General features: G+C 39.1%; 1 long non-coding RNA gene across 1 annotated transcript; it reads right to left on the bottom strand.

Moving 5' to 3' along the window:
- Positions 1-22,899: 22,899 nt before the first annotated feature.
- Positions 22,900-50,477, bottom strand: LOC122491692. Its single transcript, XR_006299421.1, has 3 exons — positions 50,325-50,477; positions 24,185-24,268; positions 22,900-23,174 (listed from the first exon to the last, which is right to left on the bottom strand). It is a non-coding gene; the product is annotated as an uncharacterized LOC122491692 (long non-coding RNA).
- Between the last annotated feature and the right edge of the window lie 21,612 nt (positions 50,478-72,089).

Raw genomic sequence — 72,089 nt, 5'->3', positions numbered from 1 at the left:
GCTAGTAATCCAAAGATGGGTTTCTGTTGTTCAGAAAGAGGGAGATAGCACAGAAATGAAGGGGAAAAAACGAAAGCAAGGGAAGAAGGAGGGAAAGAAAACACACTGTTTTCTTGGTCTCTTCTAGTGTAGCTCCTTAGCTATTGATGTTACTTCCTTACAAGAAGATTTTGTTCAAGTGGCAACTGAAGACCGTTTGGTCAGCAATCTGCATGTCATCATTATTTTTCTAATAATTCAAAGAGGATCTCTCTATCAGATTCAACTCTTAGTAGTAACCATGGGTCCTACCTCTGTCAGGAAATATTTTCTCTAATTAGCTATTCAACCTTCTCCCTCCGACTCTGACCTTTACACCAGGGAATCTGTGCCTTCATGTCAGCAGCAGGTGTCTCCTAAGCAAAGGAAAAGACCAGCCCGTGGGCATAGACATTGCTTGGTTCTCCAGAACTGTCCCATCCCTCGAATACCTATACAGAAAAACTGGACATGGTCCTCCAAAAAGATACTCCTGAAAGGTTCAAGAAAAGCCCCACCTTCTTGTTGGGTGTTCCCTCATGTCCCATTTTTTTTGTATGGAGTGAGTGATTTGAGGGGTGATTCCTGTATACACCACTTGAAAAGAAATGTTGTAGGTTCCTGGCCTTTGGTCACAGAGATCTGGAAAGAAGAAAAGGGTGCAAAATTGAAAAGGGGGGGAAAAAAAGAGGCTTACAACTAAGAGAAAGAAAGAAGACCTCATGCCAGCTATGCTTTCCTAGCTGCATGTGTTGTCATTGATGTGTCACAGGTGATTCTCTAAGTCAGTCCTGACCTGAATCCTCTGGGGGACATTGCAACTTTGTTTCACTATTTCTCTCCTGCTCATAGTAGCTTTTCCTTCAATGAGAATAATGGGAGATGAGATCATTATCAGATCCTCATTACTCTGAGGAACAGATTTAGAAGAGAATTTGGGATTTGCAACTTAAAATTAAGCGCTATGTTAGTCTGTCTTCTTTTTCTAGTTAGCTGGGAATCAGTTTTCCAATTCATTCTCCTCCATGTCATTTGCCTGTTGATAATATGATAGGCCACGGAGTACTCATCCTTTTTATTCCTTTTAATTAACTTTTTAAAATCACGTATGATTATTTGTATGGATTTCTATTCTCTCTTCCCATCAAATTTGTTTGGCTTATTTTTTATTTATACACCACTACCCACTGCTGTGAATTAACAATAACAAAAAATCTGCACTCTTCCCTTCCACCTCTTGAACTGGAGAAACAGTTAGCTAATAAGAGGCTAAATGAGCCTTAGAGTATAGAGAAGCTGGAATCCTTAAATTATTTAAATTGAAAAATGGCTGGTTTTACAATCAGAAAAACTCAAGTGGACCATAAGCCCTACTTGATTGTCCCCTCCTTATCTGGATGATCTTGTAATGACAGCTGGAGTTATCTGCCATCAGCATCACTGTCCACAAAAGCTTCTACTCTCTCTGCTCAACTCTTCAGCAGCCCTGGGGAGCTGGAGCTGTTTCAGGGAGAGGGCCCTAGAGGATTGGAAACTTTATTAAAATGCAAAGCTGTCTCTAGTGACATAAAAGCCCTGTAAAAAGTGATGGATCGAAGACCACAGGGCCAGAAATGATCTACAGAATGAAAAACTGAGATTTCATATACTGACACCGAAAGGCTAGGGTCAGTATAAAAGAAAAAGCAATGTGAAATAAACAGCAGTGTAACATAAAGAGCAAGAGATGGAGGGAAAGGAAAATATAATGTTTCAACATGAGTAGTGCAACGAAGGCCATGTGTCAGACTAGCCCTTGCAGACTTTTGTCTCAGGAAGCAGCCCTCCACAATGTATTGTGGGAAGTCAGGAGAGTTGGCTGCTTTGAAAGGTGAATGAAGCACCCCCCGCCCCCCCAGTTATTCCTGATTTTCTCTTGGTAAGCAATTCATTCTTGAACTATAATCCATGAATTTTCTGACACTCTTTGTTACTAATGAAATTAGTAGTAATAAGATAGTAATAATAGGAATCCCTCATACTTTGGCTTGAAGTCTGAAAGTGGCCCTTCACTTCATTTGCCATATAACCATGAGGAATCTAAAACTTTGTCCATTTAACTTAAAGGACTCCACGTTTATTACTCACTAATAAGTTGAAATGTTGAAATGAAAACTGAGGCACTAAAATATGTAAGAATTAAGTAATTTGTTATAAACAAGGAAAATTAAAAACAAGGTTCAATTTCATTTTGAGTATACTGAGCTCTCAATAAATCCCTCTTCCTTTATTTTGCATTCAAAATTCCTTAGTAGAGGGGCACCTGGGTGGCTCAGTCGGTTAAGCATCCAACTCTTGATTTTAGCTCAGGTCATGATCTTGAAGTTCGTGCTATCGGTGCCAATAGCACAGAGCCTGCTTGGGATTCTTTCTCTCCTTCTCTGCCCCTCCCCGGCTCATTCTCTCTCTTTGTCTCTCTTTCTCTGTCTCTGTGTCTGTCTCTCTCTCTCTCAAAATAAATTTTAAAAACCCAAAAACAAAATTCTTTCTAGGGTCTCATGACACTGGAGTTGAAAAATACTCACTAGTGAAATTAGCAACCAACTTCAGCAATCTTTGCTCAAATCGCTAAGCACGGAAAGTCAAATAATTTTCAAAATTGTTCAGAACATATAAAAACCAAGGTGGTATGTTCCCTTGTACACTTAACTGCTTTGAAAGCATTTCCTAGAAGAGATTTATTAGCATTACCATTACCACCACCACAACTACCAACAACCATTTAATTGAGTGCTCACCATATTTCTTCCTAGCCCTTCTCCCTTCTCCAACCCTCATCATCAAGCCTCATTTTTGCTTCTGCTCAGGAACCTTGAAAAGGAAAAAAAAATCAAAGTGTTGGTCTAAATTACCCAAATGTTAATTTCTCTTTTTATGCAACTGGCAAGTTTGGTTAGCAAATGAACAAAGCTAAATGAGGTACCCCATTCCTTCATCTTCAGCAGAAGACATTAAAATTCCTAAAAAGTTAGAGAAGGAGGGAGCCAAACCATAAGAGACTCTTAAAAACTGAGAATAAAATGAGGGTTGATGGGAGGGTGGGAGGGAAGGGAAAGTGGGTGATGGGCATTAAGGAGGGCACCTGTTGGGATGAGCACTGGATGTTGTATGGAAACCAATTTGACAATAAATTTCATATTTAAAAAAAAAATCCTGATTGAATCATAGTTACTCCATGTTCAGAAGGACCCCCTCAAATATGTAATACTTTTGTCCTTATTTTCCCTAAAAATATTGTGTTTAGACTTGACATGTTTATAAACTGATTTTTGTGATGACAAAAGATTGGCAGAATTACTTAAGATGTTTTTTCCATGTTCAGCTCAGAGATGGCTTAAGATGTAACCTTGTAAACAAGCCTCTTTCTCCAATATTAAAAAAAAAAAAACAAAACAACAACAACAAAACAAGGTCCTCTCTGTCCCCAAAAAAGAGACTGGGCACCGAAACACAGAGAGGCACCTTTGTCCAGCTTTCCCCTCACCCCTATTAGTATGCACTGCTGCAAACTTGACGCCCAGTGAGGAACTTCTTTGACTTGGGAGGCTGGTTTGTGCAAAACCCCAACCTTTGTTCCACAGGGACACTCATGTCAAATGATAGTCCCTCATGGGAATCATGGCCCCACCATGTTCTCTCATTCAGGAGAGGGTATTGGAGTGCAAGTAAGTGAAAGCAGTGCTGTTAGAAGGATACCCTTGAGCTTGCTGGAATTAATTCTAAAATAGGTTATGTGGAAAACCCTAGAGCTTTATTACTATTTCACATTCCTTATAACGTATCTCAATCACAGCTGACTATGACACACCAGAGTCTAATGACACTGGAGTTGAAAAGTCCCCACTGTTGAAATTGGCAACCGAACTGGCAGAACTCATGAATGATGAGAGATCCTTAGATCCCTGGAACTAACCCAAGGTCCAAGAGGGCACCCCGAATCAACTCAGGCTCTTGGGAATCTTTGTGCAAATGGTAAGACCACATCATACTGCTTTGTCCCTTTTGGTCTGGTGCCCCTCATACCAAATAGACTCAACAGCCTCAAATTTATGGGGCAGGGCAGGACCAGAGAGTGTTTACATTAAACTAGGATTCGAATAAGCTTAAGATACCAAATACTGTTAACGACATGGAATTCATTTTAGGCACCATGAATAAATTTCTGTCTTTTTATTGATTATTTGCATGTGTTAACTTGGACTTTACATTGAAAAAAAATCATTTTTGTACAACAAATTTCAGTAGTTCAAAATGCAATGATTCTCTGAGGAGCTTTTTAAAAGGCCAATACTGGGGGTGCCTGGCTGGCTCAGTAGGTGGAGCATGTGACGCTTGATCTCAGAGTTGTGGGTTTGGGCCCCCGAGTTGGGTGTAGAGATAACTTAAAATACAATCTTTAAAAAAAAGAAAAAAAAGTCCAATACTGAGACTATATCCCGGACAAGTTAAATCGGAATCTCTGATAATGGTACCCAAGCATCAATATTTTAAAGCTCCAAAGATGATTCCAGCACGTAACCAAGGTTGGGAACCACTAGTCTAAGGAAGGGAAAAGGGTGAGAGAGGGAAATCATTATAGGGAGATATTCAGAAACTGTGGTCATACAGTTATAACTGGTATTATTTAGATTTGTCAGCCTGGTACTCTAAGCGCTATGAGGGACACTGGAGATGGGCCTCACACATCCCCAGACAGTAGTCACTCCCTGCCTCTCTCTGTGCATCTGTGCTTGAAGCCTCTATCTCCATGAGTCAAGGGCAAAAGAAGTAGTGACTTCCCTATAGCTGCAGAATTCTCTCAAAATTGATTCAGTAACACCTTTCTCTACTTCTGTCTCTTTAGAGGCAGGTAAAAGTCGAGCATCCTGGATCCACTACAAACTTCCTCAAGAATAGACAGACCCAGACCAGAGTTTAAAAAAATAATATGGAATGTCTATTGTGAGCAAAGTACTGACTTAATCCTCATTACAACCCCATCAGGCAGGTATTAGATGTGCCTCCATTTTACAGATGAAGATACTGAGAAACAGAAACATAAGAAGGCTGCCTGAGGTCATACAGCTAATGTGTGTCTCAGTCTGGACATTTACTCTAAGACAGATGGAAAACTGACCAAGGGTCACCCCAGCTATTCATGGACAGCTGTCTGTGTCAAAAGAATCTTCCATTCTTTAGGTAGAGAAGCAAATTAGTATGCTAATTGTTTTTGCAAGTATGTGTAAGCAAGCATTATACTCACAGACATAGAAAAGAATCTTAGTATGCAGACACCAGTATGGGATTTGTCCTCTTTTGAAACCTCATCACTAGTTCACATGACCAATTTAGGTCTATGGGAGTTTCTTTGATTTAAAAAAGTATTTGGAATATCTAAGAGAACCCGGCATATGCATCTAAGCTCAAGCTTACATGGAACCTTTGGATACAGAGTCTGTCTTCTTGTTAGAACGTCTCTGAAAATGGAAATCCTCTTGAATTCGTAGTAGTAGAAAAGGCAAAGAAGAGTATGTTCGGTATGTTCTCCCTATGAAGTCCTAGAGTGTGATAGTGTAATTGGAATTGACATCAACTCTACAGCTAGAACCATCTGTTCCCTATTTTGTAAACTTATTTCAACCAGAAACTGCTAGCCACCTAAAGAAACGGCGTAAGGTAGGACAAGCCCTCAACCAATTTGAAGAAAACAGTTTATCTTCTATTTACACATGAGGCGTCGCCTTGTGTCTGTTATATGCTAGGTGCCATTGCTCTAGCTGCTTCATCTTTAAGCCCTTCTCACCTTACCGGCATGCTTTCTCTCTCTCCCTCCCCCTCTCCCCCTCTTCCTCCCAGCAGCCTTATTCTGGCTGTTATCCCCTGTCCCTCTCTACCCTCTGGGCCAACACCTGCTCTCAGATCCTTCATTCATACGAAGGTAAGAGTGGTTGATAACAGCTAAAAAGAGTTATGATTTCCAGGGTGACAGGCATTTTAACAGAGATCAAATCCTTTAAGCTAAAAGGGCAATGTTCTTGTGACATAATTACAGGCAGTGGCTCTCTGGAGACTGATGAAGCCTGCTCCAATGTTGCCACTCCCATGGCAGCCTGCTGCCCTCCTGAAAAGGTCAGTGCCTTTTCATGTTTTTATCCCAAGTGCTTGGCACGGTGACCAGCATATTTGGCACTCAATAATGAAGGAAGCTCTGGCCTGAGGAAAATAAGTTGCATCAATAGAGATGCCCTGACACAGATGAATGGGAAGATGCCGGATTAGTTTTGAGCCAAAATGCCATGGGAAGAGGCCAGATAAAGCAATAAGAGGAGATAATGTAGTTCCATCCTTTGAACCTTCCTAGAAGCCCACAGCAGTTTCAAGAGACTTATATGCTATTGTGAACCAGGAATACTGTTAGGCACTATAGCATTGCTGCCCTTATGAAGCTAACATTCTACCTATAGGGCCTGATATGAAAGCATTAATTATGTAATTCAGTATTTAATCAGTCATATTGAGTGCTGCAAATGAAAATTGCGGGGTACTTACTAAAAAAGCATATAACAGAGGGACACAACCTAACACAGAAGGTCAGGCAAAACTTCTCAGGAAAGAAATACTAAAGTCACTTATGCTGATTCCTGAAGGATGAGTGGGAGTTAGGTAGGCAGAGAATTCATAAAAGGAGTGGACATTCCTGATAAACACCTTTAATCCCGAGAATTGCCTTGATTCCATTTCTTGATGTTGCCCGGGTAGAAAACATTTTGAGGTCTTTGTGACAAGCTGCCTATTCAATCAAGACTCTGAATTCAGGGGTTCCTGGGTGGCTCAGTGGGTTAAGCGTCCAACTTCAGCTCAGGTCATGATCTCACAGTTTGTGAGTTCGAGCCCCACATCAGGCTCTGTGCTGACAACTCAGAGCCTGGAGCCTGCTTCCAATTCTGTGTCTCCCTCTCTCTCTGCCCCTCCCCTGCTCGTGCTCTATCTCTGTCTCTCAAAAATAAATAAACGTTAAAAAAAAAGACTCTGAACTCAGACAAAAGAAAATATTGGCATAAAGGAAGGAATCACTTCCACAGATATCAACAACTTCATGAACATACATGTGTACCGTGATCTCAGCCATTACTGGTTTTCTGTGTTCTCAACTAGGTTGTTAGTGTGAATGCCTATTGGGTATACCCCATCAGCATCCTCTGGGCCAGCAGCTTTCAAATTCTGAAATGTCTACAGACTAGACTCTCTATATGCCTCTGTCCAAAAACTCTGGGTGAAAGAAAAGGAGTTGGGAAAAAGGAGATGAGTTAAGGAATGGAAAACCTCAGAGAGAGCCTGGTCTGTGTAAGCCTGGTCTGTCTGACCATCCCACCTTTCTTTTAATATGGAGCCAATACTTTGTATGTCTGCAAAAAACACATTCCCAAGCTCATCGTGCCATTTTATGCATCATCTTCCCTTGGCCCCCTTCTTCAGCTAATTAAATTCTTGTTCCTAAAAACTCAGTTCTGGCATCCTATCCTCTTACCCCACTGTCCCAGTCTAATTTAGATATCCCTCGTCTGAGCTCTCATAGCATGCTGTACTTTTATACCTTATCACGGCTATATTGTAATAATTGATTTACTTATCTGACTCATCTACTTGAGGGAGTAAGGGCGAGACTCATGTTTTAATCATTTTCATATCCCTAGTCCCTAGCAGAATACTTAAAAATCCACCGAATGAATTAATGTTTATGCGTGATAGTTACTTTTCCTCTCTTAGCCTCTGGAGAAATGTGGAGACCTAGATTTTGCATATCTAGTAAACAAGCCTGGATTTGTATATAGGAAACTTTTGACGTATGCCAGTCTGAAGTTCTTCTCCATTTGTGCATATGCCTGTTGTGGTTACCTTAACTAGGCTGTTCTCTATAGCCTTTCTTTGAAAATATCTTAAGAACTAATAGACCAGTATATATATGACCTGACTCACCAATATATCAGTTAAGAACACGATTGGTTCTGTTGTTCAGCCCTGAATAAGCTACAAGTCTGTGCATAAGTCTGATCTTTTAGTCAATGCATTTTAAATAATGTCCATGTTTTATGTTAGAAGTGACATCATTTCCAAGCTAGAAGCAAAGAAAGAATAAACTGTGCCTACCAGGATATTTGCCAAATATTAAGTACTTAAGTATTTCTTAAATGAGAAAAGGAAAGGAGAAATTAATAAAGGAGTAATTGGATGCATGTATGACTATAGTACAATCCACAGGAATCCTCAAGTCATGAGTTAGAATAAGGGACTTATTATTGGCAAAAATGACAAAGCCATCAAATGTAAAATATAAAAGCTATTGGAAGATCACATTTTCCAAACCTGGATGAGGCAAATGTTTGATATATGAGGAGAATATATTCTAAACTGTAGAGAAATCCCTGTACAACCCAATGTTTCTCCTCGTCCCTCCCCGCCCCACACACACACACATGGTCAGCACCCTCACATGCACATGTCATGGGTGTCTTGTTTCCTTGTTTTCCTAAAATGACTTTGATTTGAAAAAGAGGACATCAGAGATAATAGTAGGGTGAGAGAAAGTTTCCTCCAACTGAAATTCTCCTTCCTTCTCTGTGTATGATTTTTCAAGGTAGGCATAAGCACCACCTCTTCTATGAAAACATTTTCTGATCCACGAGAGCCCCCAGCTAATTGCCTCCTCTGCTCCACCACCCCAGGTTACCTCTTCCCCTCTTTTGCAACTTATTTCACTATCTTTTATCATAGTTGCCTACATCTGTCTACACCTGTCCTTCCTCTAGAATAGGAGCTTTGAAAGAGGGGTTAGACCTCATTTATGTTATATCCCACCACCCCATTGGTAACCTAGAGCCTTGCTCCATTCCTAACCTAGAGCCTGGCAAAAAGTAGGAACTCAGAAAATGTTGGATGAAGGAAGGGAAGAAGGAAAGAATAAAAAGAAGGAAGTTTATCTCTGAACGAAAAGAGCATTTGTCTTCTTTCCTCAAAATATTGTATCTTTCTAAATAGGGGCAGCCTGTTTTCTTTCCCTAGGTGTTAGGGTATGTGCCCTTGAACACCTTACCTTGGCAAAGAGCCCAAATTCCATCTCCAACCAGCTGAGTCACTTTCTGTTTCTTTGCGGTTCATTCATGCTTTTCCCCTTCATTGACACATTAACATTTCATGGTGAGTGGGTCCTGTTCAGCTGGCAGCCCCTCTCAGCCCACACACCTCTAAGCTGTCCTCACTTCACTAGTTCCCAATTGCCTGCCTCTCGGGGCTCTGTCATCGTCAGCATATAGCTAGAGGAGCTGTTGGTTTGCTATTGCCATACCTAAGTTTTGATAATTAACGTAAGGCAAACTCACAATGGGAGAGCTCTGCTAGACGTGATCTTCTCTTATGGGTTCTTTTCAAAAGCACCAGGTTGTTTGAAGAAAATGAGAGAAAAACAGATAATAAAAGAACTGGAAAGATCTAATATCTGCTTCATTTGATATCTTATCAGCCTCTCTCATTTTTAATTTTTCTCCAATACCTGTACATCTTTTAACCTCCATGCCATCTGCAACACTGACTCCCAATGAGTTTCTACTTCAGTCTTGTTTTGTAGGTCAACAGTTTGTACCTTAACCTCAAAAATAGCAATAATCCATGAGCAAATTAATAATTAAAAGTCTAGCATCTCTAAAGCATGGCATACGTGAATTCCCATTTATTGACTTTGAAAAGGAAATTGCACATGTGCATGCGCGTGCACACACACACACACACACACACAAATATTTGTCACAAGCTTAGCATTTCAAGATTTACTTTTGCTCCTTAGGCCCTTAGTAGGTGCTCAATAACTCCCTGCCGACACAGTGATTAGTTTTGGTAGCTCCCTGTTATTTCCAAAGACACAGCATTTTCCAGACTTTTCTGATCAACAAATGAAACGTAGCTTTCCTTAAAGCTGTGGAAATAGAATAATTCATATTGCGAGGTTATTTATTACCAGCCAGACCCTCATCTTGCTCTACAGGGCTCTGATAATCACCTATTTCAGAAGCCATTAGCCTTCTGTGTGCTGTAAAGCACTCTTCACCGTAACGTGTCTGTGCCTTTGTATTCTAGGGGAAGGAATGGTGTGTACTGAAGCAACAGACCTCTGTTGACCAAGTAAGAAAGTCTTTGATGCACAAATAGTACATTTAACTGCTTTGATTTGATAGTGTTGAAGTTAAACAGTGTGTAGAATCCCTGCCCAGGTATGGAAACATATAAAACCTTTGAGAATTTATACATTAATTCAGATGCTTAAAATTATAGAAACACAGACGTATAGGAAAAATACGCATCGAAAGAATGTAACCGTCAAGCCTTAGGCACTTACGGGAGGACAGCAGGAGCTGGGTTTAACTTATTGATTTTAGAACCACTGTTTTTTTTTAAAGGTGAAATATTGCCTTTCCTGTTTTCAGATAATAATGACTGTTGTTGCAAATTATAAAATTTAATTAGCTATATAAATGCCAGAGGAACAAATAGTGTGCTATTGTCTTGATATCTTTCCAGAAATTAGTCTTTTAAAATAAATTTGCCATATTAATCATCTAAAAATATTTTTGATCACTGAATTAATAGTTTGCAGCCTGTTTTCAGGTACTCATTGCCATAGGTGATTGCTTCTTAATTACTACATGGGCTCTTTCTATTCACTCATATTAATTCATGTTTTCTGGCACAGTCCCAAAAGGCAGCCTTGCCCTATATCTTCTAATTACTTCTATAATTGAATTTGCCCACTTTTTCTAACCTATTTTTTAAACTGACTGTGTTTGTTCATGGTTTATTGTGTCTTTTTGTGTCAGTTCTCTGCAAGCAGAATGTACATTGATTCTTTCCTCGTTTCTCATTAATTTTCAAGAGCTTTGCTGCATGTCTGTTTTCTCAGTCTGTCAGACCTATTGCTAGACCAAAAAAAAAAAAAGGACTCTTATTATTAAAGGTTAGGTAAAATAGACTGAAGTTAATTAATTCATTAGTAACTCTGAGCCAATTACTGGAGCCTTCTCTTATTTATATACTTGTTAACAAGACAGAAATGAGAAAGGCCAATTACAGGCACATGTCCTTCAGAAGTTCAGCAAACCCAGAGCATTTATTGACACCTTTCCAAAAAAATTTCAGTTTGTATATTAAATGTGTGACATTGCATTTAAAAATTATTGGCTAACACTCTTTTCCTTTCTATTAATAAATTTGAAGGATTTCCCCCCACCTATAGAAATCTTTAATATGCCTACTATTACTAAATTCTTCTAAAATTATCTCAAGGAGTATTGCTGAGCCCTAGCAATTACGAAAATAGAAGAATTGCTTATTTTCTAGATTTTGTTATTCTATTCTTTCCAAGCTATTAAAGTTTTAATTCTTGAAATGGGGTAATTGACTAGCAGATCTCATGTACTAGAACTCTTTAAGATACGTTTTACCTGATTATTATTGAATATGCCAAAACTTTACTGCGCGTGGAAAGAAACTTTATTCTCAGATTTTTCCTGGTTACCAATAAAACACTTTAACTGCTTCATCCCTGCAGACTACCTGCACGGCACATACTGTATCCGTTACTTCTTCCCTGCTTCAGAAATACTTTGTTAATTTCACAGGGGTTTGGAAGGAAGGGAGCCAGTGATTGACAGTTTTCTGTACATCTACATTCTCTTCATATGTTGGTGTCAGCATGGAACCAACAAACCAACAGAGTGCGTTAACACTAATGTCTCAATAAATTGGCTGTTTGACTGAATTAAAACTAGTTTGAGTGTTTTGTTTTGTTTTGGTTTGGGTTTACTTTTTGAATCTCATGTGGACGCAGATTTCCATAGATAAGTGGATGCCAAAATGATGTCAGGGTCACTGCTGCCTAACATTTTAGTTTTTTCTAAGTCCCAAGTGTATTCAAATGTAATCAATTATTTTATAGCATGATAATGATGATCACAGCATTATAAAATGAGAAAGAATCCCAGCAGATGATTAGTCCAGGTCCTTGATTCTTAGAAAACCAAAGGAAAAAAGTTTAAAAATGTGTAATGTACCATATTCAGGAAGCCTTTGTTAATACTTCTTATATATATGAAGTGAACGCCTTGTCTCTGAATTTCCGTACTATCTTATTTATAACTATTTTATGGAACATTTTACTTTCTACCCTGGATTATAATAACTTGTATCTTTCTTTCTGCTGACTTATTACCTAACTGAAGGAAGTGTATTTTATGCATTTTGTAGCCCCAACAGTCAGCTCGATACCTGGCAAATAGTAGGCCCTCAATAAGTATATGCCAAAACACTTAAGGCTGAGGAGTCCATATTCTCTTTTTTAACGTGTTCAGTGTCTAACCTCCCTCACTGTCTAGGCTAACTAAAGAATCTCATGCTTGAAATCAGTTAATGTATCTTAATTTTCTGTGGTAACTGCAATAAATTGGTAACAAATGTTCCGTTATTAATTCATTATGTAGACTTCTCTGCTCCACGATTAAAAATCTATACTAAGTTTTCCTCAGATGAACTGTTTTTCATTCCTTTAATTACTACATGACTTTTTTTTTCTTTTTTTTTTTTTTAGTGGCTTTATGGACCTCAAGTTTGTTCCTTCGGGCCAAGACCACACAGGCCCTTGTTTCTCTTCCAATTCCATGTGTGGTGCAGTCTCTGTATTTTCAGAAACACCTATGTGGAACACAGACTTCTTGAGCTCCTTTACTCCTTACAGCTCTTACCCATCAGTTCTTTATGCCCCTGCCTCAGTGAAGCCGGTTTTCTTTCCCTCAGTGAATTTTTATATATTGTCCCTGCCTTTCTTTCCTTTTCACCCTTTCTTTTCTTCCTTCCTCCCTCTTTCTTCCTTCCTTTCTTCCTTCCTTTTCTTGTCTTTATTCTTTTAAATAAAGTGCTTAATAACTATGCCTTCTAATAACAGCACTCCGTATGTTTATATGATCTCCCATTATACAAGCTTTTGTCACAGGTACTATCTCATTTATTCTTATAGGCATCTGTATTATACAGATGAAGAAACTGAAATTCAGAGATTCAGTGACTTGCCCAAGACCACCTAGCTAGGTACAGTTTCAGTTTTTGAATTCTTGACTTGGTTTACCTGTGAGAACAAAATCCAGAAAGCCCTCTTTTCTCTGTTGATTCTTACCTTTTGTGTAAAGAAATTACCCAAGGTACCCTGCCAAACAGCTGGATGTGTAGTCACCTGAATGATTTTTCCAGTAATTACATAGGTCATTATAAAAAAGAAAATGTGGCCTGGTACTTTAATGTGCCTACATCATCCTGTGAACATGCAGATTCTGATTCAGTAGGTCTGAATTTCTAATGAGCTCTTAGGGATCTGGGAAGGGGTGTGATGCTGCCAGTCCATAGACCTCAATTGGAGTAGTCAGGTCTAGGGAACAGAGTGAGTTTTGAGAATTGGAGAGACTTGGAGCTCCTGGGTGGTGCAGTTGGTTAAGCGACCGACTTTGGCTCAGGTCATGATCTCGCAGTCTGTGAGTTCAAGCCCTGGGTTGGGCTCTGTGCTGACAGCTCAGAGGCTGGAGCCTGCTTCAGATTCTGTGTCTGCCTCTCTCTCTGCCCCTCCCCTATTCATGCTCTGTCTCTCTCTCTCTCTGTCAAAAATAAATAAACGGTAAAAAAAAAATTTTTTTTTTAAGAATTGGAGAGACTTGATTCAAGTCCTGTCTCTTCTCTCTATTAACTATGACCTTGGGCAAGCTACTTAGTTCCTGTGAGCCTCAGTTTTTTAATCCTTAAAATGAAGATATTAATATGTATCTTACTCACTGAAAGTCGAGGGAATGGGCCTATTTTCTCTCCGCACTACTGCCTGGTTAGTCTTCCTAAGGTCTCCTTGAACTCAGAGACTTTGCAGGGAGCCTCACCACCTGGTGAATTATATATAAACTCTTCCCCTTGAACCTCCAACCCTCAGTGTTTAAGCCAATGTCACCTTTCTAGCTTGATCTCTCCCTACTTTCCATTCAGACCTTACATGTAACTAACATATCAGATTTTCTACTTCTTCTTCTTGATTCGCCTTTGCCCCACCCAACCTGCATCACATCTGTAGAAATTCTGTCCTTTATCTAAGTCCCTTCTCCCATCCATGCTCTTACTGGGAGCATTTTTGCTGCTGTCTATCCCCCCCTTCATGCCCAGCTCCTACTAGATCTGTCTCCCTGCCATTTGGAGCCTCATAATACTCTGTTTTTCTCTTTGGATGATTTTTGTATTCTGTCTTATGTTCTAGTCATTTCCCCAATTATCCCCATTCCTAGTAGACTCTAAGTTCCTTGAGGATGGAGAGCAGGTGTTGCTCTGATATCACAATGGTAAAAACATAGCTTTGGGGCACACTGACCCGGGTATGTGTGCATCTCAGCTTCACCGTTTGCCAGGACAAGCCGCCTCACCTGTCTGAGCTCCAGTTTTCTCATCTTAAAGTAGGTGCCAACTGGGGCACCTGGGTAACTCAGTCGGTTAAGCGTCTGGCTCTTGATTTCGGCTCGGGTCATGATCTCATGGTTCATGAGATCGAGTTCTGTATCGGGTTCTGCTCTGAGCCTGCACGGAGCCTGCTTGGGATTCACTGTCTGCTCCTCCCCTGCTTGTGCTCTCCCTCCCTCTGTCTTCCTCTCAAAATAAATAAACATTAACAAAAACAGTGGGTGCCAATGATACCTAGCTTGCAGAGTTCCTGGGAAGAAATGTCGTATATAAAATACCTCACACAGCATGCAGCACACAGCAAGGGCTCGTGTCAGTGAAACAGAACAGATTAGAACTGACTCTGTGATCCCGGCACAACTCAGACATTCATTCTAGTGTGTGAGCAACTGGACCCAAGCCCAGGCTTCCAATTTGTGTGAATGTTTTAACATTTTCTTTTCTGGCTATGCTTATGTCAGTATAAAAGTCTTATCAGAATATTCCATATCCAGCCCTATTCCAATCAAACTATATTTGTTGATCTAGCTCCAGTGAGCGTAAAGTGATAATGAATGTTGGTTATATGTATGGTTTGGTTTAAAAAACAAACCAAAGCAAACAAAAAAAGGCCTGTGGTTTATAGTTCAGCTTGGGTTGTTTGAGTACAAACTGCCACTCTCTAGCATTTCCCTAATCTCTCTGAACTATAACAATCTCAGAAGTTGGGATGTTTTTCATTTTCTTCTTTATATTTGTCTGTATTTGAGGATTTTTTCAAGTGAAGAGCACATTATTTCTTTAGCCCAGAGACAATAATAATATTCTCTTGAATGACAGCAATAACTTTCATTGCCTCTAATCTTCACTTTTATGAGTTGAATTCATATATCTGTATATAAATTTCACTTGACTCTTCTGTGCTTTTGTGGATTTAAATATTTTATTGCAGTAATTGCTAAGGAGCCATAGTTGCATTTCCTTTTTGATTCTTCTCAACTAATTTTTAAAAAGAAATAGATTAACAGACTGTATCATGAGTCACTTTAACCTTTTGGGAGACAAACTAATTTTTCTTAATAACTACAAGTTACATATTGTCAATGCAGCCAAAGTTGACTCGATGCCTGGACACAGTGCCAAAGATGAATCCAAGCTGTATCTAAACTTAGGGCAGTCAAAGTCAAAGTCACAGCTATAGTCAGTATGTTGTTTTGTTAATGTGGGTAAAGAGGGTTTTTAAAAGAAAAATAGAAAATGGGGCAAACCTTGTTTTAATCAGGGAGTATATGGAAAGCAAATTAAATGCCTATATTAAAACCTATTCTTTTAGACTACCAATAACATTTCCCCCTAGCCCCAAGAGACCATCATAAAACAATAGTTCATAGTGCTTTTAGAACAGGAACTGAAGTTGTGTTCTGTGCATGTATGTATAGTCCTACATAGGAGGAATGCAAAGTTTAAAGCTGCTGTCGCCCTTTGGGGGGAAAAAAAAGGAAAAAAAATGGGATTCTGACTCAAGTATGTATGCATTTTCTGTTCTTCTATCTTGTGGGTCTCTATTGCTAAAAATATTTTTATGAAATTGCTCTGTGCTTCGTGTGGTCTTGTTTGCTTATTCTCAAATCTCAAACCATGACATAGTTATGAAACATCTTGATTTATTAAAAGTGGAGAAATTATATTTTGTTTGTGAACTGAACAGCAAGCCAAGCGATGTCTTCAGAAACAAAGATTTTATTTTATATGAGAAAAAAAATTATTTCTCATTTATAAGCTACAATAAGAAATGGTTCTAGGACAAAGAGACAGAAATTGTCACTTGGAAGCTGTAATGTTGAAGCTGTCTACATAGCTGCAAATGAAGTAGAAGTTGGTTTCTTTTTCTTGGCCTATTTGGCCAATGTAAAAGCATCTTATTGGGTGAGCAAATCTCAAAAAGTCACCTTGAGATTTAAGTTACCAGTTTACAGCATACGGATGATCAGTTTACCAACAACAACACAAAGACATTTAATTTTACTTCATGCAGCATGAACACAGATTGAGACACTGTATCAAATGGTTAAGAGCATAGGCTTCAAGCGGTGCCTGGGTGGCTCAGTAGGTTAAGCCTTTGACTTCTGCTCAGGCATGTATCATAGCTCATGGGTTTGAGCCCTGTGTCAGGCTCTGTGCTGACAGCTCAGAGCCTGGAGCCTGCTTGGAATTCTGAGTCTCCCTCTCTCTCTGCCCCTCCCCTGCTTGTGCTGCTCTGTCTCTCTCTCTCTCAAAAGTAAACAAACATTTTGGGGCTCCTCGGTGTGGCTCGGTCGGTTGAGCCGCTGACTTTGGCTCAGGTCATGATCTCACAGCTGGAAGGCTCATGGATTCAAACCCCCCTTCGGACTCTGTGCTAACAGCTTAGAGCCTGGAGCCTGCTTCCGATTCTGTGTCTCCCTCTCTCTCTGCCCCTCCCCTGCTCACGTTCTGTCTCTCCCTCTCTCCCTCTCTCAAAAATAAGTAAACATTAGGAAAAAAAAGTAAATAAACATTAAAAAAAAAAGGGGGGGGGGGCATAGGCGCTTCAAGTCAGGCTAACCTGAATGTGAACCCTGGCTCTACCGCTTGCTAACCACATGATCTTCAGCAGCTTAACCTCATGAAGTCTGTTTCCTCACCTGTAATACGGGGATTGTGCCATATTTCATTAGTTGAGATGCATAGTCTTTCACATTTTAACATTAGAATGTATCTTGCAACTGATGGTGTGTCTTAGCAACATTTTTTTTCTTGCTTGCTAGTACATAAACTAATTGTGCAATTTAAAACCTATGGCATCTGATAGTCAACTAAATAATTAATATATACTCCATAGAGGCATTTTGAGATATAAACAAAATAATGATGTGAATAAAGTCTTATGCTCTAGAACCTGGCCCGCAAAAGACTTAATAAATAATACCCACTAAAATGTTGTGCACTATGATTTTTGTAAACTCTGGCATTTCCATGTCTTTTTATTCATGATTTGTGTTTGCCAAAACTAGAAGTTAACTTCTTTGCAAAATCCTTGTGTTGGAACAGTCTGCCTACTGAATTGTTCATCAAATTTCCTCTAATTTCTCTGGCAGCAAGATATTGACCCTAAGGGTTTAAATCTGAAACACGGTCAGAATAAGGGCTTGTGAAAGTCCGCAGTGATTTGTCAGATGGAGTTGTCTGCAGACAAAAAGAGGAGAAAGTAGTTGAGAATATGCTGCAACAGTGCTGAGCCCACAGTAAGCGCCACAGAAGTGCTCATGACAGGGAGGGAGGGGCATGCATGGAGTGGTTGAAGGGCATAGGTTCTGGAGCCAGGCTGGCTGGATTTGAGAAGATTCTGGAGCCAGTTTGTCTGGTTTGAGTCTTGGCTCTTCACCTTACAAGCTGGATAACCTCGGACAAGTTATTTAACTTCTCTGTGGCCTCCATTTCCTTCTAGGGTTGTTGTGAAAACTAAAAGAGCAATGTCCATAGAACGTGCTTTATAAGTTTGCTATTATTATTGAAAATACACACTTCTTGTGTTTTAAGTTCCTTTAAAAAAAAAAAAGTCTGAGTTTTCTCATACTGAAAGGGAATATTCCAGTCAATTTGTTTCTCTAGCAGGTGATTATTATAATTCTGTTAGAGGCTTGTACCGTATAAAACATACAACTTACAAATAGTGTCTTTTGAGTATTCGTGATCATGTGACATAGCTGATAAAACTAGCCTATCTAGCAATAAACACATGACTAAAAACAAAGTATCACATAAGTCTGAGGTTGCTTTCAACAGCCTTTGGAATGTCTGTATAATATTATCTTCTTACGGCTTAAAACTCAGTATTACATATGTCAGCCTATACCCCCAAGAAAGGGTCACTATGACTAGGAATTTTAGAGTGGACTCTTTCTAGTGTTTGTTTACTTGTACCCATGTTATTCCGATTTTTTTCTAAGTTGTGAACATGGTTGTTGTGCTTCAAACAACAACAGCCATCAAGCATGTTTATATCTCTAAGCGTGAGATTGGGTGTGGCTTTTTACTTATTGGCCACACCTATTTAATACAAAGAATCAACTCTGAAGTGAAATAAAACTTACTAATAGTTAATAACTATTTATTGAGTGGCAATTATGTGGTAATTCGCATGAATAATTGTAATCAGTATTGTTGTTCCATAACGGAAGCACATTTTTAGCTTTTGTCTTCTCTTTTTATTCACATTTTGTTCACTTATCGATTATTTATCTTCAATATCAGTATCAAGAGACTGTATAGAGCAAAGTGTGTTGGAACATTGGTGTCCCAACAACATAGCTCCAAAACCCAGTCTGTCACCCAACTAACCCCCAAATCTCTGATAAGAGTTGTCCTTGCTTGGGGTGTCCGGGTGGCTCAGTTGGTTAAGCGTCCAGCTCTTGATTTGGGCTCAGGTCATGATCTCATGAGGGTTCGAGCCCTGCATCTGATTCTGCAGAGCCTGCTTGGGATTCTCTTTCTCTCCCTCTCTCTGCCACTCCCCTGCATGCTTGCATATACACACATGTGCTCACGCTGTCTCTATCAAAATAAACAAATAAACTTAAAAAAAAAAAGATTCTTGCTTGTGTCATAAGTCTGCTCAGGGCTGGGTGGCCCTCCTTTATCCTGTAGCTCTGCCATCTAATAGATGCCTTCCAAGATCATCCTCGTAAGGAAAGCAGAAGCTGCACTCTTGTAGGAGCCAGTCCATTAGCTAAAACACAGTCATATAGCCCTGACCAAATTACAAGGGAAGCTGTATTCTTCTTGTCCAGGAAGAGAAAATAGTGTGGTAAATACATAGCATTTTCACCGCCACAGCTTCTTACGCTACACGTATAACTCTGAGCAAGTTATGTCTTCTGAAAGCCTCAGTTTTTTCATTTGCAAAGTGGCAATAATAATACCTATCTTGCAGAGATACTGTGAAGATAAGGAAAGAAATGTAAAGGGCTTAGCATATGGTAAGTACTTCATGCAACTGTTGTTTTATTACTAATAATCAATAGCTTCTCCCTAGAACACACATGTCTAGGGGACCTGAGTTATTAGCACCTGAGTTATCTGGCCCCTACCAGTCTGGCCCTTTAGTCTCTGCCCAGCCTGTCGGGGGTGCAGGACTCAAGGCAGGTGAGACTCTTGGCTATGGAACTGACATCAGTATGAGCTCGTACTACAGGGGCTGGGATAACAGGAGACCAAAGCCAGGGCACAACATACAGAACGGGCTCTGGTTTCTCCAAGAGTCTTCGAGGGGAGGACTTTGAGGGGATGAATTAAAGGGGTGGAGGACAGAAGAGAAAACTCGCCAGTGGTTTGAACTTGTGCTTAAAGTAGGCCCTAAATCCCAAGATAGCAGCTGCGAGAAAGGGGGAAAATGAACACATATTGAGTCCTTACAATGTGGCAGGCATCATGCCAGGGCTTTCACACAGGTGACCTCATTTAATTCTTACAGGGATCTCTAGGTAAGAATCATTAACCTCAGTTTCCAGTACAAAGTACTCACTCAAGCTGACATAGCTAATAAGGGACATGGCTGGAATTGGGTCTTCAAAGCCCTAGTGTGGTGTTCTTTGTACACACCACCTCTTTACATGGTACTGAATTGTGCTGATGACCAGCAGATCTCAGAGAATACACAGGAAGTGTAACCTCCCTCAGAAGAGCAGGAAGTAGAGCCATTCACCTCCTCAAGCAACCCCTCGACCCCCACTTCACACATGACCAAAGCAGCTTAACTGAGGGTCAGCCTCGGGTACAATGTATTTGCAAACACACACAAATGCATTCCTGTCTGCTTGCAAATGTTTGAAATTAATTTCACTGAGAGAAGCAATGAGTGTGTATATGGGTTCCTATTAACATGCATGTGAGATCATTTCCTTTTGGGGGCACATGGAGGATGGACTGATTTTACTGAGTAGACCACAGAGTTGGATGAAGAAAACTGATCACACCAAGGCCACAGCTCCTTGATCTCATAATCTGACAGCCTGGGCAATGAAAAATGTCCAGAAGTTTTGAGCCCTCTGTAGCCATGAAGGCCTGGAATATGGTGGGAACTTGTCCCATAAAAGAGTCCCATGAAATGAACCCTGAGTACCATGCCATCGAGTGCCCTCAGGGTATCCAAATATATCCAGAAAAACCAAGGGATTTGGGGCTTGGCATTTTACAGGAACAGTATTAAAACAGAACTACATCTGCAGCAGCAGAACTGAAACGAATATAAGACTAGGTTTTTCCAATCTGTCAAAATAAATTTACTTGGAGTTGTGAGCAGCATTAACTCTGTAAGTTCCAGTCTCTGCCTTTATTTCTAACACATGTTAGGATCCAACCTACTGATTTGGACAAGTGTAAGAAATAGTTCATGACCCAACATGCCCCTCATACTTGCAAATATTTTGGAACTTGTCATTTCTATGATATGGTATCTTCCTTACCATTAATTTTCATAGATACTACTTAGAACAAGGTTTTCATGATCCGCATCATACTCAGAGGCAGTACAGTGTAGTGGTTAGGGGTTAAGAATATAAGTTCTGGGGGGCGCCTGGGTGGCTCAGTCGGTTAAACGTCCAACTGTTAATCTCAGCTCAGGTCATGATCTCATGGTTCATGGGTTCGAGCCCCACATTGGGCTCTGTGCTGACAGTGCGGAGCCTGCTTGGGATTCCCTCTCTCCTCTCTCTCTCTCTGTCCCTCTCTGCCCCTCCCCTGCTCTCGTTCTCTCTCAAAATTGATAAATACACTTTTCTTTAAAAAAAAGAATATAAGCTCTGGAGCCCAAATACCTTTGTTTGAACCCAGGTTTCATCATGTACAAGCTGTCTGACTTTAGGCAAGTTACTCCTGTGTGCCTCAGTTTCATCATCTGTCAAATTCAGAGGTTAATAGTGCTACCTCATAAGTTTGTTTCAAGGATCAAATAATTTAATATATGTAAAGGACTTAGCAAAGTGACTGACACATGGTAAGAGCCCAGTTCCCTAGCAAGGACCTCAAGAATGAGGGAAAGGGACCGGTGGGGAAGAAAAGCCAAGCTCCAAGCACTGTTGCCATGCAGCAGGATGGAGAGGAGCTAACACAGAGCAGCTAAAATTTGTCTCACTAGTCTGTGTCTCAACAGTGAGAAACAAAGTTGAGAATCAAATCTTCACGTGCTTATGAACCACCTGTAGATCTTGTGAGAATGTGGATCCTTATCCATTAGGTCCAAGATGCAGCTTGGGATTCTGTACTCCTCATAGGCTTCCCAGTGATGCTAACGGTGCTGGTCTACACACCTCACACTGAGGAACGGGGGTCTAGAGAACACCGGGTTGCTAAACACTACATAGGCTCTTTCTCTAGGAGGAGAAAACTTCCCAGGCATCTTTCCTTTTACCCAGCCTCTTTTGCATTTTGGTCACACGTCATGGGCCAAGAAAATGTTTGAAAATAAGTACTGCTGCAGAAGAAGAAGGCACAGATATCCTATCTTGAATGACATAAAATATTTTTCATCCTTAAGCATTAAATGATTTTCCCCTTCGGGGAAAAATTGGCTTCTCTGGTCTGGTCTGAATATATGAAAAATTGGCTTCCCCTTTATGCTCATTAATTACAAATAGAGGATTGAGATATTTTTTGAGATAGGCAAAAGGTCTCCCCATCTGCTTTCCAAATAGGGATGGCATCAGCAAGACCAAGCACCCTCTTGCCAAATGATGACCTTTGCCAAGCAACCAGTCTTTTAATTCTAACTTCATGCACACTTCAAGGGAAATGTAAACCACATGTTTGTGCTCCACGGACACATACATCATTGACATAAAAAGATTTCCAGTTGTTAAAGAGCTTTAAAGTGCCCCGCAGGGTTTCGCTAAGACTAAAGTTGGACCTTCGCAGACTGCTAAGCCGAATAGCATTCCAATTTTAAGAGTCTAAAGCCAATCAGATGACCGCTTTTCGACCTTGTGATTCACAGATTCAGGCAAAATTAATTTTTAATCATTGGATCCATTTCTTCACTATCCTTTATAGAAACCTCCTCATAGAAACTCAGGATAAGTAGAAAGTTGAACTTGTGTGTGTGTGTGTGTGTGTGTGTGTGTGTTTTAAAAATATATGTAGGAGCAAAATCATCAACATCATTTCTACTCTTTTCTGAAACCAGCAGAAGACCTCAGGAAGAGTGATCTATATCCCACCATCAAGCCACTTGTGGCAAGATCTTACCTCTAATTCCACCAGGATTAAACCTTAGGCTTGCTCTCATTCTCTCTCAAAATAAATAAATACATTTTTTTTAAAAAAAGAATATAAGCTCTGGAGCCAGAATACCTTTGTTTGAACCCAGTCATACCATATATTCTTTTGCAAGGGCATTTGTAACAAAGTAACACAAACTGGATGGCTTAAACAACAGAAATGTATTCTGTCACAGCTCTGGAGGCTGGAAGTCTGAGACCAGGGTTTCTGCAGGGTTGGCTCCTTCTGAGGGCTGCGAGAATGTGTTCTGTGCCTCTCTCCTGGCTTCTGGTGGTTTGCTGCCAATCTTTGGTGTTCCTTGGCTGTGTCACCCAGGTCTCTGCTGTCTTCTCACGGCGTTCTCCCTGTGGAGAATTTGGCATGCCTGTATCCAAATCTCCCCTCTGTATAAGAATACCAGTCATATTGCAATAGGGGCCCACCCTACTCCTGGATGACTTCTTAACTATCCTAACTTAACTAATTACATCTGCAATGACCCTATTTCCCCAACTCACTGTTGAGACATAGACTAGTGAGGTCACATTCTGAGGTACTGGGGGTTAGGACTTTAGCTTACTGATTTGGGGGAGGGAGGGGAGGACACGATTCAACCTATAATATACAGTATCTGTCCCAGCTACTCAGCTCAGCCTCTATAGTGCAAAAGCAGCCACAGAAAATACATAAACCCTGCCTGTGTTACAGATTATAAAGCTTTATTTACTTAGAAAAACAGGCAGCAGGCCTGTAGGCAGTAGTTTGCCATCCCAGTCTTTGAGTATCTCTGATCTGTTCTGAGTATGAAAGAAAACAGGAAGAGATTTGACAGTTAGCAAAAAGGGAAGAAAGCACTTGGCAAGGTATTTGGGAATACCTACCGTGTTCTAGGCACAATTATTTTACATGTAGCTTTAATATGTCTCATGTTTACATCCAGATATAATCTGAGTTAGTGTACATAGCTTTAATTAAGCAAACTGATATAAATTGTATAATGGTGGCTCTAGTTACCAAGATACATTTTGTCTTTGGGATGTTACCAAGTTCTAGGATGACAGACAGACTTTTCCATTTGACATTATGCTGCATTCTTTTGATTTTTAGTATGAATGTGTCTAAAACATTAATAATTATTTATGATTTTTAATCCCTTTAGAAATGTATATATATATTTATCCTCATAAATACATATGTACGTTTATTTTCATATAATTAATGTTGCTAGAGGCCCTATGTTAGGTTGTGTACAATGACACCTGAACAGGACACAAATATTGTCTCCAGGGATTTATTCTGTCCTAGAAGATATATCCAAAGGAAATAGGTAGTACGGTAACATATTCAAACATCATCCAAAGATTTCCATATGTACCTGCCATGTAGGGGAATTGCTTTGTCCCGTTTGGGTCCATATACATGCATATACATGTGAATCTTGCACCTCCGCTTATGGAAACTTAAACAGAAACAAATTAGAGTTCTGTACAGGGTCATAGATGTAAAAGTGCTTTCAAAAGCTTTCACAGAAAGCTTACAAGTTGACTATGCAGTAAAGAAAAGATATCAATCTGGCACATACTATATATTTTGCAATAGTAGCAGAAGTCATGCTCCCACTTACATTAAAACATAGGCTGGGCTTATTAACGTCGTTTTATATTAAAACACTGGGCCGCTCAAAAACCCCAGAACTCTTCCTCTACATGGTTATGAAGGTGGCAGGAGTCAGAGGCCAGAGTCTGCTTTAAATTTGGAGAAACAGATATATAAGCAGTGAGTGGCCTTATTGAGGATGAAGTGAGCCCACTCACAGGTATCAGTATTGGATGTAAGAGGCCCATTCATCTTCAACAGAGGTGCCTCACGAATCACTTATTGGAGTGCCCCAAAATTGGCCTTGTACTTAGGATCTGAAAGAAAATACCCACGGGATTGTACCAATTATAAAACAGGTCAAATTTGGGGGCCAAAAAAGTGGACCATCTGCCTTTAATCACGTTTGTTACTTAAAAGGTTTTCAGTTCAGACAGATTTTCAGAGAAAGTATCAGCTATGATGATACATATATAAAATTGCTATCTGACCTGCAATGTCAGATGTATGTGGCCTTAATAATTTTAACCATTTTTAGACCCAAAGAAAACTTTCAAAATCATAATTAAAACGTGATTGTTCTCTTGCAATTATGGAAACACTACCACATTTCCTGACTGCCACACCCAAGACCTTCAATAGTACAAGCCAAAATCTGCCTTTACATATACAGTTGATTTCATAACCACATATAACTGACTTTATATTGCCTGAAATAGGTTTGAGCTCAAGGAACGAAACTAGAGTTTATTTCACAAACACAACAGTAGAGCCTCCCTAATTTTTTTTTTAATCACGAAATTCTTTTCATTTCTTGGATTCCCTGGCCTGTAGTTTAGAAGCCACTGTCTTATTCTAAAGAATCTTCTACATGCTTGTTTGGATATGGGACAATTTCTCTCTTTTCCTTCTACTTTTACTAAAATGAAGAGAAGAGCCTTCAGTCTTCTCACAGAACTAGAAAAGGAAGATGGAAGTAAAAAAAAAAAAGTGAAAAAAAAGGAGAAAGAGAGAGAGGTTGGCTTTTTTTTTCTTCTCAACACTTTGCAAACTTTAAGAAATGAAGCACGACAGCATGTCAATGCAGAGTAATGATAATATTAATAATGATGGTGATGATGATGATAATGATGAATTAGACAATATAATTCTCCTCTTATTCTAAGTGTGAAAACTGAAGCAGAATGATGAAGTGCCTTTCCCAAGATCAGTGGCCCCACAATTAGAACTTGGGCTTTGCCTCCCTGCACACCTCTTCTTCAGAAGAGAACAAATATCACTAATGTTCATCCTCCCCAGAAGAAAACCATACTGGCCCATTCAATGGCCAATTAGAATAAATTGTAAATTAGGACAAATACGATAGGTAGTACAAAAATCAAAAGCTCTCTAAAGAAAAGGAACAAAAAACCTGAATAAATAAGCTTAACGGTCCATTGTTTGTGGGGAAAATGATGAAATTATCATCAAAATATTCTATGAATTGAGAATGAAGATAAATTTTTATGTGGAAAAAAAAAATCTACCTAGAAAAGTAAGACTCCTTCCAGGACAGGTATTAGTTTTTATAAAAGGGGCATTGGTCTGTGTCTGATAAGAGATAAAAATATGCTTTGTGTGAATCTTAGTAAATAAACCAGGCAATTAAGATTCTTCATACTGACCGATATTTAAGGGAATATGTGCAACTGTGCTAAGCATTTGGACATTAAAACCGTGTCTGCACAGGAGAATGTTCTAATTATCCCGGAATCGGCCTCACAGAGTCTGAGTCATTCAGGTGAAAACACCCCTTCTCTTTAAGAGCAGTTTTAGGGACACAGGTTAACAGTAAATACTATAATGCTTCGTTTGGCCTGTAAAAAATAAACCTAGTCTAAATATCAATCTGCAGATGCCAAGTGTGTGTTTAAACAATGTGCCAGTCTGCTTCCTTCATCAAAAGTCCGGGTGAGGTGTTGTTTTCCACATTCAGGGACATTAGCCCAACAATGCAAGAAAAAAAAAATCTTCATTTGGCCAGTGCATCTTTCAGACATTCCCTTCTTTTATTGATTTGTTTTCTCCTGTCCCTTTTCTCCTTCTTTTGTTTCCTTATCATAGCTTCAGGTTATTACGTGCAAAGTATTGATGGGAATGGATGGTTTTGGTCGATGGAGAGCTAATGCATCCCTAATCCCACTATTGTTATAGAGTTATGCTTTACTCTGGTCTCTGATGGGGGAAAAGGTGCAAAGCTGTTGATCCTAGTTTTATTTGTCACAAACCCATCCATCAATCAAGCGCAAGCATGTCTGAATGCTGAATGACATGTGGGTCTCAGCTGAAAAAATTCGATAACACTGTATTGTCAGGTCTCTCACTCTTTTTTTGATAAGAAATACATTTGACTGAAATAGATAAGCATGCAACTACTAAAGACTTGAAGAGAGAAAGTGACATATTGGCACCAAAGGTTATATATCTTTGGTATTAATGATACTTATGAGTAAATAAAATGGGAGGGGGCAGCTGCAGCGGGAGACATACAACACCCCTAAGGCTTGGTTATGTTTAAGTACCGTGGCTCTACTACCATTGGGATTTTCAAATATTAGTCTGGCCATATTTCACAGTCGGCTACCCTGGTTAAAATGCAAGCAAATGTGCCATTGGTGAAGGTGGTGGGATGCAGGGAATCAAATAGCACTTGTCTACACTCCTCTGAACAATACAGACAGGTCCCTTTTTGTCATGTATGGTAGGTAAATCCCATGCAATATTTTTATGTATGTATGAACTCGTAAGTTCACAACTGTCTCCTCTTGTGAGTGAAAGCATTTATGGGGGAAAAAAGCTTTAATTATTTTAAACTGGAAATATATATGTGTGTCATTTTAATAGTGACTTAACTTATAATTACAGTCTCAAAAATGGTTTCTGTGTGTCCCTTTTATCCTAGTTACTAAATTAGGTACTTTAATACATTATGAAAGCCTGTCTTTTCAGTTAGATACAATTTTCTATTCATAGTTATTTCAAGATAATTGCATTTGGAAATAGTTAAAACATTAAAAACAACACCAGTATAATATAATTTTAGGGGCAAAATTAATCAACAAATCAGAACATTTTTAAAACCATTTTATTTCCTTGTCATAACATTTTTAGAGAAGACAAGATTTTTTTTAAATGACCTAAAAAAGCCCATCAAGAAAGGTAACAAAAAAGGCAGACCTGAATTAGAGGGCACTAAGATGAACGTTTTGTAGCCTTAAATATCACCACACTAGGAAAGTAAGCCATTTTTGTTCTGTTCAGTGACTGGGGGCTAGACAACTGTAAAAATCAATGTGGGAGTGCTTTAGATTTGTGGGGTAAATTACATGTGCTTGGCCGCTCCATTGTATCTGCCCTATATTCTATACAAGATACTTTAGATGGAGCTGTCACATAATACATATACTTCATATTGATTTTTATAGATTTAACAGAACTTGAATTGAACTCCATAATAAAGCAAGAAGAGAAACTATATCTCCTTCAAATCCCTAATACTTCAACTATTCTTGAAATTAACTAAATGGTACCTCCCAATTCTGAATCACGGAGGGAGACAAAAAAAAATCATTTGATTCCTGATTCTCCTTCCCTTCCGTTCTGCTTCTCTTATTTACATTTTATCTTAACTTCCTTATATCTTTAAAAGTATGTTAATTCTTAAAGAGTTCCCAGGAGGGCCCATGAATGGGCAGTGGGAGCCAACTGAACCTTTGAGAGTTGCTGGAAGTTCCAAGCAGGGACCTGTCTGTTGACTGTTCTTTTGAGTTTCCAACTTGCTTTAGTTTGGCCTTGCCTTGCAGTGATTTTTAGGTTGATGTGAATTCTGATGCCATTTAAATAAAGTATCTAAAGCCCCCATAAGGGTTTGGGCAAGGGTTTAGGGAGTCTGTGGCTATGCTAACGACCTCTCCCAGGCAGACACTACCTATGAGGCTCCAAACCATCCCAGTGGAGAGAAAAGCAGTTCATCCCCTACTCAGAGAAATACTATGAGGTGGTTACAATCAACTCTGGATATGTAGGTCTTGGGCTGTAGGCAGAGCTGTACATACCCTTAGAATTAAGTATTTATTGAATACGGATTGGGCTTACTTCCAGAGTGAGTCTCCAAGAAGAATATGGACTTTGTAATTCTAGTTAGGATGTGAAATGACAACAACATCAAAAATACAAGGAACTGTCTTCAGAAGTGCCAGTATTAAGGACTCCTCTGATCCAGAAATGCCTTGGGCAGAAGGATGAAATGTGGGATAAAAGGGATTCATGTTCTGGTGGCATTTCAAAACCATTTTTCAAGTATTTTAGAAAATATAGAATATTATAAAGAAGAAAATGAAATCATTCATAAGGCCATCACCCACATGTGACATTTGTAGCTTCTACAATATACGATATGTGATACAATGAAATATGAAGAAACAGATTATTGGTCTCATGGCAGTATTTTAATGTGACTAATTCTATATTAATAATGTTACTTCAAACCTCTTCTGATTTAAAAATAAAAATTATTACAAGAAGATCTATTATTTTGAAGTGACTTGGAGACTTTTTTTTCCCCATAAATGAATGAATGTTAAAGTTATCCAAGATAAAAAAATATCTATTTTCCCATGAGACAGAGTTTTGAACTCTACTTTCTCAATGGTGAAAAGGTCTAGAAATAACTCTTTCCCAATGACTATGAGATAAAGTTTTTTAGTACTACTTAGCACAACTTCTCTCTCTCTCTTTCTCCCTGTATGTGTGTGTGTGCATGTGTGTGTGTGTAAACACATTTGACTTTGGGAACATTTATTATTGTAAATAAATCTTGTCAATCAAACATTTTCTTAAATGAGAAGAAAATAAGATTAAGGGAATAGACATGTATCAGACTACTCCAAACCTCTGTTAAAGAACACAAAAGATTTGAATAAAAGGAAAGATACCATTTTCCTGATTGAGAAGACTCAATATGATAAACAGATTATTTCTTTCCAAGTGCATGTAATACAAACAACATAAAAACCCATCACCATTTTTAACCTTATAGACTATCAAATTTATTTGGAAGAATAAATGTGTTATCAAAGCCTGAAAAAGTAGAGAAAGAAATTTGAGAAAGGACTTCTTTTCTGCCAGGTGACAAAGTATATTGTAAAGCTTCAGTAATTAAACAGTGTGTGCCCTAGGGATTTGTATCCCCTGGGTCCCCAGTTCTGATGATGTTCACACTTAAACTGTAGTGTCCTGTAGCCTACAGCACTCTCCAAACCCCAAGGGGGAGAAAATAAAATTGTAGCAACAATGATGAGAGACCTTTTCTTCCTACCAGTCTTCCTCAGATTTGACTCCTAACAAAGGACCAAGGGGTAGAAGAGACAGTGATCATAGGAACACATAAAGAACGGAGAAACCTGATGCACTATCTGTTCTTCCATCTTACAAAGAGGTAGAATTCATTTCAAAAGGGCACAGTGATGGGGTGACTGGGTGGCTCATTCGGTTAAGTGTCCAACTTCGTCTCAGGTCATGATCTCGGGGTCTGTGAGTTTGAGCCCCTCCTCTGGCTCTGTGCTGATAGCTCAGAGCCTGAATGAAGCCTGCTTCAGATTCTGTGTCTCCCTGTCTCTCTGCCCTTCCCCTGCTCACTTGCTCTCTCTCTTTCATGAATAAACATTTTAAAAAATTTAATAAATAAATAAATAAATAATTTTTAAAAGGGCACAAAGAGAAATATTTTACACTATTCCCAACCCCCATTTCCATTGCATTAGTCAAAGTTCTAGTAGCTGTGCCTTTAAATAGCTTAAAATCCTCCCCCAAATAGTTATTTTAAAACTCTAACACCTTTGTAGAAAAGAAGAGAAGACAACCCTGCACCCAAAGCTCACTCAAGCTTTTCTGGAACTGATTGTAGAAAAAAGAATTATCTTAATATGATTTGAAAAAGTAGAAACTGTCACATGGCTTTTAGTCCTGGCCCTGGTTCATGGATTTCCCAAATTCTACCCAAAGAGTGAGATGTTAGTAAAACACACAAAGCAGTATAATAGAAATAGACTCTGGGAATTTGGTATTGATAAAAGTGAGATTTTAAATAAATAGCATTGCTCTCATATACTACTGGGATGAATGTAAAAGTGGTAAGCCAATTTAGAAGTCAATTTTGCAGTGTCTGTTCAAATGAAAGACATGTGGAGCCCATGACCCAACAATTTCACTTCTCCATATCTCCCTGAGAAACACGGGCACATGTACATAACAAGACAGGTACAAGGATGTAGCACTATTTGAAAAAAATGAAAATTGTAAATGACCGTCAGTAAGGGACTAGCTAAAGGAATCATACTATCTATATGGAAAGGATGAGATAGATCTCTTTATACAGACACAAAAAGATCTCCAAAACATGCCATTGATGATTTAAAAAAAGGAGCAAGTTTCAGAATATCACTACACAAGTTATTATATGCTGACTTATATATACCTCATACATACACCAATCATCATGAAAAACATCACATAAATTTTCATTAATCTTTATTTATCTCAAACCATACACAAAAATGTATTTCTTATGGATTAACAACTTAGATATGACTTTTTTTAGGACTACAGAATTACTAAAAGGAATTATATGAGAATATGTATTTAACTTTGCTAAGCTTAAATAAAGGCCAGAAATTATAAAGGAAATTTCTGACAGCTTTAAATTTATGACAAAATAATAGCAACAAGCTTCTGTATTGGAAATACCACCAAGAAAAATTAAAAGAAAAATTGTTGAAGCGAGTTTAATGACTATAGCATCTTTTAGGGAGAAATCCATCAATATGTACGTGTAAAACACACACACTCTGTATACCCCAGCAATTCCACTTATGAGTTTATGCCAAAGAAATAATTGTACAGATTGTCAGTTATATGTGTAAAAGGATGTTCAGTACAGTATTTTGCATTTATAACAGTACATAAAAAGGGGGGCAGTGAATGTCCCTTGATAAGTAAATGATTCAGCAGATAATGGTGCTTCCATATGATGGAATACCATACAGCTGTTAAGTTGGATATTAGCATTAACCTTTGTTGAGTTCCAATGGCAAACTCTGAGTTAAATGCCTTATCTCATTCAATCTCTCCAGCAATGCTTTGAGATAAGTATGATTAGAATTCTTATTTTAAAGATGATAGGGCTGAAACTTAGAGAGCTTAAGTGGCCCCAAAACATACACTGTCTCAAAATCTGGAATTTTTGGAAGATCTGTATATAATGACAGAAAGACATTAATGAAACACAGATATGGAGAAAAGGAAGTTGAAGAATAATATATATAATGTGATCACATTTATGTAAATAAGTGTAAAAGTCTGATGGCGAGAGAGAAACATGTCAAAGTGGTGGTCTCTAGAGCAATGTAATATGGGTGTTTTTTCCTTCTTTTTACTTAACTATATTTTCTGACTTTTTTCAGCAAGGAGCATATATTGCACTTTCAAAAACAATTAAATAATTCTAAGATAAAACCACTAGTGTTTTAGAACAATTAAAATTATTATTCTAGCAAAGATAGTTATTTAAAATGCAGTTTTGAGACTTAGTATGATTTTGCCTGCAGAACACATTCCGGTTGGTAGATGCTCTGTAAGTTAGAATATGAAAAGAGAGCCAGGCTTTTTCAGTGGTAAAAAAAAAAAAATTGATATACCAGTGGCGAGATGAAAGCTATCTCTTTCTATTGTCTAATTACCTAGAAGTTCTGGTACTATTTTAAAGAACATTGGAAAAATAGTTTTTGGCCAGGCTAACATAAATTGTGGGTTTCTTGACAAAAAGGAGAAACAAAGCAAATTACTTTAAACTTATTGTCTCGGGCACCTAAGTGGCTCAGAAGCCACCAACTCTTGATTTTGGCTCAGGTCATGGCCTCACGGTTCATGAGTTCAAGCCCTGCATTGGGCTCTGTGCTGACAGCACAAGCCTGCTTGGGATTCTCTCTCTCCTTTTATCTCTGCCATTCCCTGCCCCTCTTTCTATCTCAAAATAAGTAAACTTAAAAAAAAAAAAACCCTATTGTCTCCATTTTTCAAAAACCATCCTCTGAGATCAAATTTTTTTTTTTCTAGGCAATGTGCTGATCTAGGGTATCCCCAGTCCGGTGGGCTGTGCCTGCCAGATCAGTACAATGGAACCTGCACTTGTCACTTCCTGGGATGTAGTTCCTGAGACAAAATTACCATCAAACACGAACCCTCAACCCAACCATGATCCTATTAACCACCTCTGCCACTATTTCTTTTCTTTCTCTTATTCTTTTCTTTCTTTTTTTTGGTCAAGTTTATTTATTTATTTTGAGAGAGAGAGAATGTGCATGCACCCCCAATGGAGGAAGGGGCAGAGAGAGAGAGGGAGAAAGAGAGAATCCCAACTAGCTGCCATGCTATCAGCACAGAGCCTGAGGTAGGGCTTGATCTCAGGAACAGAACTGTGAGATCATGACTTGACCAGGAAGCAACATGTCGACACTTAAACAACTGAGCCACCCAGGCACCCCTCTTTCTTTTTCGTTTTTAAGTCAAATCAGGTTAAAATGAGTATCAGGAGGAAGGCGTGAAGGCACTGTAACGAGACACTGCAATTCTGCACTCTCAATTGGCAGATATGTTAAATGGGACCTGAAGTATCAAAAGATCCCCCAGATCCTATAGCTAGAGTCAAAGCTAGAACTGGAATTTAGGCCTCCTGACTCCCCCTGACACCGTTTTTTTTGGACAACACTAAGTGACATTTGATCTGAGGGGACTGGTGTATGATAAACAGGTAGGGTTTGCCTCAGGGGTAGTGTCAGGTTGAAGTGAGGATGTAGTGAAGAGACAGGGGTGCAGGCAGACTGTAGACATGTACGCTTTAATAGTCAGAGCCACTTTCTTTTCCCTTAACCACATTTTCCCCGAAGATGACAAGCCAACGGTCCCCATGTTGTCGATTCCAAAATGCCATATGCTAAGGAAGGCTTGTGTCCACCAGTGAAAGGGCAAGGACTGGGAGGAAAAGAGCAACAGGTGTTTTCTCCCTTCCCCTCATTTGCAATTTTATTGAGAGATATCTAAGATTGGATCAAGGCACAGATAACCACTTTCTGGTATGATTTAAGAAAAGCCGCCCTCCTGCCCCTAAAATGTGTCCTCTAATGACTTGCCGAAGTGCTTGATATACCCATATTGAAGACTCATTCCTTTGGGACAAAGTATTATTAACGTATTCAATATTGGAGAAATATTTATTAAGAACCTATGTGCCAAACACTGTATTTGGTGCTTGCCCGCCCTCCCCCCAGCAGAAAAAGGTGATGCATGAATAATAAACAGTCTCTGTCCTTAAAGCTCTTAAAATCTAGATGGGAATCAGACAAGAAACAAGATAATTTACATTAAACATGATGTGTTAGCACATGGTTAGGATGTTTGCCAAGCTTTCAGGACACCTGAAGGGCAGGTGGCAGGCAAAGCAGGAAAGGACAAAAGGAAAGTGAGACAAACCAAGCAGCAGACAGAGATAGTTCTGACAGGCCCCAGAGCTGCAGAGAAGTGGTGAGATGAAGACAGAGGGTAAACACAAGCTTGCATGATCTATGCTCCCATGATCTATTCATTATATTAAATGTATAATGTACCGGAAAATGTGAGGAAAACATCATCCATAGTTGACCACAGCTTACATTTAATATAATTCTTTTTTATTGTGTGTATTTAAGCTGATTATCTCATTAAAGCTGAGCTTGCTATTTATTAGTAGATACCTTCAGGTGCCCATTCTGACCGCAAAGCACAAGCAACTATGTTAACTAACCCAGTTTTCCGACCTGTTAACGTACAGTTTTAAGTTTATGTTCAGGGTAATATAGATTTCAGGTTTTGAGCTGAAAGGAATCTCAGGGATTAAGGTCATTGCCCTGGATCAGTGGTTCTCAAAGTGTGAACCTCAGACCAGCAGCTCAGGCTTCACCCGTGGGCTGGGCAGAAATGCAAAATCATAGACCCCATTCCCACCTGCTGTATATGAATCTCTGAGCAAAGGGCCCAGGAAAGGGTGCTTTAACAGATCATTCCCATGCACATACAAGTTTGAGAACCAATGCTGGAGAACACATAGCTAGTTAGTAACAGTTGTGAATTTACAGCAAGACTGGGGGAATACATGTCTGATGGTGCCTACTGTGACTCACACACTGACTTGCACAGAGTAGGTACTTAATAACTGCTTGTTGACTGAAAGAACTGTCTCCTAAATTCTCCCAAATTTCCGGGCTTTTCCCCATACTCTTTTGAACAGCATGGATATTAACTGTCATCTTGTTAGAAAAGTAAGAATGTTAGGCCCTACCCCATATCTACCTGTAGTTTAACAAGATCCCCAGGTGATACATTTACACATTAACGCTTGAGAAGCAGTACTCTAGGGAGGCATTTACTACTCTTAATCCTGTGTAGATGAGCTTTGTAATAAGTAAATTTCAATATTAACTTTATATGACACTCATTTACTCATTCAATAAGTATTTCTGAAGCACCTACTGTGTACCCCGAGGGGTGGTGTAGAAATGCAAAGATGAAGACATGGTCTCAGATTCCTTGAGAAAGTCTCAACAGCTATACTACCAAGCAGGATATGGTAGGAGTTTGCTGAGCTTTCTGAGGTCCCCCTTGTGAAGACATTGAAGAGTATAGTAGAAAGACCCTCCTTGAAAACAGAGAGGCCTGAGTTCAAATCCAGCCAGGTGATTTGGGGAATGTTACTGAGACTCTCTGAAGGTAACATCCTCATCTACAAAAGAACATAATATCGATGTTTCAGGGTTGTTCAGAGGAGAGTATGTACAGCTCCCAGAAGAATGTCTGGCACACAGTAGGCACTTGACAGTGGTATTGTTGTTGTTGTTGTTCCCAAGGTTCCCTGTGCCCTGTGCCCTGTCTCCCTTGACTCTGGAAGATGGCAGTAGCTACTTGAATGTGGCCACACTTGGGAGTGGCTGAATATGGCCTAATGAGGTCAAGATCTTCATCACCATCATGTAGCACTTTCTTCATATTTCAATCTCGAAATGGCACATTAAACCTGAAAATTATGTGCGTTTTTGTGAAAATCACTTACTGATCTGCACAAAAGAAACAAGATAGCATCAAGTTAATTTATGATTATACGATAGTATAGATCTGGTTATTTTGAAATAGTTTGAATCTGGACTGAATAAGTGAGTTTTCATTAGGATAATTGATATCATTTACACACGGTCTCCATTCTTCTCATTCTATCTAGATCAATTTGAACTTGAGCTCATCTTATGTCTGGTAATGCCAGAAGCCAAGCCCCTTGGAATCTTTACTCTGCCCTCCTTTCTTCTTCCTTGTCCTCTTCCTCATCCTTCTTCTTTCCCTCTCTTTCTCTCTCTTAGCTACTAAATTTTTCATTCACTTCTCTTAAGAACGAGGCTTTGCTCTAGCACTGTGCTGCTAAGAAGATGAATAACTAGATTGGCCTGATATCTTACATAAATTATAAAGCAGTCAAAATACTGGTTCAAAATGGTGGGGGTCTAGTGGACTATCTCATAGTCCTTAAGAGGTCTTCATAATTTGTAAAGGAAAGATGACAATATTTTTTAAATGTTAAAGATTCATAAAATAGTAGATGTTGTACCCTCCTATTTCTCTAAGGAAGAAAAAGCAAATGTTTCAAAGCCCAAAAGATTCTAAGGAAGAAGGGAGCAAGAAAAAAATCTTTACAATTACTCTTGAGTATGAGGTTCTTAAAATACCAAGTGTCTCATCCTCCAGTGGACAGACCAACACAGAGGGAGCCCCACACAATCAGCATTGCTATGAAGTTAAAGTGTTCCAGGGTGGTCTTGGGAAACAGGGATGTATAGCCATCCTACTGAAAGACAAGCAAGGATAAAAATAAGATTCAGAGAAGAGGTGATGGCAGGCAAGGAGATATGGACAAATGATATTTTCCTGCATTTAACAGACAATGTTTGATCAGATAAGCATATTCATAAAATCAAATTCACTGGGTTACAACTTGATAGGATTTTAGCAAACTGCTTAAAAACCTGCCTCATCTCACTTATTTGGCAAGCTCGGCTACACGGAACATAGCCTGGACCTGAGTCTCTGAGTGGCAAGGCACACCCACTCACAGAAGACACAAAAGAGAAGCCCCTTAAACTTTCCCTCAAAGCTTACTGAATCTTCCTTGAAATGCAACTCATTAACACATTCAGTTAACTAACACTAGCCATAGTCCGTAGAAATAAAAAGTTGTATATCGGGAAATATAATGGGCTTAGCACACTCATGAGCTACAGAGGACCTGATAGCCTCATTATGAAAGAATAGACAGAAGAATCACAAAACGCAGTCTCTGTGGCCTATAAACCTATAGCTTCTGAAGACACCACTGTTATACAGCACAGCACAATAACCGATGTTCATCATTATGATCTTGAGTCATCAAGAAGAAAGTTATAATTGAAGTAGAGAAGCAGTGTAGTGACATAGAAAGAACATTGACAATGGAATCAGAAAGACATAGGTTGCAGCCCTAACTCTGCCGTTCACTAGCTTTGTGATCTGGGGTAAATTATTTAATCCCGCTAAACATTATTAGCATTAGCACCATCTGCAAAATAGGAAGAATACCTACCTAAGGTTAATTATAATGACGAATTGTGGCCATGTTTTTAAAAGGCCCAGTACTGTGCCGGCCATGTGGACCTCAATCAGTGGAAGTTATTCATAATAACAATAAAAATAAGTTTTATATGTTCTATTTAAGAAGAACATTATCCTGAACGGCAATGGTTGCTAACTGATCCAGTTTAGGGCAGCAGATACCATGGCTTGCTTAGGCATAAAAATCAGATAGCCAGGCATGGTCATAAAGAAAGAAGAAGAATATGAGTAATAGATCCTCACAGACCAACAGACCAGAAAGTGGTTGGGGACTGGATAAGCAATGATATCTCAGGGACTAAGTTCAGGCAGTAATAGACTACCCTGGATAACAAGGTCCTCTTTCCAAAGTTGGGGCCTAGAATCGGTGGCAGATAATTTGACCAGCATGCATAAAATTTAGAAGAAATTTAAATAAGGGGTACCTAGCTGGCTCAGTCGGTAGAAGATGTGACTCTAGTTCTAAGGGCCATGAGTTTGAGCCCCATTTGCACGTGGAGCCTACTAAAAATTTAAAATAAAAGGTTCTTTTCATAAAATATTAGACTTGGAATTCTCAGAGTAAAATATATTTATAAGTGAATTGCACTGCCTTGAGAAGTAGTCAGTTTCCCATCAACAAAAGAGTATTCAAATATAACTTAAAAGCCTCTTAATATGGGCATCGTTAAATAGATGTAAGCACTGGCTGGAAAAGTGAATTAAATCACCTTACGATGTTCCTTTCTAAAACTAAAACAATATTTCACTTATGTGGAATAATTTAGAGATTCATAAAAATGCTAAGTAAATGAGATGCTATTATAAATAGTTTATTTTTTCTGAATATAAAGTGAATGTAAGTTAATTGAAGAAATTCATAAGGTATCAAAAAATATACACAAGAGAAAATAAATAATCATGACCTACTCTTCCAGAGATAACTATCATAAACATTTTCTTTCAGTCTTTCTTCCACAGATTTTTTTTCCAAAGTTGAGAATATATTGCACATATAATTCTTATCCTACATTTTTTTGCTATGTTATGTCATAATCATTTTTGTGTCATCATAAAATGTTTGAGGCAGAATTTTATGATTGAAAAATATTACATTTTCTCAATACATCAAATTTGGGCTCCAAAATCACCTGCCTAGGCAGGAATCCTGCTTTTCCACTTACCAGCTGTGTGAATTTGAGCAATTTACTAACACCTCTGTGCCTGTTTTCTTACCCGTAAAATGTGAATAATATCTACCATGTACTGTAAATGTAGTACTACCTACCATAGTTTTATATTAAGAATTAAATGAGTTAATACATGTAAAATACTTAAAAGGGTGTCTGGTACATAGTTAAGTATTCAATAAATCTTAAGGGTTATTGTTGCTACTCATTTTCCTAACATGAGCCATTTAGGCTGCTTTCAATATTTCACTCTAATAAATAGTTCTATGATAAACATCTTTATAGCAAATGAGTTCTTAAAGAGTTCTAAACTCTTCAGCCATTAATTTTTTGTATTTGTATCAGCTGTTCATGTGAGCTATAAAACAATGGATGAATAGGTGCTATTTACCTGTAACCACTGGCTTTGCCAATATATTTTTTTAAAGAAAAAATAATAGCTGTCTCTACTGTTTTCTTTGTTATTTGTGATACAATACATAAAATTACTGACATTTAGTACATGCACAATGTTGTACAATTTGTCAGTACGTTTTGAGGCCACTCTTTCCAAAGACAGTCCATTATAATGCACAGAGTGAGAGAAAGAAAAAGTAAACTTTATTACTCTAAAAAGTCTCTCATGAAAGAGGAAAAATAACTTACTCATTCTCAAATTTCCTGGAAACCATTGGGTCCAATCACCAAATTATAATCACCTTAAATGCTTTCTGGAATGTATATACATACTTATTAATGCTTCAATTGCCTTTATCTGTGGAGTCAGGAGGAGGACAGTCTAGAGGGAACTAACACCTAAGGAGTCCCGTTCAGACATCGTGGAAGATGGTAACGTAAATTACCCTACATAGTCCTTACAAAGACTACAAATTATAACTCCTGTCGTCTTTAACAAAGATGAGGAAGCTGAGGTATGGGGACATGAAGAAATTAGTCTACATTTATACAGCCAAAAAGTAGCAGAGGGGGGACTGGCCGGCTCCATAGGTAGAGCATGCAACTCTTGATCTCGGGGTTGTAAGTTCGAGCCCCATGTTGGGTGTAGCGATTACTTGTTTACTTAAAAATAAAATCTTAAAAAAAAAAAAAGTAGTAGAGATGGGACTCAAACTCAGACCTACCTGATTTCCCAAGGTCTATGCTCTTTTCATGACACCATACTGCTGTGTTGATATAATTACATAATACTTTTCTAAGAGAAAGAGATTCTCTGAAAGCTACAACAGAAATTCCAATAACCATCTAGATAGAAAATAGCAAGTCTACAAACCAGGGAATCCAGTTTTTGCAGCTTTTCTTGATGGCTGACACCTTTCTTCTAATATTTCATCCTCCTCTATTGCTGTCAGTTTATCGCTTGGGTATCTCAACACCGCTGAAAGGGTTATTCTGAGTGGATTAGGCACTAGCACTCTGTTTTATGCCAAAATACACACAGGCTTGTTGACCCAACAAGAAACTGCTTGTAAAGCAGCTTTACATAAACCGAAATCACAGATCTCAAAAGCTTTCTCCCTTCTTCTATCACAGTTATTTTTTTCATATTTGACAACAAACATACACAGACTATCAAGAAGAAAAGGAAAAAATGTTTTTCATAGGAAGAGTCACTAGAATTCAGTGATAGAAATTCACTACCAGTGAAAAGTAGAAAGTAAGAGCATTATGTTCATAATCTCATTCTATCTAAAGCCTTGTTTTCTGTTTTGTTTTGGTTTGTTTGTTTGCTTGCTTGCTTGTTAAAGTAGGCTCCACACCGGGTGTGGAGCCCAATGCAGGGCTCGAACTCACAACCCTGAGATCAAGACCTGAGCTGAGATCAAGAGTGGAACCGACTAAGCCACCCAGGTGCACCCCCCCCCCACCAAACCTTGTTTTTTTATTTGCTCATGTTCTTGAGTTTTCCACGATGCTTAATGTCTCATTTGCAACATGGGAACAATTTAAAACCAGTGGCTCAGGAGCACATAAAATCATATTCATAGAGCACTTTGCTTTTAGAAGGGTTAGAAAGTCATCCATGCAGATATGGAGCCCCTAGTTCTGTGCTAAGCACATTTAAAGCAAAGTGGTTATACTGACTAGGCATTGGCTGCCTTATGAACATGGTTCTCTCATGCAACCAGTGCCGAGTGGGTTGGTATATTGTGGCTGCTGAGTTCAACCTCCCCTAGTGCTAGTGTGGCCAGGCTGCAGGAATGCCCTGTAATTCACTAATATCGGAAGCCACTAAACTTTAATATATTATATACTAGATAAGTTGTATATTCCTGCCGTCCTACGTCTCTGTTCTTAACATTTTTTTTTCCTGTGGAGGTCCCTGTCTGCTTCACCTGCTCTTATCTTACTTTTCTTGCACCTCCCCAACTCCCATTCTACTCTCTGAGGCAGTATCTGGTTTTCTTGAGATATGACTAACCTTCAAGGAAAAAGAAAAGCAGCTAGCAAATACTGTAAACCTTACAGGAAAAAAATTTCTTCTTGGATGACCACAATTGACAAACTTACTATTTAGTCTAAACAGAAATGATTGATTTTAAGTTAACCTTCAACTTTTTTAAAGTGAGACCAGAGTTCCTACTCCTGTCTCATGTTCAGCACTTTCAGGTCGGGGTCAGCATGTGTCCATAGAACACAATAGTCTCTTTTTTTCAGAGTGACATTCATCTGCCCAGACAAAATTAACCCCATCAGCAGGAACAAGTTCACAAACAATAACTGTGCAGGTGCACAGTGAAAATTTAGAATCTTCCAGGGCATTTTAACCACAAAATTGTGAAGAATTAAGTTTCTCTTTCCCTCCTTCCCTCCCTGTCTCCCCCCAACTCCCAGAATCATATTATGTGTAATGTGAACATTCCACATGTTTAATAGTAAAAAGGCCCTGGGATGTCACCTCAGTCTGTCAGTAGATAAAGAGGAAGTATACACAAGAAAAAAGAAAGCATCAGAGAGGGATTTTATAGTTTATCAAGATATGAATACTAGTAACTAGTTATTAAATCAACAACAACAACAATGGAAAGCATTGGGTATGATTGTCATACAGAAAGCCTCTATGGATTGCCTTGAATGACACTGTGACAGGCTGGTGACTTCCAGATATTTGCACTGGTAGGACACTCAAGGCTCCTTAAATCCCTCCACTGACATGGTTGCTTATTCCACTTATGGACTGTATAATTCAATTTTCTAGGGTGTGACTATAGACTATGAAAAAGTCTGCTTGTAGAATAGTTTGAGTCAAGCAAATTGTTAAGAAAAAATAATTGAGACCTATCCTTTAGGCAGTTTGGAAAATATAGAATAATAATTCTATAGCCAAGAATTTATCCTGATGAAATACATGTGTACAGAATGACACATATACAAAATTATTTGTGGTATCATTGTTTCTAATATACTGGAAAATATATTGTAAAATATTGGAAATGACTTAAATGCTCATTATGGAGGAATTGTGTAAATAAACTATAGGCGATCCATGCAACAGAATATGGAGCCATAGAAAAAGAAGAGGCTCTATAGAAATTTATATAGAAAGCTCTACAAAAGCTAAATTTAAAGTAGCTGAGAAACTACACAAGAAACTAATAACATAAGCTGTGATGGAGGGGAATTAGGTGGCCAGCGATTAAGGATGGGAGAAGAAACTTTCTACATTTTGAATGTTGACCTCTAGGAAAGAGTCTGGTTGGTTAGATCAAAATAATGGATGGACAAGGCCTCCAAAAGTAAAACTGCTGTGAACATTCCTCTTATAAATGCTCTCAGACTCCAAGATTTAAAAACTAGTAAATAAGCAAATCAACAATAAAAAGGCTTTATATAGTCTTTAATATTTGTATCATATATTGCAAGGCAATTTAATTTTTTGCCTTCCCACAGTTACAATTACACTATGTAGACATCATTACTTATTTTATCAATTAGGAGAGCAATTCTTTATTCTTTTAGATATATTATGAGCACCTACAAGGTACCAAATACCAGTTTAGATTCTGTAAATTCTGTGTTGAATAAGACAGACATAGTCTCTGACCTCCTGGACAGTTCTGGTGCTGTAGCTATTAAGGACAGAAAAAGTTCCTTTTTTAGAATGATACATGCAACACTCAATAGCTGCTTTCCCAGCTCAGTAAAATAGTAAACATTCAAATGTGAAATGAAAACAGCTGGAGCAGCTGGCTACAATTTAACTTAACATGAAAAAAAAAAAAATGTCCTCAGACATAGATTACTTATTCTCTGCACACACATGAGTAACTCCTGTTCCGGAGGCTCAACGTTAAGGATAGAGTGGGACAAGACCCTGTCTTTCTCAGGTCTCCACCTCCTTCCGGGACGTGCCGACTTTTCCTCAGCCCAGAAAAGGGAGGACACAGGAGGAGTTCTTATAACAAGGCTCCATAATTTATGATTGGATTAAATGATCATTTGCTGGATATAAGCTGTTTGTGTGATACGTGCTCTATTTTAGAGAGTCTAGGAACGTGTTGCTTAAAACTCGTGAGAAAATGATTGCACAGTCCCTATTAAGATTCATTAGCATACTTGCTCCTTTTATTTGAGTTTAGACATACAATCATAAATCTCTCCAAACTAGCAAAGCATTCTTGAGTGAAAGGTGACGTAGGGAATGGTCTTCAAAAAAGCAGCAGCAGTGAAGGGAGAATGGGGAAAATGCGGTGGGTAACGTCAGCCCCAGTGCCTCCTTCGTGCATAGAGACATTATATGTTAGAAATAAGATGCTCTCCCACCCAAGACAACCAGAGTCAGGGGAGGAGAGCAGTCCCCAGATGCGGGAATAAACAGTGAATTGGTGTACATTCCGTGCAAGCCTGAGTAAACCACAGGAAGGAGACATCGGTGGGGCCCACTGGCTGGGGAACCCCAGATGGCAAAGATGGAGAAACAGCAGAATCACAAACAAGACATCTAAAACATGTTGAATAGGTAAAATGGTATCATCACTGATCATTTGATAAAGTGGGTTTTTTTTGCCTCCGTGATTTTTTAAAACAATTATGGGACATACATTCTTGTGCAGGTACGCACAAGTTTCACAAGCACAAAGCCTTTGGGAAAACGATATATACTTTGCAAAGTCAAGTTCCTTTGCTGAATGAGAGAGATCATTTTTGAAGTGTTTTTTGAGAACATTTAATCGTACATAGGAAAGGAAAGAGCCTCTAGTATATCACTGCATTTCTTTTGGCTACTAGGGTAGTGGCTATGATTTGAAGCAACTGTATGTCACTAACTTTATGCTGTAAAGAATTCCAGTCTGCCTCATAGTTTGTGAGACCACACACTTTCAAATGTCTAGCACACACAATAGAAATAATTAGTGAGTGCTGTACCGCATGCGTTGAAACAGGGGAGGAGACACATAAATATGTTAACATGAGATGAACTAGTGAGAGCAAATTTACTGTCCAAAATTCTAATATCCCACAGAAATAGCCCTGTGTTGGCTACTTATCACATATATAGTAGACACAAAAATTTTTTATTTGTTAAAGCCATCTGTGCTTTTGTGTATTTGAGACTTAAATCATGAAGATGCCAGTGCAATTCTCTTACGGCAATAGCCCATGAAATGGTATCTCTTTCGGTTTGTGGGGAAATTAAGTCCTATAAAGAGAAATAACAAAATCAAGATCTTATATTTAATCATACTTCAAAAAAGCTAATCTGACAAAATGGTAAATTTTCATGAACCTCTTTCATACATTTTCCTTACCAAATTTTGGCCCTTTGGCCAAATAACTTCTAAGAACCAATAATAAGCCGTTTGTTTTTGGTAAGTATATGCTATCTGAAAGTAGGCCTGATGTAATACGGTGCAAAATGTCAATAGCATCTTTGAAAATTCATTTTTATAAACAGGAAAAATGATACAGATTGTCTTTGAAGTTGCTTTCCAACTCTATTGGTGATGTTAAGGAGCTAATAATGATCTTAGGCCCATAAATATGTAACTACAAGTGAAATTCTTCGCATAAAGAAAAAGATCACTAAAGCTTTAGAATTACTAAGGGATTTAGGACCATCTTAAACCACAGAATTCCTAGTCTTCTAGTTATCATGTAAATTCCAGTAGTAGCAGCTGTTGGCCAATACAAAATCTTTTTAAGTAAATAATTCTGAATATCACCATCCATACTGTGGTTGCTAGAGCAATTGATAGCAAATAAGATTATGTTGCCTGGATTAAAAGAGGCATTCAAAAAACTCTGAATTGATTAGCTATTCCTAAAATTCATCTTCTTGGTGTTCTGCACAATTCTCCACTGTTGCTTTCCCAGCAGCTACCTTCTCTTTCTTCTTTCATGTTCTTCATTCACCAAATATTTACAGAGAACCTTCCAGGCACTGGGACCAGAGCAACAAATAAGACAGGCAAAGAGTTTGTAGTACAGGTTTTAATTACCTTTGGGCCCTCATTAATCACCCACTGCTCACACCATTCTTAATTCAACAAGTTTGCAAAAGTGATCATCTCCTCTGTTTAATCCTAGATTTAGTTGGCTCAACATAATATCTCATTTCTTAAAGCCAAGACTAGAAAATAATTTCACCATCATGGCAAGTGTGACCTTGCAATCTGTTAGCTTCTTCCTTAGCCCACCTATCCCAGGCTAAGGTCACTTTTTATACTTTTTTAACTCCCTTTCAAATTCACCCCATGTTATTTGTTGACCGTTTGAGTAGATTTATTCATTAGTTAATTTTTGTGTATGTAGCCAATTATATTAATTGTTGATCTAAAGCAAATGTCTCAGGATGCCTGAGTGGCTTGGTTGGCTGAGGGTGCAATCGTTGATTTGGGCTCAGGTCATGATCTCGCGGTTCGTGGGATTGAGACCCACATCAGGCTCCACGCTGACAGTGCGGAGCCTGCTTGGAATTCTCTCTCCCTCTCTCTCTCTCTCTCTCTGCCCCTCCCCAACTCGTGCGTGCACTCTCTCTCTCTCTCTCTGTCAAAATAAATAAATAAACTTAAAAAAACAAATAAATCAAATATCTTCATGTCTTGAGGGAAACGTAAGTATTTAGTAAATTAAATATTTTGAGGCACTAATTCCTGAATTTTCACTTTTTATGTGGATGTTTTAATATTGTATGAAATACATTTCCTACATTTCTGCATTTAAAAACTGATAAGAATTTCAGGGTGCCTGGGTGGCTCAGTCAGTAGGTGTCTGACTTCAGCCTCAGGCCATGATCTCACAGTTCCTGAGTTCAAGCCCTGTGTCAGACTCTGTGCTGACAACTCAGAGCCTGGAGCCAGGTTCAGGTTCTTTGTCTCCCTCTCTCTCTGCACCTCCCTCTCTTGTGCTCGCTCTCTCTCTCTCTCTCTCTCTCTCAAAAATAAATAAACACTTAAAAAAATTTTTTTAATTAAAAAAACTAATAAAAATTTCAAAAACCTAGAGAGATTACAGAAAACTGCCACCAAACATATGTTAAAAACAAACTATTATCCATCAACACTGTTATGCAATAAAAGAATGGACATTTTAAACATTTAAAAGTAGGATGTGACAGAATCTTCGTGTAAAGGATAGTCCTAATTTAAAGTGAACCAATTTAATGATGAAAAATGAACCATGTTGTCTTAATATTCCTATTTTACCATACATGGGTGAAAAGATGAATCATGAATCACTACTAAGGAACCACTTGTATAGATAATGCCAAGTTTAGACATACCAATTATTTTAGGAATTGCATTTGAAAGGTATTTGTGAAAATTTTGCTGCCTTTATTTAAAATGTTAGATTGAATTATTAGGCTTTGCTGACCAAAATAGTCAGACGTTCTTAAGACACACAAAAAAATCATACATGTGCTTCTAGGTGAGATTTTAATAAAGCTATTTTAGAAATGAGGAACTCTATCCTGTTCTTAAATAGTAACTTTTAAGAGCTTCCAACACTTCTCAGTGGATAAACCATTTTGAGGTTTTTCAACTGTGTTGAAGAACTTTGGAGATGTGTTGCCATTGTATCTCAGAGCTCAAGCTGGGTCTGTAGGGTAGCAAAATAGCTGTTACCTATTCAACAGTTTGATTTGCATGCACTCTCAGAAATGAACCCCAGATGTAGAAATCACAAGTTTCCATAAACATTTTCGGGCAGGCAGACAATGTAACTTTTCTGCTAGTAATGAAAAAAACCTTTGACAGACTTCTCCATAGCTGTGCTCTGGCTCCTCCCATGTGTGAATGGGAGGCAGTCACTGAAAGGGAATTCTCATTCCAACCATATGTGGAAATGGAGCAGTGATGCCTCCAAGTTTGAAATGATGCCTTTTCCCAGAAATTTCTATGCCACACAGTAAAGATAAAAATGAATACCCTCCCCATTAGAATTATTTCTGATTTTTCTTCTAACTATAAAGGTTGATCTCCTAATTTTCCAAATAGAACATTTAAATTTAAATAAAAATGCCTGGGTGGCTCAGTTGGTTAAGTGTCTGACTCTTGATATGGGCTCAAGTTGTGATCTCGTGGTCAGGAGACGGAACCATGCATTGGGCCCCATACTGGGAGTGGAGCCTGCTTGGGATTCTCTCTCTCTCTCTCTCTCTCTGCCCCCCCTTTACATCCCCCCCTTTTTTTTCTCTCGAAAAAAAAATAACCTTTAAAAATAAAATAAAATAAAATAAAATAAAATAAAAACGAAGTAATTTGATCCCATCATGTGGAATCAATTTAAGAGAGTATTGGCCTGAATTTTGTTAGTTATTAAAGTTGAGAGTCTTTAGGATAATAATTTTTACTTAGAAAATTAAGGAATAATTTTTATTTTATTTTTTTTCAATATATGAAATTTATTGTCAAATTGGTTTCCAAGGAATAATTTAATCATGGAGGTGTATCAAAAACAAATGGCTACAATTATGTTATTTATAAATACACACTTTTTCATCAATGCAAGCTTTAAAAAAAGTGGTGGATGGATTATTTTGTGTTAACACGTGTATATATCCCTAAAGACATATGTCATACTGTAGAATTCTTCATCAAACAAACTGAATTGCATCTTTGCTCTGTTTTCCAATTACATGTCAGAAATTTGACACAATGGGGGCAACTGGGTAGCTCAGTAGGTGAAGCATCAAACTCTTGATTTTGGCTCAGGTCATGATCTCACAGTTCATGGGATCGAGCCCCGTGTCAGGCTCTGTGCTGATGGTGTGGAGCTTGCTTGGGATTCTCTCTCTCCTCTCTCTGTGCCCTTCTCCTTCGTATGCATACTCTTTCTCTCTCTCTCTATCACTCTCTCTCTCTCTCTCTCTCAAAATAAATGAATTAATTTAAAAAAATTGATACTATGTAAATGTATTTTGAACTTCTGTTGTTTATAGTTATAAGGGGGAAAAAAAAACCAAAACATAGGTAGGTGAGGGACACCTAGCTGGCTCATTGGGTACAGTGTGTGACACTTGAACTTGGGGTTGTAGTTTTGAGCCCCACGTTGGATATAGAGATTACTTAAAAAATAAAATCTTTAGGGGTGTCTGAGTGGCTCAGATGGTTAGGCATCCGACTTCAGCTCAGGTCATGATCTCACGGTTCGTGGGTTTGAGCCCCACCTTGGGCTCTGTGCTGACAGCTCAGAGCCTGGAGCCTGCTTCAGATTCTGTGTCTCCCTCTCTCTCTGCCCCTCCCCCGCCCACAATCTGTCTCTCTCTCCCAAAAGTAAATAAACATTAAAAAAATCCTTAAAAAAATAACAAAGTAGGTGAAAAATTTATGGTAATTACAGTATGTGACAATAGGAGTTTATAATAATTTGTATTATATATAATAATTCATAAGTTTAACTGAGAAAACAAGAAGCTTTTTATTCTTATTCTTGACACACATTAAATATATATTACATTATTATAACGTATTATATTGTATTATATTACATTATATTACATTACTGTGCAGTAAGTATATATTTTGATTTACTGGACTCTAAGTTCTTATGGAATGTTTTCTGACCAAGCAATTGGCTAGACATGGGAAAAGTATGCACATTCAGAAATCAATGGGTCAATTACAAAATCTCAAACTCTGGGCCTTGTCCTAGAGTTTAGCAATCCAGCTTCTGTCTACATGTACACAGAGTTTTAAATAAAATTTTCAGTTTCCAGTCCATTTATTTGGCATAATATAGAGCCTGTTATATAGTTTGTAAAAGAAAATGGGCATAATTCAGAACCACCAGGATCTCTTACAGACATCTGCCCGTTCACATGGAATGTTTCTTCCTTCAAATATGCTTTCATTCAGGTCTAGGTAGTGGTGCATGCGTGGAAACTCACGTTCATGGAAATGAAAAGAACTAGGAAGGAAAGAAGGGTAGGAAAGAAGATTAATGTCCCAAAGAGGAAAGATAATGGAACTAAAAGTGAATTTTATCGTTTGTGTGCACCGTTATCAGAAAATCTACCTAAAAGCAATACAATGTCATTACCCATTTGTTTCATTCATCCAATCAATATGCATTAGGTGACTACTGAAAATAAGATACCCTACATAATTTCAATTTCACTTCAGCAGAAAACAGAGGGATTCCTTTTCTTCCTATTTTCTATCTTAGTAACCAGAAAGGAGAAATTTAGTACTTGCTAGGTGATATAGAGAATTTTTTTGAGCCTTTAAAAACTGAATAATATAGTCAATTTTTTTTCAAAATAAAGTATATAAAGACAGATACACAGTGAAGTCTCCCTCCCTGTTCCTAACCTGATATGCCTCATTGCCATTAACTCCTTCAACATGGAATCATTGTTATTAGTTCCATACTAACAGACAGTTAGTTATTTCTAAACTTTTACAAATACAACCAATATGAAAAAACAAAAACAAAACAAAAACTTTGTATAAACGCAATTTCACATAAATGCATGTGCAAGTCCTTCTGTAAGAAAAATTCCCCACAAGTGGAATTGCTGAGGCAAAGGGTAATTTGCAATCTTGAGAGAGAGTTCTAAATTGTCCTCTACAGGGGATATAACCATTTATACTCTTCTAAGCACTGTACAGTAATATCCTTTGCCCTATAGTCTTGCCAATATATTATCAAATTTAACGATTTTGTTGATTCGATAAGTGGGAAATGGTACTTTATTGTAGCTCTAATTTGCACTTATAAAAAGTGAAGTTGAGCATCTTTTCATGTGAAAGAGCGATTCATATTTCCTTTTCTGTAAAATATGTTTATAAGCTCCATCCATTATTCTCTCATAGCCAGGAGTTCTTTATACATTAAGGAGGTTAGTCCTTTGACATAAGTCACAAATATTTGTCTTTTGACTTTATGAGATGGTTATTGTCATGCAGAATTGCTTTTTTATTTTATTTTATTTTTTTATTTTTTTTTTAATTTTTTTTTCAACATTTATTTATTTTTGGGACAGAGAGAGACAGAGCATGAACGGGCGAGGGGCAGAGAGAGAGGGAGACACAGAATCGGAAACAGGCTCCAGGCTCTGAGCCATCAGCCCAGAGCCCGACGCGGGGCTTGAACTCACGGACCACGAGATCGTGACCTGGCTGAAGTCGGACGCTTAACCGACTGCGCCACCCAGGCGCCCCAGAATTGCTTTTTTAAAGGCATTGTTTATCATATAGTTTCTGAAATCATTGTTAGAAATACTTTCCCCACTCTGACACTCAAAGGTTAAAAATAAGTTCTGACATGGAGATTTCTAAAACTACAATACAGTCAGACTAGAGAATATAATTCAAATCTCTCTCTCTCTCTTCCTCCCCTCTTTCTTCGGTAACTTCTGGGTCTTCCTCCCAGATGTTGTTCTGTATCTCAAGTCAAACTCTACTAATTCAGTAACCCTTCTTCAATTGTAAGGAGTGCGAAGAGAAGGAAGCTGAGAAAGGGTGTTTGAAATTGAGAATTCTCAAAACAGCTTCCACCCTAGCATATATCAAGACAGTCACACAAAACCCTCCTAGCATTGTCACTCACCACGGTACAGGGAGGAAAGCCAGTTTCATTTAAGAATGTCCTTGATGGGGGCCTTGGTGGCTCAGTGGGTTAAGCTTCCGACTTCGGCTCAGGTCATGATCTCAGGGTTCAGAAGTTTCAGCCCCGCGTCGTCGGGCTCTGTGCTAACAGCTGGGAGCCTGGAGCCTTCTTCAGATTCTGTGTCTCCCTCTCTCTCTGCTCCTCCCCTGCTTGTGCTCTCTCAAAAATAAACGTTAAAAAAAAAGTCCTTGATGAATCAGTAGAAGTTATTGATTTTATTAAAGTTCAACCCTTGAGTATGAGTCTTTTTAATATTCTATGTTAACAAAAAATGCATGAAGCACTTTTCATGCATACTGACTGAGGAGAGAAGCACGGGTATTTCCTCGTACTTTAGCCATTGAGTTGCAGACCAGACTACTCACTTGCACCTTGTTTCACCAAACACCATTTCTATTTGAAAGAACAATTGGCAAACAAACCATGGTTTATTCAGACTTGAATGTTTGGTGTTTTCTCGAAAATAAACAAAGTGAATCCGTAACCTCAAGGGGGAAAAAATGACAGCATTGTTGCCAATGATAAAATTTGAGCTTTCAAGTAAAAATTAAAATTTTGGAAAACTTGTATCCATCACTGTGAACTTCACAGCTTCCCAATGCTTAAGTACTCTTCTTACGACATCGGTGTCATAATTAATGAATGTGATTTTTTTTATATTGTATAATGATATGCACAACTCAATGAACCAACAATTTCCAAAAGACCAGTATGTGAAATTACAAAATCATGCACGGGTAAAAGATTCATCAAAGTACAAGACGTGCCTATGGATTTTAATATAACAAACTACAAAAAGTTCATTGATAGTACTTTCAGATTTCACATTGAAAATAACCTTTAAGAAACTAACCACTTGTCGAGCTTTGGTGCAGTATCAAAGAAAAATATCCACGACAATCTGAAAAGGCTGTTATAATACTCCTCACTTTTCCAACGACATGTCTGTGTGAAGCTGGATTTTCTAGATACACTTCAATCAAAACAACATTTCACAAGAGATGAAATGCAGAAGCAAATATGAGAACCCAGCTGTCTTCTATTAAGTCAGACATTAAAGAGATTGTTACACATGTAGAATGATGCCACTCTTCTCACTGTTTGTGTTGCAAAATATAATCATTTTTCATCGTTAAATATTATGTTAACATTTTGTGGTCTTGTGATTCTTTTTTAAATTATTAAATATTTAAAGTTTTTATTTCTAATGTGGTAAATAACACAAGTTCTTTGGAATCCTCAATGATTTTAAGAGTATCAAGGATTCCCGAGACCAAAATGTTTGAAAGCCGGTGAAGTTTGTCTCTCAGATCACTGAGCCTCCAGATCAGTTATGAGGCCATGTAAACACCCTGGGTGGTAGGTAGGCACATAATTATAATTTAACCTCTCTGGTTGGCATACCGTGAGCCTGTCTTAGGAAAGAACAGGAGTAGAGGAGACACCCCCAGAAATGCATAGTACAAGATAAATGTTGCATTTGTTATTACAAAATGATATAGGACAGGGGCGCCTGGGTGGTGCAGTCGGTTAAGCGTCCGACTTCAGCCAGGTCACGATCTCGCGGTCCGTGGGTTCGAGCCCCGCGTCAGGCTCTGGGCTGATGGCTCAGAGCCTGGAGCCTGTTTCCGATTCTGTGTCTCCCTCTCTCTCTGCCCCTCCCCCGTTCATGCTCTGTCTCTCTCTGTCCCAAAAATAAATAAACGTTGAAAAAAAAAATGATATAGGACAGACATAGCCGTTGTAGCAAAAGATTGGAAACCACCTAAATAGTTGGTTCATTGTTATTGTTGTTGTTCGTTTTTGAAACTTAGGTGCACAGACAGCAGGTTGATTTAATTGTTGTCTCAGTTTCTCAGTGTGTTATCATCATGGGTCCGTGCAAGATCCCTTTTCTTCACTTTATTTCACTCTTTAATTTTCACTCTCATTTCCTCTCATTCACCTATTTTAAAGAGATTGCTATGTATCTTTAAATGTGTGAAGCATTATAAAACAGGTATAGTGGTTTTGTATACAATTATGTACATCGTATTTAAATAAATAATATTGGGGCACCAGGGTGGTTCAGTCGTTAAGCGGCCGATTTCGCTCAGGTCATGATCTCACAGTCTGTGAGTTTGAGCCCCGCGTTGGGCTCTGTGCTGACAGCTCGGGGCCTGGAGCTGCTTTGGATTCTGTGTCTCCCCCTCTCTCTGCCCTTCCCCGACTCATGCTCTGTCTCTGTCTCTCTCAAAAATAAACATTAAAAAAAGGATAAATAAATAGTATTTGTGCTATAATTCTCATTCCTATTTTTTCTTTCATGATTAATGTTTATTTAACTTTCTCCATGATCAGTTAGCTCATTGGCTTCTTACTGCTGCATAGCATTTCATAGCATGTACCCACTGTATTTTTACTTACTAATTAAATTCGCTTATTGGACACCTCACATGTATCTATGTACCTTCATTAGGGATGGGTACTATCACATCCAGAAACATGCCCCACTCAAAGTTTTGCCAGTTCTCTGGAAAAAGATATCCATGAGAGGGATTGCTATGCATATGATCACTTTCCAGAAGGATTGTACAATTTATACCCCTTCCAGCTGTTCTGAAAGATCCACAAGCCCGTATCCTCTCCAGTATTTGCTAAGCCACCTTCTGATTGTTGCCATTCAAATACAGTACTTGAAAAGTGATATTTCCTGGTTGCTTTACTTTGAATTGTACCTCTTTATAATGAACTTCAGCAGCTTATCATATATTTTTTTTTATTCATTTAGGCCTCTTCTGTGAACTACCTGTTTACCCTCTTAAGAATTTTACGAATTGTTCTCTTTGATTTCCTACCTCGTTCTTAGTGATTTAAGGAGTTCTTACATATTTTGGAAATTATCCCTTGCTGGTTTTAAACACTGCTATGTCCTTTCCCAATCTAACATCGGTTTGTTAACTTTATCTGTGGCACATTACATTGAACAAAGTCCTCAGTTTTGGTATAGCCAAATCCACCCACTCTTTTTTGACTTACAATTGGTGATTTCGAGATTTTGTTTAAAAAGCCTCTCCCTACCCCTTGGTCACAAGGATTTTATTTCACATTTTTCTTCTATTATCTTCATAGATTTCTCTCTTAACATTTAGGTCTTTAATCTGTCTGGAGTCAACCTTTGTGTATTAGAGGTCTATGTTTTTCTCCATATAATGATACAGTTATTCTAATATCTAATAAACAATTTGTCCTTTTTAAATTGCCATTATCATATAATAAGCCACCACATATACATGGATCTATATCTGAGCTCTGAATTCTGCTTCATTGGTCTATTTACATTTTGCTGGGACAACAGCATCATCATTTATAGTATGTCTTAATATCTGATGAATGAGAGTGATACTATATATTTGGATCATCCTTATGTACTTTTTTAGAGATTTTGGGGCCTTGAGTCATTATATAAATTTTAAAATTTGTTATGTTCCTCAAAAATCTTTAAGAATTTTGATTAGAAATTCATTTACTTTGCATGTGTACTTGGAGAGGATTGATAACTTTACTAGATTAATTCATACCAACCATGAAAACAGTATCTCTCTCCATTGTCTCAAATCTTATTTCTGTTCTATTCTACTAAAGGAAACCAAAAGCATAAGGCTTAATATTTCTTAAAATATCTTATTTTTATTATAAAAATAATTTGTCTAAAAGAAGTGCTTTTTTGAGTTGATTTGTCTATTAATCTTCCTAAACTTTTGTTAGCACTCAACGTATGTTTATTCAGTTGGATTTTCTATATAGACAATCATATCATCTGCTAATAATGATTTTTATCTCTCACAATCATAATATGCCTTATGCCTTTATCTTACCTTAAAAGACAGGACCTCCAATGGTTATGTTTAACTGGTAGTGGAAATTGTAAACTTCCTTTTCTTGTGTTTTTGTTTCAATGGAAATGCTTCTAATTTATTCCAGTGAATCTATCGCAAATTTTTCATAAATAGTTCAGGAAGTTCTTTGATGCTTCCAATATTCTGTAAATTTCATCATAAGTATTAATACTTTATTCTGCAAATTTTATCACAAATAAGATGCTTTCTGTGTCTCATGAAATCATCAAAGGATATTTCTTCTTTGGTCTGGTGTTAAAGTGAAATACATTGATACATTTTTTTGATGTTGAACTATCCTTTCATTCTTGGAATGAATACTACTTAATCAATATGTGCTATTTTTTAATAAACTGTTGGATTTGGTTAGCCAATATATTATTTAAAATGATTGCACCTATATTCACAAGTGACGTAGGTTTATGCTTTTCTATATCTTCTTTATCCTTTGTCTTGTTTTATATCAAGATTATGTAAGCTTCATCAAATTAGCTGGGCAACTGGACAGCTTCTCTTCTGTTCTTTTTTTTTTCTAGAGCAATTTATATAAAATAAATACTATTTATCACGTGACAATTTTATAAAATCTCACTAAAAAACCATCTAGTCTAGGAGCTATTTGAGAAGACCGGTTATTGATTATTTTTCTCTAATCATTATTTGTACACTGAGGTAGTTTATAAATTTTATATTATGTGAATGCATAGGTGTCGCAGAAAGGCACGCGCGCACACACACACACACACACCTTTAAAAAAAACAGAGAAATAATACACAATTATGTTTTTAAAGTCACACAGTACAGTTTGTGCCAAATATCTCCCTTTGCCCATCCAGACCCTTGCCCACGCTGCTATGCCCCAGGAGGCTGCCCTGTTATAGACATGTTCCTGGACATCTAGCTCCTGATTGGGTTAGGCCAGTCTGCAGCAAGATGCAGGAAGATGGTGTGTGGCTAAGGTATTTATTACCCTAGTCTCCTTGCTGGAGGTCCCCTCAGGCTTGTTGCTTCTCTGACCAAAGTCATATCTCCTCTCAAGGTGGTCCTCCCTTGACCATTCTTTCTGTCTGAGTTCCAGAAATTGCTCCCTCTCCTCATCTATATGGCCTAAGGACACTAACAACCCCTGCTGTTGCTAGTCCTGGGATACTACACTAATCTTTGTGCTTTCCCAACACCTTTTCCACGTGTTTGTAAATAGTCTCTTTATTAAACACTTCTTGATTATCCTAATTTGAAAGTGCCATCTGTTTCCTCCTGAGATCCTGACTGATACACTTTCATGAACTTACACAGTGAAAATCTACCTCCTGACACTCCTCTGCATTAACCATTACTAACAGTTTAGCGGATGTCCTTCCAAACACAAACACACATGTGAGATATAGAACACCAAAAACATGCAGATAAAACATAAACGATGTTTTTAAATGAGAACATTCTTTAAAAAGTGAAAATTTCTGGTTGCTATTGACCTCCTCTCATTTTTTAAACTCTTTCCCTTCTTGGTCCTTATAACTCTTCCCTTAATCTTTTTGATGATTCTACCTCTGTCTCCCCTTACGGGTTCATCTTGTTAAACTTACATGTCCAGGTCCTGCGCATAGTTCTCTTCTCTCACCGCCTTCTCTCTCTTTTTGAGATCTTATTTCCTTGTGAAAGTTCAATTATCATTACAATAAAATGATTCCAAAATCTCTGTCTCTAACTCTGACCAGTCTCCCAACTTTCTCCATTTCATGACTCTCTGAGGCTGTCCTCAACCTGAACATACTAACAGCAATTCAAATACAACAAGCTCAAAACCAAATTCATATCTTTCCCACTAACCCTGTTCCTCCATTTGATTTTCCTCTTTCTATTCATAATACCACCAATCTTTTTGTCTTCCCCACTTAAAATTTTGAGGCCATACTCCATTCCCATCATTCCCACTTAGGACAAATTTTAGCAGCTCCTATCACTATAGTATTCATCTAGTGTGCCCTGCTTCATTTAGTTAACACAGCCAAGATCCAATAAGTGATACCCCCATCCTGTGATCTCGCATCAACCTCCCAAGTCAGCTCCCCACTACTAGTTTTTCTCTTCCTCATACCTGGCCACTCAACAGATTGACAGCCTAATCTTCTAGGAAGAAACATTTCTATTTTCTGAATCAAAAAATAACTGCCCAGTATTCCCCAAATTTATGTCTAAACCTCATGGTTTGTATCCAGATGCCTCTACTATATGACCTTACCTTACACAAGCCTTCATCCCAATACGTCCACCGTGATCAACTCATGGAACCTGAGCATAGGCTGTTTTACCTACTTATAAAGTCATCCTCACATCTCTGCTGGTTTAAATTCTTCAAGGTCTGGTTCAAGCCCTACTTCCCTAATGTCCCTCCCTTGAGACATTAATCATATTCTACCTTACATTATATTTTATGTGTGCTGTCATCTTGTTCACCAGATTAAAAGTTCCCTGGGGGACAGGGACTATTTCTTATTCATTTTTGTTTCCCGCACGGCATCTATGCAACCTGTTTCACAAAACCGGTTGTCAATAAATATGTATTGAGTAAATTAATCAGTGAAAAACAAATCAAAAAGAAAGAGCCAAGTTTTCTTTCCTTTATTGAAATTTAGAAACCATTTGCTTTTTGGTTTGTTGATAGTTGTTTTCCTTTTAAATGCATGCACACCTATATTCTGTAATAATTTTTTTTTATTTTAGACTTATAAAAATGATTATGAAGCCTATAAACTACATACAAGAGATGTAGTCCAGTACAAGATATGACTGATCACAACATAACCCATGATTGTGCCATGATCTGTAACCAAAAGTATTGCTTTGGGGGTGCCTGGATGGCTCAGTCAATTGAGCATCCAGCTCTTAATTTCTGCTCAAGTCATGATCCCAGGGTCTGACAGCGCAGAGCATGCTTGGGTTTCTCTCTCTCTTTCCCTCTCTCTCTGCTCCTCCCCCACTCATGCTTTCTCTCTCTCTCTCTCTCTCTCTCTCTCTCAAAATAAATAAATAAACTTAAAGTGTCACTTTGGCATAAGGCAATCTTTCTTTAGAGAAAGAGTAAAATCAAAACTCTCACTCTTGGGGCGCCTGGGTGGCGCAGTCGGTTAAGCGTCCGACTTCAGCCAGGTCACGATCTCGCGGTCCGTGGGTTCGAGCCCCGCGTCAGGCTCTGGGCTGATGGCTCAGAGCCTGGAGCCTGTTTCCGATTCTGTGTCTCCCTCTCTCTCTGCCCCTCCCCCGTTCATGCTCTGTCTCTCTCTGTACCAAAAATAAATAAACGTTGGAAAAAAAAAAAAACTCTCACTCTATTGGGTCTTTACTGAAATACTGCTTGTAGTTACCTCCTCTTTAGTGACACCACTATCCAAATCTATTTGAATGGAATTATCTTAATTATATTTTTGTAGAAAATTGTGCAAACAAAAAATAAATATGGTGCATCTGGCTGTTAAGAGTTGAATGTATCAAGTCACCAGCTCATCTTAAAAGCAGAACTATGGGGGCTCAGAACTGGGTGGCTCAGTCGGCTAAGCGTCTGACTTCAGCTCAGGTCATAATCTCATAGTTCGTGGGTTCGAGCCCCGCGTTGGGCTCTGTGCTGACAGCTCAGAGCCTGGAGCCTGTTTCAGATTCTGTATCTCCCTCTCTCTCTGACCCACCGCGTTCATGCTCTATCTCTCTCTATCTCAAAATAAGTAAATGTTAAAAAATATTTTTTTAATTAAAAAAATAAAATAAAAGCAGACCTATGAAGTGTTAGACAGTGTATAAAATAAAAACAACAACTTGTGGTTTCAAAAATGGAGTGACACGGGTGTCTGAATAGATCTGTTTACTACTACAGTGTGAAGAAAAAAATGAACATTCCCTTCTTTCATTTCTTCCTTCCATCCTTCTTTCTAAACGCATCCCATGTGCCAATCACTGTGGTAGGCATTGGGGCTATCAAGTAGGATAACAACATGAATCTTTCTTTAAAAAAGAGACAGAATTGCAAGCAAATCATGGGAAAATAATTTAAATGTAAAGTTTGTGCCGGGCATAGCAGTAGCATAGAAAAGGAAAAAAATATATTGTTACAAATAGTTTTATCCTTGAGAGCCTTTGCTAATCTAGCTTTCTGTAACTTACTATAAAATATCACTCGCCAGACAAAACCAAGAAAAAAGAACATATTATGAGACTTAAGTATTTGAATAATTTATAATGTCTGCATTGCTTAAAAACCTCAATTCATTTTTGGCAACATGATGAGATCATTGGTCTCAAAGTTGAAGAAAAAGCATACGGCATCGCAGGGCCTGAAAAAAGAATACAATTGTAAGTATTTAAAAGTGGGCACTAGTTATTATTTTCCATAGTCAGGAGGGAAATGCATGTTTACTTCAGTTTTTAGCAGCATCGTTGCCTACCTTAGATTTCTTATCTCGGCACCAAAAAGTCATTTTAATTTCTAGCAAAGCCACGAAACATTGTTTCTCAAAACATGTATTCAAATGATTGTTTATTTACTTGGCTTTCTCCTCACTAGACCATGAGCCTCTTCTACGACAAAGACTCTTTCCTGTTCATCGTTACATCTAATGCCCAAGCACAATTCCTGGCACGTAACAGACAATAATATTTGTTGTAATATTACAAATGTAAATACAGCCCTTTGGAACCCTACCAGTTCTCAATACTCAAGCTCTCTAATGCCCACCATTTGCATCTTTTCTCAATCTCATTCTGCTAATGAAAACAAGGTGAGGGGAGAGAATTTTCAAACAGCCTAGTGTCGAGTGTATCAGAGCTTCCACAAAGTAAAGCCTCAAGGCTTACGAGGGGACTTTAATTCTCAGAAAGAAAAAGAAAGAAACCTTTTGTTTATATCTCAACTCAAATTTGTACACTTCCAGAAAATGTGCCTCTTATTGGCTGCCTGTGAAACACCTTGAGCAAATAGGAAACTGTAGACACGGCCTTAAACTTCACTTAAAATGACTGTATTTATTATTTTTATGTTTATCTTCATTTTTGCTGCAGTTGACGTGAATAGCATGGAACATGCAAAATATGCTAAGCAAGAAACACAGCCCATACCTGAAGAGTTAGCAGTTGAAAGGCACAAAGAGGTACAATGGATTTAAAAGCCTCTTGAAGAACAGCCTTTTGCTGCATAGATGCCAGGCAAGACAGTATGTGGCAGGAAAAGAGTTGGGGAAACTGCTTTAAAAACCTATTAACTAGGAATGTGAAAAAGCAGGGAACAATTGGGAAAGGAGGGAGGTGCTCACTGCTTAAAAGGCTTTTAAATGTGACCATATTTTTGTTGGCTTTTTGCCTGCAGCATAAAACGGGGATGGTGTACTGAATGGCTAGCTGGCTGTTGAAGGTGGAATGAATGGGAGCTGGGCTAGGAAGTCAAGGCTGAATTTTGAGATGCCACTCTGGACTGTGTGCAGCTGTTGAGACAACTCTCAGCAATGATTTAGTGAAGTAAACACAAAATTCAGTCAGCCTGCTCAATCACCCTTTCATTCTTGTGTTTTTCTTGATCCCATAAATATTTGCCTGTGTGGTCTTTGCTGCAGATATTAAGGAGTTAATAAATTAGCCAGCCAACAGGCAGGAATCAAGAAAAGCCACAGAACTTAGAATTGAACAGCTGACAGCAGATTCTGCAGGTGCGAGATGGGAATCAGCTCTGAATTTTCTCTGTAGCACAATTTTCTCTGTCTGGGCTGTGGCCTGATTTTCTGGTCCCTTCAGGACAAGCTGAGTTGTAAGAGAGAATTCCAGAGGGTCTTGCTCTATGATCCTCTGAACTCTAACCTTCTATAAAAAGGAAGCAATCTCCTTCTATGTTTAGATTGATAATATTACATATTGCCAGTGGCCTTGTAAGATTTTAGTTTCACGTTAGGAACGAAAAATACTCTAGACGCCATCCTACTTAAATAAGAAATGGCGGATCACACTGCACAGCACAATGAATCAGCCGCCTACAACTGGGTGTTAAGGGGCGAGCCCGCATATGTGTGTGTATGCTTGTGTGTCTGAGGAAAAGTGGATCACTCCTTGCCGTGAATATATAAGTACCACAGCAGTTAGTAAGGTCATAACAGAGGAGGGAAAGGAGAGAAATGAATTGCACTAAAGTGCATCTCTCCAATACACTGGTTCGACATATTATTCTATCACTCCACTTGCTGATAATGGACATTCAAAACTAAACTCCACATTGTGGCAGTTCTCCCTTATCTTTTTGACTTACAGGGATAAAAATACTAATTACATGACACTTGGAAGTGTTCCATGTGATCTTGTGATTAACAAAATATTCCAGTGTTTCTTCTCTATAGGGTTTTGGGCTGCCTGCAAGTGGGATAGTGACTAAGTAGGTTGATAACAAGAAAATTGATTTGATTTTGCTTTACACTGGTGATATGGCCTACACATCCAATGCCCACCATTTGCCTCTTTTCTCAAACTCTTTTATGATATATATATTTGGAGTAAGGATAGAAAAACTCAGATCTGAGACTTTTCTCTAGACAGACTCTGTGAAAGACAGATAAATGCCTGCAGTTATTGAAAATGGAAGTTAGTGCCTACGATTAAATCTCATTTTGGATCTTCCTTTTCTCTAAGACCTGCTTTACATCCCTAAAATCCTATGTTCCTAATTTCTCCTTCTAAAACAGAAAATCCTGAGTGCCTGGGTGGCTCAGTCGGTTAGGCTTCCAACATTGACTCAGGTCATTATCTCACGGTTCGTGGGTTCGAGCCCCACATTGGGCTCTGTGCTGACAGCTCGGAGCCCTGGGCCTGCTTTGAATTCTGTATCTCCTTCTCTCTCTGCCCCTCTCCTGCTCATGCTCTGCCTCTCTCTCTCTCTCTCTCTCAAAAATAAATAAACATTAATAAAATAATAAATAAAAAATAAAAATAAGAACAAGATCTTAGAGAGCTCTGAAAAAGTTTCCCCAATCCAAAAATACCTTTTCAGACATTTTTTTTGGGTGGGGTCTCTAACTTCACCATTAGAAATTTTAATATTTAGAGTAAGTCTTTGTCCCTTAATGACATATTCACTTTCAAAACATAGTAAACTAAATAAATATAAACATCCAAAAATATGTGAACGACAAATATAATTGTTAAGTATTCGTGAGCCAAAGATCAGAAAGGAATATAGAAAATTAAATGGTGTTAGGGTGGTAGTATTATAAATTACGTTTTTACTTTTAAATTTCCCTTTAATGTGCTCATTGTAATAAGGAATAGAAATAAGGAATAAGAAAGTGTCAGTTTTAAAGACTCCAACTCAGTTTGACCACTGTATTTCTCTAGCTAGGAACGTAAAAAACAAAAACATAAAATTTTAAAAAAGAAAGTATAAATACTCTCAGTGACTACACTGAGTATACACTCGATTTAGGAAGAAAAACATAAACATAACATATTTGTTAATATTCATTTACAAGTTAATGTATATCTATTATGAGAAAGGCACTTTGTTGGGTGATACGGTGGATACAAAAATGATCAAGATCTGTGCTCCACCACCCCCCCACCTCCCCACCACCCCCACCCCGCCCCCCCTCCCCGTTCAAAAAGCTTCTGGCATAAAGCTTGTAACTTTGATGAAAGAATACATTGTTATTATCAGTCATTAGTACATTACGGTGAATCCATTTATTAGCCATTTGTTTCAGATTTTGAAAAGCAAAAGATGGAATAAGCCTGGGACACTACCTAGGGAACATCAGCCTGGATTAAGATACTTAATGAAGGAAGAGGAGGGCAGTGGGCAAAGCAGGGAGAGGCCAGAACACAAAAGAGGGACAAAGATGAGAGCGTGCTAACCGCGAACTGTGTCTCTTTCAGAGGGTTGATCAGAGCTAGCTCGGACTTGGAGGAAATATTTTCAACATACAAAATGGACCCTAACAAAGTATTATTCCTATCAATCATGGTGTGCCAAGTAATCAAAAGGGATATTTATGCACAAATGCACCTTAATATTCACAATATAAACTTCGAAATAGTATGTATCTCCTTATAAACTGTAGTGAAGGCTGTTTTAGTCCACTTTTGAAGCTGATGTTGCAGATACCCTTGTGCTCTTACTCTGTTCCAAACATTTAAAACCAGATGGAAAAAGTCATGCCCTTAAGGAGTTGAATTCATCATTAAAAATAAAGTATTTTTCAAGGTGTTTTGGAAATGAGTTACTTTCTCTTTTTTCCCCCTTTTCCTAGATGTCAAAATACATTGTTTTTTCCCGCTGGTAAAGAAATATGGAATTGAGAAATATCAAATGAACCCACTTTAACATATTTTAGCACCGTAGTACTGAGCTATTATTTGTAAACATTTCTCTTTCCAAGACTCCTTTCTTAACAGCTGATCATTCTCATTAGGAAGTGCTTACACTCATAGGCCCTAAACTGTCATTTGGTCCCAAATACTCCATTTGGTAATCAATATCCTCTTTTGCTCCTCCCCCTAAGCCCCACAACCTTATTCTCTGTCAGCATCTATCACACTTTTCTCTTTCTTTAGCCCCTTTCATTTTTAATCCTTCCTTTTTAGCCAACTTGTCTGCCTTTTATATCCATATTTACTTCCTCCTTCTCTTTCTCATTCAACCCTTTCTAGACCTTTAGATAATGAACACTGACATTTGTGACTCAAAAAAATTTTTTTTTCCATGGTGGCCTCCCATTAATAAAATCTCCCTTCTTCACAAGATTGTCCCACGAAAGCATAATTATAAGCATCCGTTGGCAACTATTGCCCAGAGATTCACTTCATTTGATTCTTCATGCACTAAATCATATGTGTTCAAGAATATGATTTCCTACTCCTATTCTTATTTAGCATTTTTGTGTGTGAGAATCTCCTTTATTATACCTATACCTTTCTATCGCAACGTGGAAACTTAAGCTTTCTGTGGTCTAGTCTAAACTGTACATGGGACAGTGATAATGACCTTCTGACCCTACCGTTCTTCCTGGCTATGGGTAGAATTGATAGCACTTTTTCAATTTCTCCCTTGTCTTTGCTTGAACATACTGGAATTACAACCTCTGACAAAGGTAACATCCCTTTTGTAGTGGAAACAAAAGGAGTGTGTAATGAATTGGTTAAGATTACATTGCATGTTTAGATGATGAAATCCAACTGCAGCTCAATTCCTTTATTTCCCCTAGCTGGGCCTGGTCTTTCAATAAGACATTATTGACTGGCATCTTCCTCAGAACAGGTGCTTTGGAATATAGTCTTGCTGCTTCGAGTTCTTTAAACTGAAAAACAACTGTAGGGTCAAGGGAATCAGATATGAGACAATAATGCCCGGTCTCTTAGGATGAGCCCTGTGGATGATCCATATCCAGGTGGCACCAAAAAAAAATAAAGGATCCTTGCATTTCTATGATGTGCTGACCCTTTTCAAATTAACTTTAGTTACCGAGATGGCAGGATGTGAATTAGAGTTTTATATGCCATTTCTCTGCAAGTTTCTAGGACTGAGAAAAGCCAGGAAAGAAAAAGAAGACAAATTTTTATAATTCATTACTATAGATTTTACTGCACTCACATTATAAAGTGAATCTTTAATCTTTATGAATATGGACTCAGTTAATGCCACAGTTGTAGAGTATTAACAAACTCCATATTTTTATCACAAGACATCGTCCTGTTGCTCTGAATAGCAAATTATTGGCCTCTTTCTACCTTTCCTTTTATTTTCCTTGTATTTTTGCCTTTACTTAAACAAAAATCACTTAGAATTTTTGCTTAGCATAATAGCAATATTGGCTGCAGAAAATATTTAAAATGTGTGTTTTCAAAGAATTATCAGATCGTTTATTCATCTTCGAGAGAAAAATGATTCTATTCATCTCAATTATTTTTGCCAAGGACTGTAACACTAATTTTACTCTTTCTAAAAATTAAAATAGCAAACAGTTTATATAAGGTGTTGATAATTACCTATATTATTGTACTGCTGTGACAGATGTTGGCAAAAAAGCCTAAAATGCCTACAGCTGTGCACTCCATGACATCTAGTTTATACTCAGACAGAAGGCTAACAGATGTTCTGAACTGTCACTTTGCCTAAATGTTTTTTAAAGTCTAAGGACCTGCTTTATAATTCACCAGGGTCTGGTTTGGTTTCACAGAGGTCCTCAGAATTCCCATCTGTGACAATTAATGTTAAAGACATTGATAAATCAACCCTTGTGTTTTCCCTCTTCTTTAACAAACAGGCATCAGTTTATGTATGGATTGTGGACTGTAAAAGCTGTTTTTATATACGTCCTAGTTGGGCAATTCTTCCCTTAGACACAGATAGAACTGGGCTGCCAGAATTCACGAAGATTTGTTTTGAACATATGGAGAGCGTGTTTGTTTTGCGTATTTGGAAAAAGCGCGCAAAGATCATCCATTCTTTTCATTTTGCTAAGTCCTATGCACCTTGGAAGTAAATGTTACCAATTTCCAATGACAGTCCTATTTTTCTAGTGCATAAAAAAGTGTTCTTTTTATTTCAGTTATGTTTATTTGCCATTTTAATAACTCTGCTCATAACAGTAACTATTGACTGTGTAGCCTATCAGAATGATGGAAGAACAAAATAAATGGCATTCACACAGCATACAGCACATCTTCTCCTACTTGACACCCTAATACTTCCTCTTCCCAAACATACCTTCAGATCCTTCATACAGAATTACTGCCCCGTGCAAAGGCCATCAATGCCTTATTTGCTATTGCTCTTAATTTTAACAAGCAGGATTCCTGTAGTACACTTGCTTAATAGTTTAAACATTCTGTTAACAATCGGGTGTTTGGCCTATCCTGTTTCTCCTCCTTCTGTATAGAAATATAACTCCAAATAGTACATCTTTCTGGGTTTGTTTCTAAATTAGTCCCCACACTTAATTATGAGGATGAGAGGGATGCCTTATTCCTCTTTGTTATAGGCTAAGCTCTCAGTAATCCCAAACAAAAGAGCCAGTTCTGGAAGATATAGGATTTGCTAGCAGGATTATGGTCTCATAGATAATGATGTGCAGTCAGCAGAAGCGAAGCTTTATTTTAATTCAAATAAGCTAGTAAACAAACCACTGACAAGTCTGCTGGTGAGAGTAACTGGCTGCTGTTGCCACATTGGCAGCTAAATTACAGAAAATCTATTATACCCTGTTCACCATATGTTTAATTTAATACAAGATACAAATTAAACTATCCACAGTGCCTATTAAAATAACAATACTTTTTTTATATTTGAATGTCTTAAAAATAATTTCCACTGACCTTTTAAAGGATGGTTTTGATATAGGTGATTATCTGGAGGGGAAAGGTAGTTAATAGAAGGCAAAAAAAAATTTAATTGCCTTTCTGAGAAAATAAAAATATAAATGTTAGCTGGTTTGCAGTTGTTAATAAGGTTAATTAGCAGTCATGTGTTCTGTTATTACTGTATTTCCCTCCCACCCTTTTGGTTGCTGAAGCTGGGGTTTTAAGAGTGATACACTTCGTTTGACCTGTATGAGTCTGTCCTCATGAAATCATTACCTTGGTCAAGCCAGCCTGTGGGTAGTCTTAAACCTGATGCCGGTTGAGATGCCTATTCAGAAAATTCAGTTTACACTCTAGGTCCAACTTTGGTATGACACAGGAAAAAGACGTAGACTTTTATAATCCCTGCCTCAAGCCAATCTCTTCATAGCCAAAAGATCCTAAGAGGGCCAGAACTGAGAGCCTGCCATCCAGAGAAAGGAAAGAAGAAAAAGACAAGACCACACACTGTTCACAACCAATTTCCTCCTGTACCCTCAACAGTCAGTAACCAATGATGCTTACTTGAGTCCATTTGGACTCAGTCCACCAGACTGTAAAGACCAGTCTGGGTTTTAGAATTACAGATTTGAAACCCAGATCTACTGTTTCCCAGCTGTGTAACCATAGATATTTAACCCAGCTGGATCTCCCCTTACTCTGTTAAAGGAAAAGGGGGGGGGGTGGTTAATAGTTCCAATTTTATAGGATTATTATGAGAGTTAGATAAGAGAAAATATCTGATAAATAATAGATGCTCACTAAAGGTTAGTTCCTTTCCTCTTTCTACCCTGAAGCAAACAGAATGTTGCTCTTTCTTCAAGGGTGAAGGGAGAATGATAGGAGAAGGGATTGGAAGGGACGTATAAAGAGAAATTCTGCCTAAAATCATTTTCCTCGGCTCATTAACTCCTTTCCACAGTCAAAACCCTAAAGGGCATGCTCCTCTTCTCCCAAAATTTATCACAATATTTACTCTAAGAATGTATCAGTAAGCCACCCAGACTCATTGCTTCTCCTTGGGCCTCTGCAATAGAGAAAGAGTAATCACCACACTTTGGGATACTTCTTCAAACTTTCATGTATATCACCTTTTGCACTGGGTCTGCAACTGTGCTCAGGGCACTGCCCTATGTGAATTTTGGTCCAAATATAAGACTATCAAATCCAACTATGTACTGGTGGTAGTTACAGTATTGCATAAGGTGTACATTTGGAAAATAGCCCCAGGTTGGGTTATTCTTGAAGTCCAACAGAAGTTAATAATATTTTACCCAAAACGCAAGTTGATTTATCTCAGAATGATGCAAGAAGCAACTTCAGGAGTATGGTACTGGTAAGATATGCCAGAGAAACACAGGACAAATATCCCATGGTCCCACTACCCTGTTACTCAGAGGTTGAGAGCCTAGAGACATTTCCATTTACTGAAACTCTGAATTATTAGTAAAGTAAGAAATCAGAAAAAAAGTGTCACAAAATGTGTGGCACATTTTAAGTGTTTAACATTTTTAAATTAATACTGTTAACACATAAACACAAAACGTGTGACTGCGCGTATAACTTAATTTTATACATAACAAGAAAATACATTTTTATTTTTTTAAGTTTATTTATTTATTGTTTTAGTAATCTCTTCACCCAGCGTGGGGCTCGAACCCACCACCTGGAGATCAAGAGTCGCAGGCTCTTCTGATTGAGCCAAGCACCCCATAACAAGAAAATGTAAAAGAGGCTATTGATGAATGTGCGCCATAGGCCTTGCTACTACCTCCAACTTTCCTCTTAGTGATAAAAGCACACCTTTCTCTAGTCCCTGGTGTCAGTCTTCGCCTGAAACAAAGACTGAGGGAGCCTGAGAGAGTTCCGAAGTTTTCCCAACGGTAGGAAGGAAGGTCCTGCTAAGTATCTGGCCACCGGAAAAGCAGGCCGCTTTGGAGCCTATGCTCCTACCTTCGCCACCTGGGCTTTCCAAGTCGGGCTGGCCAGCCTGGGGGCTGCCCTCCGCTGCCTGGTTGGCAGGAGCTCGGTTCCTGAACTTTCCATATCTGAAGCACCGGGGTGACCACGGACCAGGTCTCGGGGAGGGTGCACGCCTCTCACCACTCCCAGGGCTCTCCGGAGCTCGCGTCTCTACACGCGGCGCACTGGAGGACAAACCAAGCTGGCCACGCTGTGCGCTCGCGCGGAGGAACGAGCGGTTACCAACGTCACTTGGACATTTGAGCCTAGAGTTGGGGGGGTGAGGGGGGCTTGGCCTGCCAGCCGCCCGCCCGCGCGCGCCTCGGAGAAGCCCCGAGGCCCGCCAGGCCCGCCAGGCCCGCCAGGCCCGTGGGGAAGGGCGGCCTGGAAAGCCTGGGCCTGCAGGCGGCCCCGGGGAGCCTGGCTTCGACTCACTCGGCCCTCACCGCCTGTCCCTCGGCGGAAGGCCCTTCACCTTCCTTCTCGGGGCCGGGGCGGGGCCGCGCCGGGCGCTGCAGGCCTAGCGGGCCCCAGACGGATCGGCACCGAGATGCGGGGCGGAGAGCGCGGGAAACGGGGCGGCGCGCGAGGGCCGGCGGGCCGGTGGGGGCGCAGCTCCTCCCGGGCCCGGGGAACGCCCGCCGGCCCGCCGGCCGAGCCCCCGCTTACTAACGCGAGCGACGTAGGTCAAGGCTAACCCGTCCCGCAGGGCCCATAAGACCGAGAAGGATCGCCGGGTCTGCTAAGGCTCGTGCGTTCCTCCTCAGCCCCAGGTGTCCCTCGGTTTTCCCCGGCCACGGAAAGGACCGATGGGGGAGCGCTGAAAGTCGAGGCTCCTACTAGAAGCTTGCTCCAGAGGATTTGAGAAATGGGGCTTCCAGTCTTTAACGCACGCGCGCGCGCTCTCGGGTTAGGTCCTAGAATGTGCGGAGCTCGCGTCTGAACCACGTCCTTCCCAGGGCCGCGGCCGGCACAGACGTCTGCCTGGCGGCGCTGCCGGGTCATTTGGAAGCGTGCATCAAGTGGCGGCGGGAGTGAATAATGCAGTCGAGGAGGGCGAGTAGAGGGCAGCAACACGTTCATAGTCCCATGGTATATTTGATAGCACTCGCAGTTACCAGCCCCCGCAGATGGGGAAGCAGCCGTCCCCTCCCACCCGGCGCGGCCGCTCCTGCGGAGCCCGGCAGACCCGCGCAGAGGAGAACCTGCTGGCCCGCGCCCCGCCGCCGCGAGAGCCGGCGCCGGGAGGCCGCGACCGCGGAGCCTGAGCCAGGCCGGGGGGCCGGGGGCCCGAGTTGTCCGAGTGAGAGAGAGCGACTTCCACGTGCAGACCGTAGAGCGGCCAGTTAGTGGACGACTGGTTGCTTGGGGAGAGCGAGGCTGTAGCTTGCACGGTAGCTGGTGGCCAAAGCCGGACACTGTGCCATATCTGTGAAAGTCGTGGTGTGTATGGCCATTGGGTCGCTGAAGCATCCAGACCCTGATCGTGCGTACAGTGTTTTCCTTACAGGCAGCACTCGCCAAGTTAAAACCGGGTCCCGCCCCGGTGCCCCTCTGGCTAATCCTCTCTGCCATTAGTCCGCTTAAATCCTCCTTTTATGCTCTTTCTACCTTTCCTTTCCCTTTCTCCCTTCCTCCCATCTTTTCCTCTTCCTGCCCTCCCTCCCTTCCGTCTTTCCTGAATTCTGAATGCCACTCACTCACCGGCATCTCAGTCCAGGAGTCGGGGTTAACAACCCCACATCTCCCCAGCACAGCTTGCGCTTGTAGAATTGGAGAGCTCTGCTTTGGCCCCAGAGCACGTCTCGGTAATAGTGAAGTTTCCAATTCAGAGCAACCCATAAACGCCCATAACTCGGTTCACACGGACTCCCCAACCTCGTCAGAAAGCCTTTTCCACAACTTAGAAACGTTTTGGTGGTTAGTGTTTGCTCGGAGAAAAGGAGCTGACCAGTCAGCTTAGTTTCTGGATACAGAAAGGTTATTTTAAAAGCAGTTTTCCAGTCGCAGAGAGCTGGTTCTTGATTCCCTCACTTACCAGGGCAGTATGTCACTTTGGCCCTTCACCTTAACACATGCCACATTTTTGTTTGTCTGTTTGTTTGTTTGTTCTTAGTTCAAGGCTGAAGTCTTCCCCCATGTCAGATAGAATGTCACTGCATTACAGCATATGAGACAACTTTTGGGGACTTGCCTACAAAACTATCTTCCTGATCATTCACAAGAGAATGAGGCCAACAGAGATTTTAAACTTTCTTATGGCTGGGATTGAATAGATTTAATTGATCAAATGTGTGAGGTTTACCACTTTCAGTCACCTGAGGCTACTGTCTGATGCCTTCCTGTCTTACAGACTTAGCTTCAGCCCCAAACCCCTCCTTCAGTGGAGAGAGGACAGTAATTCAGATTCTTCTCTCAGTTCATTATAAGAAGAAAAATAGCTTTTTTATGAGGTTGGAGCATCTCTTATAAGTTTTGATAATTAGAAAAAATATGACAAGGGAAGCAGGAAAAGGTCATTCCGTTATTTCAGTGGATCACTTTTTTAGTGCAAAGTTAGGAACACTGGATTAAACATTTTACATTTGCTCCCTCCCACTCCTCCTTTAGTTGGAAGAAATGTTTCCACTATTGACTTTCAATTTTGCATAATGCTCCCTACCTTTCCTACAAGGCCAGAAGTCACAGGTACACAATCCTTACTTAGCCTGTTCTATTGGAGGAAGCTCTTGATTGACACTCTTCATTTCCCCTCCCCAATGCACTGACACTTACAAATACACTTTTCTTGATCCGGATGGTGCTGGGGTGTGCATAACTTTTTTGGTATTGCCCTCCCTGACTTTCGTTCTTTTCAAACTGATATTAAGGTGTTCGCCCTGAGATTAAAAAAAATGAATTATTGAGAAACAACCAGGCGAACATTTGTTCAATTTGCTGCTATTTTGTTTGCGTTTGTTTTTCAAGTTTCATAGGGAAGGCTGTAACAGGTGTCTAAGTAACAGTCTCCAAGAATCCCTTAGTAGATGACTTCTAGACCAGTTCTAAACCAATAACATTATTGTTTCCAAAAGGGAGAGTGGAAGCTAAGCTCGGTTTTGTCAAGGGATTCATTTGAGCGTTTGTCTTTATTTTATTCATTTTATTTATTTGTTTAATATTATTTATTGAATGGTTTGTGGGAAGAAAAGGAGGACTAAATGGGGCAGGGGGCAGAGATAGAGAACCCAGTGACAATTTGTTTTTATGACTAAAGCCATTTTCCCAGACTATTGTCTTGCCACAAGTGACGACACAGCACAAGTCATGAAAGCGGATTACTGTCATTCTGGGCTATTGGAGGCCTGGAGAGCCCTGGCATTAATTCCTATAGGAAGGTAGACAAACCCAGCCATCTCCCGCTGCAGCACCTCATTGCCTCAGAGTTCAAGGCTCCCTCAAAATTGCTACTGACCTCAGCTAGGTCTAGGTGGCAGGGCTTCCCCACTTGGGGGAAGCTGACGCTCTGTGAGAACTGAAGAGGAAGCAGGGTGGCTGTAAGAACAAGCCTGAGGGGATGGGGCACTATAACAGGCAGGCTGTGGCCACCAGTCCCCGGGCAGGATAGCAATCAGTGAGTCAAAGCTAGCTAACAGTGAATGAAAGAGAGCCAAGAATGGGACCCTTTGGGTGCTAGAGACTAGCCTTTAGCTTGTTCCACTCCTCCCCCTGGGCTCCAATCCTAGGTTTTCAGGGTTGGAGATCTAAGAGAAGACAAGCATGGTAAGAAAACATGCCTAGCCCCCGTTCAACATGCAAGCATGGGTGGACGCTTGCAGAGATCAGGAGAGATGCCTCGAGTCCTGGGTGATCTGTGTGTCTGACTCACGCAAGTTGTACATGGTCAACAGGAGAGTGGGGTGCAGGAGGAAAGCCTTGTTTTCTTCAGTCACTCTGTCTGGGGTTGTTGTGTCTCCTCTCCCTCAACCCTCCATCTCACCCATCAGGACCAAATAGCATTGAAACTCCCATTGCCTTTGCCTGCACTCAGCCTAAAAACTCAGGATTTGATAAGGTTACTGCACCATTGATACAATCGCAGATTTTTTTTAAGCCTCCTCAAAGAGACAGATGTTTAGGCTGATTAAAAATTGAGGAGGAAACCTGCAGCTGCACCAAGGAATAATCTATTGGACAAATATTTTAATAAAAAAAATATGAAGAGATCAGCCCGACCTTGCAAGGTCTTCTGCTTTAAAAAAATCTTTATCAAACCCCTATTCTATGGCTTCAATAAACAGAACCCATTACCTCACGGCATCTTTTGTTGGCCCCATACAAGAGAGAACAAAATGGTTATTCAGGGGAACGCTTTCGATTTTTATTGTGGGTAGCCTGCACAAAGAGCCGTGTTATTGTATTTAAAAGAACCATCTGTAGCAGAAACAATGGCATCAAATTATCTTTGAATACCCACTGAAAAAACATAAAGCTTTTTTTTTTTTTATTCTTCTTCTGTACGGTGGG

This window comes from Prionailurus bengalensis, chromosome C2, assembly GCF_016509475.1.
Source record: "Prionailurus bengalensis isolate Pbe53 chromosome C2, Fcat_Pben_1.1_paternal_pri, whole genome shotgun sequence".
In the NCBI taxonomy this organism is placed as follows: domain Eukaryota; kingdom Metazoa; phylum Chordata; class Mammalia; order Carnivora; family Felidae; genus Prionailurus; species Prionailurus bengalensis.
The sequence above is the reverse complement of the archived record's forward strand: the minus strand, read 5'-3'. Positions and strand labels throughout refer to the sequence as shown.